General features: G+C 36.5%; 3 protein-coding genes across 5 annotated transcripts; 1 reads left to right on the top strand and 2 right to left on the bottom strand.

Moving 5' to 3' along the window:
* Positions 1-21407: 21407 nt before the first annotated feature.
* On the top strand, positions 21408-28647 carry LOC145584996 (deSI-like protein At4g17486). Of its 2 annotated transcripts, none has more exons than XM_081641765.1 (4): positions 21408-21702; positions 25929-26186; positions 27680-27955; positions 28053-28647. In XM_081641765.1, exons 2-4 carry the CDS (start codon positions 25976-25978, stop codon positions 28295-28297), a joined length of 732 nt encoding a protein of 243 aa, XP_081497891.1. In that variant the 5' UTR covers positions 21408-21702; positions 25929-25975; the 3' UTR covers positions 28298-28647. The 2 variants fall into 2 exon arrangements, with proteins under 2 accessions (XP_081497891.1, XP_081497890.1); XM_081641764.1 differs by having other exon boundaries at positions 21411-21702; positions 27668-27955.
* Positions 28648-29839: 1192 nt separating this feature from the next.
* LOC145584997 (lysophospholipid acyltransferase LPEAT1-like) lies at positions 29840-42165 on the bottom strand. Of its 2 annotated transcripts, XM_081641767.1 has the most exons (9): positions 41580-42165; positions 39372-39491; positions 39213-39250; positions 38177-38241; positions 38018-38086; positions 33653-33786; positions 33432-33572; positions 30848-30911; positions 29840-30550 (listed from the first exon to the last, which is right to left on the bottom strand). In XM_081641767.1, exons 1-9 carry the CDS (start codon positions 42132-42134, stop codon positions 30531-30533), a joined length of 1206 nt encoding a protein of 401 aa, XP_081497893.1. In that variant the 5' UTR covers positions 42135-42165; the 3' UTR covers positions 29840-30530. The 2 variants fall into 2 exon arrangements, with proteins under 2 accessions (XP_081497893.1, XP_081497892.1); XM_081641766.1 differs by lacking the exon at positions 29840-30550 and having other exon boundaries at positions 30611-30911.
* Positions 42166-46475: 4310 nt separating this feature from the next.
* Positions 46476-47909, bottom strand: LOC145583970 (uncharacterized). The gene has a single exon (XM_081640914.1). It carries the CDS (start codon positions 47907-47909, stop codon positions 46476-46478), a length of 1434 nt encoding a protein of 477 aa, XP_081497040.1.
* Between the last annotated feature and the right edge of the window lie 24180 nt (positions 47910-72089).

Consider the following 72089-nt stretch of genomic DNA (forward strand, 5'->3'; position numbering starts at 1 on the left):
TATGAAGTGGGAATTGACATATACGATTAGGGACGCGATTAGGGACAAAGCAAAATAGGCAGCCGCCAACAAGTTATTGAGGAACTTGTAAACCGTTAACGGATCATTAAGGCAACCACGATAAGGGACAGCCATAGGCAGTCAATGATTGACCCGTGAAGGTTACACCCCATTCATAATCCATGAGATAACTAAATCCATATGGTTCAGAACCACGAAAGGAAGATCGGGGATGATGGTACAAAGTGAGTCATGGAGTCACATTTGCCCGTATTGGCGTAAACTCAATTCTTATAGCAAAAAGTATTTCCTGCGATCTCAAAGGCATGCAAACAAAGATTGAATTTGCTCCAAACTATAATTATGGTAAATTGGTTGAATATTAATGCAACATATAATTCTAAAGTATTGTGACCACTTGATTAAACAACAAGATTAAAAAGGAACCTAAACCTATCATCCAAATTATCTTATTAGTCGTGATTTTCAATTACATATTCCCTTTTAAACATGCAATATGGTGATCAATAATAAACAATAGAATAAACATAAACATTGAAAGCAATTTAACAATAATAACGGTAGTCAAATCAAATTATAATAATAAACCTAATCATGATACTAGCAATACAGAATAAAAATAAGAGTAAGTGAATAAATTACTCACGTTCTGCGTTTCTTTAAATCGCTATATCATGAATAAATTGTTAGTAACTTCAATAAAAAAAAATTGAATTAAATTAAATGAAAAGTAGAGTTGATTTGGTCCAAACCCTCAATTAATTCTACCTTTCACACCTTGGTTTACATATGGAACTTTGGGTTAAGTATGAACTCATTGGAGTGCTTAGGGGAAGTATTATGAGAGAATAGGGAGGTTAGTATTTAGGATAAAGAGGGAAAAGAGAATGATTTTTGGTGTAGGGAGAAAGATAATGATTTTTGGTGAAGGGAGAAAGAGAATGATTTTTGGTGCCTTGAAACTGAGGAAATCAACCTCGTATTTATAGAGCAAAAATATGTGGGGTGAAGCACGGAACCCTAGAAGTGAAGGTGCCGCAAAGAAAAACCCTTAAATAAATTTTGTGTCACGGCATGTGTGCCGTGACACGGTGCAAAATATCGTGACACGGCATCAAATGCCGTTGCGCAGTATATATGCTGCCGCGCGGTAATTTTAGTTTTCATGTGTTTTTAAAACTATGATAACTTTTGATTTGTAACTCGGAATAAGGTATATTATATATCGTTGGAAAGCGTATCAAGTATAATTTTCAACCCAATTTAATCACGTCAAAATCTTTTATAGATTTTAAAATATGGTCGTTTTAGTGATAGGGTGTCGGTTTTGGGCCGAGTTTAGTGTTTTGCTCATATCTTCTTCATTTTAAATCGGAATTGGGCTTATGATATACCATTGGAAATCTTATTAAAATGCCTATCCAACCAAATAATATTTGGATCAAAATTATAGGTCCTTGAAATCAGATTAGCTCGGTTTTGTGATGTGAACACAAAAGGAGGAAAATAAGTTATGGTTTGGGGAAAATTAGCTAAGAATTGGGTTGGTTCATGAAATGTATTGGCATTGAATATGGATTTAAGCACTCCAAAGAATAAATTTTCAACTGGACCAATAATGGCAGTGAAAGGTCGTTCATCATCGAGTTTGGTTTTAGGGAGACATTTTTAGGCGTCTACACAAGCCCCCACTTTGACTGAGTTTGTAGAAACATCAGTTTCGAAAACGATAGTCAAAGTAGTAGATTGGGACGAAGAATGATTTAAGACATTCTACGATCCTAAATCACTCTATATACGCCAATACCTGCAGAAAAGCGTTAGTTCCACAAATAAAAGAGTAAGGGTATAGAATGCGTATCTGACACTAATGTATCGGTGGCAAATATGTTTGGTAGCTTTCCTCGCCTCGCGAAATCCATCGAATGAAGATTGTTATGATATTTTTCCCCGCTTCGGGAATGATGATTCCACGCCTCTAGAACGCTGCTAGATGATGATTTTTCCCCGCCTCGGGAATATTGTCGAATGATGATTCCACGCCTCTAAAATGCTGTTAGATGATGATTTTTCCCCGCCTCGAGAATGCTGTTAGATGATGATTTTCCACGCCTGGGGAATGCTGTTAGATGATATTATAGTTGAGTTCTTCACCTTGAGAGTTGGCAACGTCCGACAATTTTCTACGCCTTGTGAAAAACTTGTCTGATTGAAGACAACTTCCTCGCCTGAGGAAAAGCTATCGTGAGCTACTTTTCCTCGAGCAGCCTATTGAATGATGATCACTGAGTATTTGAAGAATGATGATGGTTCTATTATCCCCGAACGTGGGCCGTAGATGGTTCGCTTGTCCCCAAACGTGTACTGTAGATGGTTCGCTTATCCCCGAATGTGGGATGTAGATGGTTTGCTTATCCCCGAACATGGGATGTAGATGGTTCGCTTCTCCCCGAACGTGGGTTGTAGATGGTTCTCTTGTCCCCGAATGTGGGATGTAGATGGTTCACTTCTCCCCGAACGTGGGTTGTAGATGGTTCTCTTGTCCCCGAACGTGGGCTGTAGATGGTTCGCTTATCCCCAAACGTAGGCTGTAGATGGTTCGCTTATCCCTGAACATGGGCTGTAACTGAGACCTGTAAAATAAAATTTGCCAATGGACTCGTATAGCCTGTGATTAACTTGACTAACTGACTTGACTAAGTTTGACTTAACATGACAGGACATGACATCTATATGACTTGTGACTGTGTGTGTATAGTTTGAGTGTGTGTGCAGACACAAGCAAATGAAAATGTAAAAGTAAAAATTTTCATCATTTTTGGTAATGAGTGGAGGGTACCGACTTTCTCCCAAAAAAGAAAGACGTGAAAAATGAAGTGAGAGTTTTTGAACTTCCCTTGATAAATATTTTGAAAAAGTTTTTGAACTTCCCCAAAATAAGAAAGATGAAAAAAAGAAAGGAGTTTTGAACTTCCTCGCTGAGAAAAATTTGCAAAAGTTTTTGAACTTCCCCAACAGAAAAGACATGAAAAGGGAAAAAGTTTTGAACTTCCTCATTGAGCAAAGCGAAATAAATCCCATGGATTTTCTTCTTGTCAAATTGAATTGCTCGTCTTGAAAATAATGTATGCATGATGAATGTTCGTAGGCCAAGAGGCTGAGGATAATTAATTACATAATGTGACACGATCAATGAATGCACTTAGGCCGTGAAGCTAAGGGCGATAGTGTATGTTTCTTAGGTCAAGAAGCTAAGCATCATATAGTGTATGAAAAACAATCTTGATGAACGTTGCTTAGGTCAAGGAGCTAAGCACGATATGCATTGCATGATTACAGATCTTTGATAAATGTCAATTAGTTCAAGAAGCTAAGCACAGTATGCAATGCGTGAAATAATGAATATTGCTCAGGTCAGGAAGCTAAGCAAGTATACAATGTTTCTTTTAATGAATGTTGTCTTGAAACAAGATTTCATGATACGGGGTTCCTAAGGGAAGGAGGATATGGTTATGTATGTGTGAGTGATGTTTTTGAGTGTGATACTAAGGTGAGGCTATAAAGGCTATGGTGATGGAAAGAGGTGTGAGAAGAGTCGAGATGGTGACTCTTTAGGTTGGGTAAGATAAGTGATGTGGGTTCAAGCCCTCAAGTCTAGCTCTATCTGGGTAGGGATAAGCATTGTAAATGTTTTGACTTAATCATGTATAAATATGAATGTGAATATGGCCGCACCTCAATGTGAGGTTGCCTATGTATCCGTTAGGAATCAGGCCGACCGTAGCTCTAACCGAACTTTGCACAAGTGTATGTACACCTCAAAGAGGTCTTTCAAGGGTTGTAATGTGGTTAAGCTAATAGGTGAAGAAGAAAGGGTAAAAGGCTTAAGACCCGAGAGAAGCCCCCCAAGTAGAGATGGCAATGGATCTTGGATTCGATCCGGGTTCGATGGATCCAGATCCGTCTTACAGTATCTAGATCTCCAATTTTTAGACCCGGTGGATCTGGATTCGGATCCGGATCCGTTTTGATGGACCGGATCTACATCCGGATCTCAGGATCCTAATTCTGAGATCCGGATCCGGTTCGGATCCGACCCATGCATCCGTTTTATAATTTTTTTATACATTTATTATGGTATTATTTAAGATTTATATACTAATTAAGTTGACTAGTCTTATATAAACATAAATCTATAGTTTTCACTATTATTACATACTTGTTTGCTATTATTTATGAACTAAACTTTAAAAATTTCAAAACAATGATTTAATTCCCGTCAAAAAAAAAAATAAGGATTGAATTATGTAGATATATATTAATTAAACTTATTGTAGACACCCAAATGTGTCTCCCCAAAACCAAACCCGGTGATAGATACTTTTCACGTCGAATCATAATCGAATGAAGTGAAAGTGTGGAAAGTCTAGTGTTGTGGTTAGTTTTTATTTCTCTTCTTTCTCTCTGTTTTCGAAAACCTATTTTATGAAAATAGCCAATCCAGTTTAGTTTGGTCCATGGCAAGGTTCCAATAATAGTGTAGTTGGATTGGGCTCGAAAAGAGCTTTCCAACGATATATTATAAGCCAAATTCCGATGAATAATGAGGAAATTATGACCAAAATACTAAACTGGGCCCGGTTTGATCTTTATATGCGGCCCAATGATTTAGAGGAGGGCCTATCATGATTTATCATTCCTAATGCAATTAGGACTGATTATAGTCTTCTAGAATCTTCTAGAAGGTTCTTTTGAATCCTAATGTGATTAGCATTGATAATTGAGTTTTTTGAGTTTTATTTAGAATAAAAGAAGTGTTTTAAATAAAATCACGGTTTTACCCCACGTACGCTTAATTTTATCAAAAACATGAAAACGTGTGAAGAAACTGCCTGCAGCGCCGCACCACAGGCTGTCGCCTGGCGACAGGCCTGTCGCGCGGCGACAGATGCTTGTGTGGCGACAGCGTCGTGTTTTTATTCCTTTTCGAACTCTGATTCTTTTTTATCATATTCCGGTTGATTTTCGTTATAAATAGCGTCCTTAAACCTCCGTTTTCAATCATCTACAACCAACTCTCATCAAGAATTTCTTGATATACTCTCTCTCTCCTTCTAAACCAACTTTTCACAAACAAAATTTCGCATTCACAAGATCTAGACACACCTAGCCCAATTCGAAGTTGCCTTCGCCCTAGACGTGAAAGGTTTGATATTTCTGAGGGTTTGGTCCCAAATCTCTATTTCCATTATTTAATTTAATTGTTTATTTTATTTATTTTCCTTGAAGTTACTAACATGTGTATTTTGTTATTAGAAAGAGATACGAGGCATCCAAGTAAGTAATTTAATTGTTTCATTGATCTTTTGATTTAGAAATCATGCTTAGATTGTTTTGTTGATTCCTAGTACCATGTTAGGATGTTTTATTGCTTCCTAGTATCATGTTTAGGGTAATGAATAAATTTCTAATATCAAGTATGATTAAAAGAATGCTTCCTATTTTCTTTCCTAATATCATGTTAGTATCATGCTAGGAATAAAGCTTTGATTTTTATTGCTTAGTGACATGCTAGGATTTGTTATTAATCTTGTTAGTATCATGCCTAGGATCTTGCTATTATTATGCTTTAACATGATTATTATTGTTATAATTATTTGGACTATTATTTTCATTATTATTATGTTTCTTGATATATTTTATTATTGTTGTTGCTTGATCACGCCTTTTATGCGTGTTTAAAGGGAATTTGTACTTGTAATCACGCTTAATAAGATAATTAATAATCTTGTTTAGGGTTAATTTGATTATAATTCAAGTGATCGCCAATAATAGTTTTGTTTGTGCATTAATATTCAACCAACATAGACTAAACAGGTTTAGGGTTAATCTAATGATTGCATGTTAGTCAGAAAGCGCACATGAATACGAGAAGAATAAAGTAGAGGCCTATTTTTAGGGCAGATTTAATCTCTTTTAGGTTGAATTTGTACCTTCATCCCCGAACTTCCAGTCATGGTTCCAGACCTATTGGATTTAACGATCTCCTGGATCGTTAAGGGGTGTAACCTTCACCCTGTGAACGGTTTACAAGTTCCTAAAACTTGTTGGCGACTCTTTTACTCTAGCTTCCTTCCCTTTGGACGCCACCATGCTTAAGTGTATGATCACAGTAGGGTTCAAGTTTGGGATGGATTGAAATATTCCCTACACTTATAAATATATATTTTAGCTCATTTGTACAAACAAAACTTTTAAAGGTAATAAATTTTTAAAACAAACAAAATACATATGGATCTAGATCTGGATCCGTGAATCCGTTGGATCTGATGGATCTGGATCCCAAAATTTTGGATCCGCGGATCCAGATCTGGATCCATGTCCTTAAAACGTATCTGGATTTGGATCCAATAGGATCCGATATGCCATCTCTATCCCCAAGATGTGTAATTGTGTGTTTGAAATATAGATTCTCGTTTTATTTTTCACGTTTTATTTTTTATTTATTTTTTTTTTGCGTTGAATTTTTGTTTTTTTTTCATTCTTTTGAATCAATGTGGGCAATCTCGGATCATGCGGTCCATCGTTCACTTAGCATTCATGTTTCTTAGGCATGGTACCAAGCACTTGATGAGAGATGCAATTCGAGACGTGTTCGTATCAAAGACATTGGAACACTTGCCCTTAGACATTGTTTTATTTATTTATTTATTTTTTTATTTTTTTTTTTAAAAAACTTGCTTTTGAATGTTATACAAATTACACACCTTCCCATCCCATGGTTAGGTAAATCTGGGTTGAATAAATGAGGTCAAACGTTAGACGAGGCTCAAAGTGGTTAATGAAGAATGAGTGTTTGAAAATGGTTTAAGGGGAATGACAGGGTTGCAAAGGTGCTTTAAATCATTAGTGTACCTTGTGTTTGGTTTAGCGATTGATTTTTTATTTTTTATTTTTTTATTTTTTTTTGTGAAATGCATAAAAATGACATGATTGAGAGATGTAAAGGAATAATGCTCATTTTATTGATGGAAATGGTGAATAAACTAACGAAATGATCAAATTACAGAAATGGAATTCTATGTTAGACTTGAATTGGGGAAAGGGAAATGAATGAAAAAAAGGAAGAAATCATGAAATATTGCACGAAGGGCTTGCCATGCGCCTTGTCTTCATTGCTGTTTATCACTTCTTGCTGCCCGGAGGGACAGGAAGTTTATTGGCATCCACTAGATCTTGAATATCGTCTTTTAAATTCCAGCATTGCTAGATATAGTGACCCTTTCATGGTACTTACAATGACCATTGGGGTCCCACCTGGTACTCCTATGTTCAGGTTTTAGCTCTACAAATGGCCCAATTAGTGTAATCAGTCCTGGCCGTAAAGGAGATTAAAGGCAGTGCCGTATGTCATTCTCAAAGGAGTGTAAGTTCTCCTTTTCTTTTGAAGGGGAGCGTCAAGAGTTACAACTTCATTGAGATCCACTTGGTTGATATTGTTGGTAGTATTTTCGGGCTTAGAAGACGAAGAAGAAGGAAGGTCGTTCTTCTTGTTTTTCTAAGTGTTATTATTGTTACTACCAGCAGTCTTTATTAGCTCGTCCTTGATATTGATGTCGATATCATATACAGCTTCGAAAGTGTTCAATGGTAGGAATTTGAGATGTTTCCTGTACATGTGAGTAAGATTTTGGATAAAGAGACAAACCATCTCCTTTTCTTTTGGAGGATCCACCAAGAGTGCAGCTGTTTCCCCCCACCTGTTAAGATAAGCCGTGTAGCCTTCATTCTCTTTCTGTTTAGGAATGGAGAGTTCACGTTCAGAACTTCTAGTTTGAATGTTACACTTGTAACGATTCATAAAAATTTCAGTGACATCTTGCTAAGTTGCAATGTGCTTGGCATGTAGGGAATAAAACCATTGTTGGCAAGCATACTCTAAGGAGAGAGGAAACACCGTAGGGAAGAGTGTTACATCCAATTCCTTGAGAGCCATGGTTGCTGAGAAGGCCTTCAAATGGAATATTGAATTGTCAGTATGCTTGAATTTTGGGATATCAGCAGTGGAGAACTTCTCAGGGAGTTTATCCTTGACAGCCAAAGAAGTGGCAGGTTGCTCCACATAGGTGAAATCTTCAGAAATTTTGCTCACTTGTTCTTTGATTTTGTTAAATGTAGCAACAGTGACTTTGGTTTTTTCCATGGTATTGACCTTGGTGGTAAGGGTTTGCATCATGGCAGGAAGTGCCTCGATGGACTTGTGAATGTTCTCAATATCTTCTTTAGTGGCCATGGGAATAAACTGAAAGTAATTTGAAAGTGATAATTGATGTGGAAATGGTGAATTTTTCTTTTTTAAGCTTATGAGATTGTTGTGGTAGTGACTCGAGACGCACCAATCTACCCCTTCTCCTTAACTAAGTACTGTGAAATAAAACAAATTCACTTAATTGTTTAACTCACCTCTCAAAATAGGAAAGAAAGGGGGAAAGATAGACATTTGAAAACAGGTGAGAAAAACTCCACTCATTTTTATTATGACGGAAAATGATGCATGCATGGTCCTAACATACGATCATGAACAATATGGTGCATGACTCGGAGACAAAGTGTGTGCAACAACTGAACAAATGTGATTAGGTGAGTTTATAAGATTCGTGGTATGATCGCATGGCTAGACATGAGGACGTTGTAAGAAAACAAAGGACCCATGGACCATTTAGCACGGAAGACTAAAAGACAAACTCGTTCACCTCCTCCAATCAGGCTCCCCGAATTCTAATCTTGTGTAGCACATAAAGAATTAGTGAATCATACTTAACAATGAGAATCATCAATCAATTTAGACAGTGAAATCAAATTGCAATTTAATTTAGGTACAAATAAGACGTATTCAAGAATGATTCCATCCGCCAAGAAAACACGACCTTCCTTTGTTGCAACTGCTTGAGCACCATTAGGAAGAACAACGGGGCAAGGTAAAATTGATTGAGTATCAAGAAGAGAAGACTCGTCACCCGTTATATGATGTGAGGCACCCGTGTCAATAATCCAAGATAGAGAAAAATAATCCGACGAGCAATAATTAGTAGTGAGAGTAGTAGAGTTTGCGACCTTGGCGTGAGCAAGGGTAGCATATGGCGCCACATAAGGGCTACAGTAGAAGACATATAGGACACATTATACGCGGCAGAAACAACCAAATTCGAGAAAGAGGTTGCTGCCTTGATTTTCCCTTGATTGCCGTATTTTTCGAGCCACCAATCGGGGTAACCATGAACAAAAAAACAAGCGGCGTAATCGTGACCCGTTGATGAGTGTCATTTATGGCACTCATTTGATGAGTATTTAGCTTGTTTTTACCTTATTTTCATAGCTTTCTTTCTAAATAAACGCTTAGTTTTATGCATTTTCTCTTTACTTCGCGTTTCTATCTTGTTTTGTGTTTTAATGGTTTTTCTAGTATTTTCTCTTTTATTTATTCTCTTTTTGTTGCTTTTCTTTTATTATAGATTTTATAGATTTAGTTTTTATTTTATTTTCATAATTCATTTCATTTTACTTTCCTTTATTTTATTTTATTTTGATTTCTTTTATTCTTTTCATTTTCATTTTAGTTCTATTAATTTTGTTTGTTGGTTTTAGTTTCCTTTTACTTCATTTTCCCCTTAGTTTTATTTGTGTTTTGTAGGTGAATAATCAAGTCAAGTTGTGCATTTAGAAGGCTGCCCTTCTCACAGGCATCACCTCGAGTGCACCGATGATAGGGATGCTCGGGAGCGCAAACGAGCAGCAACAAAAACTCCAAGCAAGCACCTCCCCTGCTCCCGCAACATTCACCATTCTACAACCCAAACTAGCTCCTAAACAAGCCACTAATCAAAGCCACCTCACGCACCACAACTCCAGCCGCAACTGACCACCGCGCAACCAGCCACCAACGCCACCTATTCCGCCTCTTTCCCCTATTCCAGCCACGACCACCAATTGCCTCCTTCACCACCGCAGTTCAGCACCCAAAGCAGCCCCTGCTCCAGCTTGCCGCAACAGCAACCACCACCGCACAAATCAGCCACCAATATAACCTTATACCAGCCACGCTATTCTAATTGAACAAGCAGCTCGCTGCCCCTGCTCCAAACCAGCCACTGCAGCTCCTATTTCCGCCACAACCGCAACCAATTGCACCTCCTTCTACCTCCGCATTCCGCAGCTAGTGGCCATGAAAATGGTGCGCACGCGAAGACCCTTTTATGCGTGCGCACCAGAACCCCCCGCAGCTAGAGCTAGCAACCTCAAGTATGGTGCGTGCGTGAGAACCCAGCTGTGCGCACGCATCAATGGGGTTAATTTGAGCCATTGATTTTGATGGAGCTCCATGATCAAAGGGGTTGTGATTGTGTTTGATTAGTGGGTGATTAGGTGTGCGAAGCATGGGATTATATCCCATAATTAAGAGCAGCCAAAAGCAAATCGAAGTCCACTGACTTCTTATTTCAACTTGGTTTTGTTTTCAATTCTTTTTAATTCTTCTTTTTATTTTTCTTTTCATTTTCTATTTTCCTGTTTACTTTCATTTTGTTTTCTTATTTTATTTTTTATTTCTTTTCCTTTTCTTTTATTTTCCCTTTTCTCTATTATTTTCTTTAAACCTTGTAAATATAAATACCCATTTTTGGGTTAGAGAATTAACAAGGAGAATTAGAATTAGAATTCATATCTTAGCTTAGGTTGAGAGCTTTTCTCTCTAGTTTAGGGATAGTTTAGGAGTAGTTTTAGAGAGAGAAAGTGAGGGATTTCAATGGTGGTTTGAGAAATTGAAGGTTCAATGGTGACAATTGTATTGAAGATATTCTTAATCAATCAATGAGGATTTCTCACTCTATCTCATCTTATTGCTTTGTTTAATTTCATATTGTTTGGTTGATTTTGATGATTGATTTTGATATTGGTTTGATGATTGATTTTGATGTTTGGTTTAGTTTTGTTTTTCATCTCTACTATGATTCTTGAGTAGTTTCCTTGCTAGGGATTGGGTAAACATGTATGATTGATGGATTGAAATTGATTTGGGAATTTGAGTAGTTCTTGTGTTGTAATTAAATTGATTCATAGAGGTTTGCATGTTGTCTAGTTTTATTGGAGTAGCTAAACATGATGCTAACATTGATTGCATGATTGGATTGATTGACATGACCACTTGATATCAATTTGATCATAATTGGTTGAGTATTTGATTATGTTTCTTCTTGTTGTTTAGCACTAGAGAAATCTAGGTTAGAGAGTATGAGGATGATTAGTTGAATGCTCCTAATTGCTCCTACTATTTGTCTTTGCATTGCTTGGATTGCTTGTTTCCCTAATTAGCTTGATTATCATGAATGCATGTTGATCCCTATCCCTAGTGTTTCATTTGTTTGTTTGGTTCTTGGTTTAGGTAGTTGATTAGTGTTACCTTTTCACCTTGACTTCGACCTAGCTTAGGCGTTAATTAGAAATACTTGAACATAACCGTTCCTAGTGGTTCGACCCTTGACTTACCTCTTTACTTGTATTTAGGTTTGTTAAGTGATTATAAATTTGTTTGACACTAGGGAGGATTAGTCAACGACCTAGTTTTTCCCTACGTCAAAATGGCGCCGTTGTCGGGGAACGGTGTCTATGTTTGAGTGTTTTTGATTGCTTGAGTCTAGATCTTTTTATATACTTTATTTTTATTTTATTTGATTTTTGTTTGTTTTGTTAAAAAAAATGCTATGAGAGGTCAATTAGAGATAATGAAAAAGAATGAGGAGCGTATTGAGGAGGAAATAAGGAGAGGTGATGAGTTAGAAAGCCAATTGTCAACCTTGATGCTTGTTTGTGATAAATCCCTATCCAATGTGTATGTTGAGGATGATGATGATGATAGTGAGCAACCAAGAGAGGGTGAGGATCCTATTGGTGAGCATTTGAGTGATGGTAAAGGTGTTGAGAGTGAAGATAGTGTTGATTTTGAAAACCCCAACCCTCCTTTTCATCTTGATGAGTCTCTTGTGCATGATTGTGATTCTTCTATCCATGAGTATTTGGATTCATTTGAGGTTACGACCAATGAGTTCTTTGAGTGTCAAATAAAAAATCATTGCCTTTTGAGTGAGTTCATTAAAAATGCTTCATGGGAGAGAGATGAATTTGAAATGAATTTGCATCCATTCATGCATGGTTTTGAGACTTTAGGCTTTGAGGATATTGAGGGAGTTGTTGTTCATAGTTGTGATGGAGGGGATTATGTAGTTTCTCTTGGAATTTGGATGTTTGAGGGAGATGGAGATCATGAGTGTTCTTCTTTTGAGGATTCTATGATTGATTTTCATGCTTTTATTGGTGATTTTAGGCATGGTGATGAGAAAGAGTTCATTTGTGAGACCATTGCCCTTATTCCTTCTTCTCATATCCCTTTTTCAAGGAAATTTAACCATATCCCTTACACTCCTATATCCCTCCCTTCTTTTGTCAATAAGCATATTGGGGACCCTCTTGTCTATAATGATTTACATATCCCTCATTCGTCCCCTATTGAGGAAAAGGGTGATTTTGCCACCCAAAAACATTTTGAGGAGAGTTTGCCTTCTTCTTCTTCTTCTTCTTCTTCTTATTTTGTTGAATTTGCTTTTGATTTTTCTTCTTTTTCTTGGAATCTCTCTCCTCATGGGTGTGCACCAAGCTTGTTGCACATCCTCTTTCCTTCATTTGCTTACCTTCTATCTTATGAAATGTGTAGTAGTGCATTTGACAAGCTCTTGCGTTCGTTGCAATATTATTTTCTAGAGCGGTCAAACTTGGACCTTAAGCAAGCCTTTCTCGGGAAGTAACCCGTGTTTTATTGCTTTCAGTTTCTTTTCTTTTTAGAATAGATTTTCTCTCGTGGAAATGTTTGTGTGCCTTTTTCTAGGTATATGACTTGATATACTTTGGTGCATTGGTTTGGATCAAGATTCAAGGAAGCATGATTCAACATTTGCAAGCATAAGGAAGACAAGATTCAATTAAAGAGGAAATCGGCTTTGAAAGGTTGAATTGGGTCATTCGCGGGTATTTACACCCACCTAAATCCGGTAATGTCTTTCCTTGCTCTTTCTCTAATAATGGTTGATGCCTTGTTGGACATGTGTTGGTATTGTTGGATTGATCTCTTTGTTTTCCCCTCCTATGTTATCTATGATTTATGTTTGAGCATGTTTTCTCATTCAAGCTTGGGGGGAAGCGTATTCTATCATGTTTGGTGGGATGTTGATTCATATATGCCATGCACAATTGTATATGCATTTCCTTGTTCTTTATTTTGAAAACTCAAAAAATATTTTTGTTTCTATCAAGGCAAATTTGCATTGTGTTTTGTTTTGTTCTTGCTTTGGACATAATACTTTTGGACTTGTATAGTTGAATGTTTTTCTTCTTAAATGGTAATGGTGTGCACGGTTTGAGAGTATCTTTGGTTGATTATAAGATAGAGTATACTAAGGTAGTCCCTTAAGAACTATTGGGACCTTGACGCCGGATTCTTTTGTTTTTGAAAACTCGCAATCGTTCCCCTTTGGTGAATTTGAAGCTTTTAGTGAGTTTTTGCCATATCCTTGTGAGGTTTCATTGTTTTTCAAGCCTTCTACAATTACTTGCATGAGTGACATGGATCCTTGACTATTGCGGACCTAATCTTGAATCTTGACTCATAATTCTCAAACACGAGACCAAGCCATCTAGGGAGGACAAAGGCATCTTTTTGGGGTGGTAATTTTTCTTTTCTAGGTTAATTTTCTTTATTTTTAGTTCTTGGGTTCACATTTGCCTACTTGCTAACCATTTGAGCCTTTTTCCCTTCTTTTCAAGCACATCTTTAGAACTTTGGGCATTTTGTTTCTTTTTATTCCATTTTTGGTTTTTGTGAAGCAAATGATCATGTTCTTGGATATTGTGGTATATGAGTTTGGATATTGGTTCTTATTTGTAAGCAAGTATGTGTTTCGTATATATTGTGAATAATGGCAAGTGAATAAATGAAAGCAAAAGGCGTCCATAGTTAAAAGAGGCAAGGACAATGAATAAAGTGAATAATGAAAAATTGAAAATATGAGAAAAAGCAAAGCAAATTCAAAAAGCTTTGGCAAAAATTGAAAAAAAAGTGAAAGATGAAAAAGTTCAAAAACATTTTGATGTAAATGTTTCTCCCTATTTTAAGCATTGAGGACAATGCTTTGTTCAAGCTTGGGGAGAAGCGTCTTACGCTTTTTGTATATATAATTGTGGTTATAGCTTTGAATAAGCTTGGGGGTGTTAGTTTGTTTTTGTTTGGTGATCTCTTTGTTTTGGTGTTGAGGTTTGGCCAATCTTTGCTTCACAACTTAGGTGTACCACCAAATTCTAAATTTTAAGCCTACCCTCAACCTTTTGCCTTTATGTTACAACCTTTGGGAAAGCCCTTTTGATCTAGTGGTTGAGTCATATACCGAGGGAGGGCATTATGAGTTAAAGCCTAAGGAGAGGGGATGCAAAAGTCAAGATGTCGAGAAAACCTCAAATCTATTGTTTTTCTGGTTCCTTCGAGGAACTATTGAGACGCTTGCTAAAAGAAGATTTGAAGCCAATTGGGAAAATGTGCTAAAATTGTTTTTAGATGAAGGTGAATTGCATTTTGGTAGTTCTCTATACTTAGCATATCCTATGTTTCAATCAACCCTCGATACCTTAGAACGTGCACTCCCTTACTTGTTTAGAAAGATTTGTATTCATTTATGCTTGTACATTTGCAAAAGTCCATTCATGAACATTTGTGATCTTTTCTTTTCTTTTTGTTTCTTTTTCGTGCTTTGCCTTGTTTGTTTGGTTTGTGAGATTTATGGGTCAATCTCTTAGGAAACCCTTACGAGAGCATCACTCGTCCTCTAGGGCGATCTAGGGATTTAAATGGCTTGTCGAATGTTGCTAAAATTGACCGTGATTCCTATGAAAGTGAGTTAGTGTATATTCTTGTCTCTTCTCGTTTTCTTTTGTTTGTTTGAATAAGCTCATCATTTCTCCCTTGGTTTTGTTTTGCTCGAGGACGAGCAAAAGATAAGCTTGGGGTCATTCGATGAGTGTCATTTATGGCACTCATTTGATGAGTAATTAGCTTGTTTTTACCTTATTTTCATAACTTTCTTTCTAAATAAACGCTTAGTTTTACGCTTTTTCTCTTTACTTCGCTTTTCTATCTTGTTTTGTGTTTTAATGGTTTTTCTAGTATTTTCTATTTTATTTTTTCTCTTTTTGTTGCTTTTCTTTTATTATAGATTTTATAGATTTAGTTTTTATTTTAATTTCATAATTCATTTCATTTTACTTTCCTTTATTTTGTTTTATTTTGATTTCTTTTATTCTTTTCATTTTCATTTTAGTTCTATTAATTTTGTTTGTTGGTTTTAGTTTCCTTTTACTTCATTTTTCCCTTAGTTTTATTTGTGTTTTGTAGGTGAATAATCAAGTCAAGTTGTGCATTTAGAAGGCTGCCCTTCTCACAGGCATCACCTCGAGTGCACCGATGATAGGGATGCTCGGGAGCGCAGACGAGCAGCAACAAAAACTCCAAAAAAGCACCTCCCTTGCTCCCGCAACATTCACCATTCTACAACCCAAACTAGCTCCTAAACAAGCCACTAATCAAAGCCATCTCACGCACCACAACTCCAGCCGCAACTGACCACCGCGCAACCAGCCACCAACGCCACCTATTCCACCTCTTTCCCCTGTTCCAGCCACGACCACCAATTGCCTCCTTCACCACCACAATTCAGCACCCAAAGCAGCCCCTGCTCCAGCTTGCCGCAACAGCAACCACCACCGCACAAATCAACCACCAATATAACCTTATACCAGCCACGCTATTCTAATTGAACAAGTAGCTCGCTGCCCCTGCTCCAAACCAGCCACCGCAGCTCCTACTTCCGCCACAACCGCGACCAATTGCACCTCCTTCTACTTCCGCATCCCGCAGCTAGTGGCCATGAAAATGGTGCGCACGCGAAGACCCTTTTATGCGTTCGCACCACAACCCCCCGCAGCTAGAGCTAGCAACCTCAAGTATGGTGCGTGCGTGAGAACCCGGCTGTACGCACGCATCAATGGGAGCCATTGATTTTGATGGAGCTTCATGATCAAAGGGGTTGTGATGGTGTTTGATTAGTGGGTGATTAGGTGTGAGAAGCATGGGATTATATCCCATAATTAAGAGCAGCCAAAAGCAAATCGAAGTCCACTGACTTCATGTTTCAACTTGGTTTTATTTTCAATTCTTTTTAATTCTTCTTTTTATTTTTCTTTTCATTTTCTATTTTCCTGTTTACTTTCATTTTGTTTTCTTATTTTATTTTTTATTTCTTTTCCTTTTCTTTTATTTTCCCTTTTCTCTATTATTTTCTTTAAACCTTGTAAATATAAATACCCATTTTTAGGTTAGAGAATTAACAAGGAGAATTAGAATTAGAATTCATATCTTAGATTAGGTTGAGAGCTTTTCTCTCTAGTTTAGGGATAGTTTAGGAGTAGTTTTAGAGAGAGAAAGTGAGGGATTTCAATGGTGGTTTGAGAGATTGAAGGTTCAATGGTGACAATTGTATTGAAGATATTCTTAATCAATCAATGAGGATTTCTCACTCTATCTCATCTTATTTCTTTGTTTAATTTCATATTGTTTGGTTGATTTTGATGATTGATTTTGATATTGGTTTGATGATTGATTTTGATGTTTGGTTTAGTTTTGTTTTTCATCTCTACTATGATTCTTGAGTAGTTTTCTTGCTAGGGATTGGGTAAGCATGTATGATTGATGGATTGAGATTGATTTGGGAATTTAAGTAGTTCTTGTGTTGTAATTAAATTGATTCATAGAGGTTTGCATGTTGTCTAGTTTTATTGGAGTAGCTAAACATGATGCTAACATTGATTGCATGATTGGATTGATTGACATGACCACTTGATATCAATTTGATCATAATTGGTTGAGTATTTGATTATGTTTCTTCTTGTTGTTTAGCACTAGAGAAATCTAGGTTAGAGAGTATGAGGATGATTAGTTGAATGCTCCTAATTGCTCCTACTATTTGTCTTTGCATTGCTTGGATTGCTTGTTTCCCTAATTAGCTCGATTATCATGAATGCATGTTGATCCCCATTCCCTAGTGTTTTATTTGTTTGTTTGGTTCTTGGTTTAGGTAGTTGATTAGTGTTACCTTTTCACCCTGACTTCGACCTAGCTTAGGCGTTAATTAGAAATACTTGAACATAACCGTTCCTAGTGGTTCGACCCTTGACTTACCTCTTTACTTGTATTTAGGTTTGTTAAGTGATTATAAATTTGTTTGACACTAGGGAGGATTAGTCAACGACCTAGTTTTTCCCTACGTCACCCGTACAATGACAGTGGGTACAATATAGAAGCGACTTAGTATGTCATTGTGATAGAGAATTATCATACTTCAAGGTATGTTGGTGATTGTAGAAAAGAGAAGAAGAACCAATGTTACCTTCACTCACCATTGTTGACGAAGCAGTAGAGTAGTTGAAAAAAATTGGGTTTTTTCCTTTTTTTTTCTAGGGTTAAGAATTGTAGTAGCTATGATACCATGTTAGATACGGGTTTGGGCCGCACTTGTCACGGGAGAGTGCAAGTCCACCACTTCACAAGATTAAGGAGATTCCACCTCAAAACCATATGGCAATAAGGGGAGTAGCCCCTTAGCCTTATATAGTGGTGGTAACTCTTGAATTTTTTCAATGTGGGATTCCATTACCACTACACTCCCCCTTCAGTCTTTTAGTGTGGGACAAGAGAATGCTCACATGTGGGTTATTCTTGGGCTCAACACCCTATGAGGTTTTGTTTGGCAAAGAACCTTTTTTTGATGAAATGCGAGTCTTTGGTTGTCTTTTCTTTGCTCATAATCAAAGGGCTAAGGGTGATAAATTTGCACCTCGGAGCCGAAAGTGTGTGTTTGTGGGTTACTCTCATGGCAAGAAGGGTTGGAAGCTATATGATCTAGATTCGGGTGAAATTTTTGTGTTAAGGGATGTCAAATTTCATGAGAACGAATTTCCCTTTGTCACTAGTTGTACCTCTAATGATACAAGCATTGATGGTATTACCGTATCTAATGCTACCAATGGGGTTGATGTTGATTTCTTAGACAATCTTGAGCATATTTTGACAGTTGATGAGGCTTCCCTTGACACCGAGGCCTCAGACAGCACACACCGCAGCCCTGCCGCAGCTCATAGCCCCCACCGCAACTCCCCTGCGGCTGCTACTACTTCTGCTGATACTGCTTCTGCCTCTTCTACTACTGCTTCCCTTGACCCTGTTGCCTCTGCCAGCACGGCAGCAGCTTCAGCACTGCTGCTGGTGCTGGTGCTGCCTCGGACAGCAGCCCCGTGGCTGGTCCAAATAACTCTTCTTTTTCTTTTGTTGATTTGAGTCGTGGACAACGGGATCGACATCCTCCGGGTTGGCATCGTGACTATGTTTCACATATTATATCTGTTTCGAGTTCATCTATCTCCCCATGTTCACTATCTCCTCCAAGCTGCTCAGGTACTCCCTATCCTTTAGCACACTTTGTGAATTGTGATAAATTTTCTATGCGACACCGTGTATTTATTACAGCTATAGATACAGTCGTTGAGCCTCGTAATTGGCTATGCAACATGAGGGTTGGAAGGAGGCTATGCAAAAAGAAATCTCAGCCTTGGAAGATAATGCGACTTGGGTAATGGAAGAATTACCTCCGGGGAAGAAAGCTCTTGGGTGTAGATGGGTATATAAGGTGAAGCATAATTCTGATGGGACAGTTGAAAGATTAAAGGCTCGCCTTGTTATATTTGGCAATCATCAGGTTGAGGGTATTGACTATAACGAAACATTTTCTCTGCTAAAATGGTCACCGTTCGTGCTTTCTTAGATGTTGCTGCGGCGAAAAACTGGGAACTGCATCAAATGGATGTTCACAATGCTTTTATTCATGGTGACCTTGATGAGGAAGTTTACATGAAACCTCCTCTCGGCTTCCATGGTTCTCAATCTGGATTGGTATGTCGACTCCGGAAGTCTCTATATGGCCTATAACAAGCCCCTCGTTGCTTGTTCTCTAAATTGGCCAATTCTCTGAAAAGGTACGGATTTCTACAATCGTACTCTGATTACTCTCTCTTTACTCTGAATCATGAAGCTGTTCATCTTAGTGTTCTGGTGTATGTTGACAATTTGATAGTTTTCGGGAATGATTCTTCTGAAATTTCATCATTCAAATCATATTTGAGTAACTGTTTTCATATGAAAGATTTGGGTGTGTTTAAGTACTTTCTTGGTATTGAGGTTGCTCGGAGCCTGAAGGGCATATTTTTATGTCAACGGAAGTATACTCTTGATATTATTGCAGGGTTTGGTTTGCTAGGGGCACGTCCAACAGGTACTCCTATCGAACAAAATCATACTCTGGCTAGATCAGAAACTCCTCTTATTGCAGACCTCGAAATGTATCGACGTCTTGTAGGTCGTTTGTTTACTTATCTTTCACTAGACCTGATTTGGCTTATACAGTTCATATCTTGTCTCAATTTATGCAACAACCTTGTCAAGATCATTGGGAGGCCGCGCTTCGTATGGTTCGATATTTGAAAGGATGTCCGGGTCAAGGAATCCTTTTAAGTTCGGATTGCAATTTACATTTGACAAGTTGGTGCGACTCTGATTGGGCTAGTTGCCCTTTGACGGGACGTTCGAGTTCTAGTTGGTTGGTGTTTCTTGGTGGTTCTCCTATTTCTTGGAAGACTAAGAAGCAGGATACTATTTCTAAATCATCTGCAGAGGCGGAGTATCTTTCGATGTCTAAAGTCACTGATGAGTTAAAATGGTTAAAGGCATTACTCACCAGCTTGGGAGTTTCGCATCCGCGTGCGATGAGCTTGTTTTGTGATAGTCAATCTGCGTTATATATTGCGCAGAATTCGGTCTTTCATGAACGCACTAAGCATATCGAGGTTGATTGTAATTATGTTCGGGATGCAATTCAGGAAGGGATTATTAGTCCATCGTATGTGAAGACAACTGATCAACTAGCGGATATTTTCACTAAGGCATTGGGAAGAAATCAATTCTTGTATTTACTTGGCAAGTTGGGCATTTGTGATTTGCATGCTCCAACTTGGGGGGGGGGGGATGTTAAGCCTTGTATCATGTATAGCTAATGGGCCGGTGTTAAGCCCTATTCTCTACTCTTAGGTTGTATAAATATATTGTGCATACCGTAATACAATACAGAAAAAATCATTCTCTTTAATTATCTTCTCTAATTTGACAGGATGGGGCATAATTAATCAATTGATGTTGCATTTTTGAGAAAACTCAAGCGTACATGGTGTATTTTTCTAAATTCCAGGGGGTATTAGTGAATAAATTACAAACTCAGGGTTCTTTTGTGAAAAGCTGTAAAAATAAAATTGAAAATAACACAACCAATTAAATTGTGACACGTGTAACTTAACAAGCTAAAATCAGTTGCCAACTAGCTACGTCTTGTTTATTAATGCCCCCCCCCCTCCACTGACATTATTTTGGAATAATGTAAAAGGTCATTTTATTTTTGTAAAAACCAGCCAAAGGTGACAACTTTTCATTTAATTATGAATTTTAGGGCATGTTCTCATTGACTAAACTGAACTGAACTTATTAGAGCCGAACTGAACTGAATATTTTATAAGAGAAGGAAATTAGGAGCTGAACTTGATTGAACTGAACTTATTAGAGCTGAACTGAACTGAACTTATTAGAGCTGAACTGAACTGAACTTATTAGAGCTGAACTGAAAATAATCTGATGAGAACAGACTCTTAGTTGTTACTTATGATCATTATTGAGTCATGATATCTCCGGTGAAATATGATTCAATTAATTCGGGCTTTAGTTTGAATACATATTGCAATTCGCAGTTCAAAAACGAATTCGATTTAAATATTATGGGTTTAGTTCATATTTTACCTTCAATCATAATCATTAATCTAATTCATGGTGTCATTCGAATTTACTTGGATTGAATCAATTCTCCAACTGACGCTAGTTTCATTCAAAAATGAGTCATGAGTAAGTCGATTCAAACTAAATCTTTCTTATTCTTATTTTGTTTCCCGCTTATTTATAGTTATTAAAAAAATAAACTCAACTCAAGTTTAATACATTTCACGTTAAATTCACAATTAAGTTCATTACATTCAACTACAATTTAAATTTAAGTCGGGTTAAAATTTAGATCAAATCAGGTGAGGTATGTCAACTAGAGTCATTCATTATTATATCCATTATTATTTCATACAATACTTGCTCCCTCTTGTCCCTCTCTCCGTATTATTAGGCTACAAATCAAAAGACCCACAAACCCAGAAAAGCCTCAATTTTGCAGAGGAAAAAATAGAGAGAGAAGTAAACCGAGGGGAGGATTACCACACCAACTTCTCGGATTTCGCTTCATCCTCTGAAATTCCTCAACATTTTTTCTTCATTCTTTAATTAAATTTTCTTCTTAGCTCAAAAAATACACCCCACTTCAAATTTTTTTGGTTGAAACTTGAGAATATGCAAATGGGTGCTTACTTTCCAACTTTGTCTTTCTCCTACACACTGTAAGTTTCATTTCTCTTGAATTTCCTTAGTATTTTGTCTGTATTTCCAACTGGGTGCAATTTCAATTATTATTCTTTGAATTATCTTCATTTTTTGTACTATTTTAGTAACAGTGCAGTTTATCTTTTGAATTTCTGTATTTTTTTTGAGGTGGGTAATTTTCAAATTTAGTTTATTCATGCAACTGAGATCTGAACCATCTGTTGCTGATATGAAGCTTGTAGCTCTGATTTCAGCGATTGTTTGACATTTCACTGTTCTTGCATTGTAAATTTGCCTTCAATTTGCGCCTCACGTTTTGATATTTTGTGTGGATGTCAATTAATCTTGATTGTTTAGTTGGTTAAAGTCTTGCCGGGGTGGTAACCAAGACCTCGGATCGAATCCCGTCTACATCATTGCTCTATGTGGCTTCGTTGGCACGGAAAAAAATCGTGTCATTTTCATGAAACAGTGGCTTTTAGATTTCAGAACTTCTTATCCTTGGTTGCTTGAAACTGGGGTTTAAGTCAATTGATTAATTTAAGTTTGGAAAAAAAGGGTTTTTAATTTTCTTTACCATAAGAGTAATTCTTATTTTTTGTGTTGTTTCATGTTCATTGATTTTGCTACAAAGTATTGCTTGTCCACCCACTTTGTAGGGTCTTTTGATGAACGTGCAGACCATTGTTAGTTGGTGCTGGGAGTTTTTTTATTATGAGAGCGGAATGTTCAATTGTTATTTTTTTTATATGTTTCTTTGACCTGTCAGAGCCAGTTGGAAATTGCTGAATTTGGTTGAACCTTACTATTTTGAGTTTGACTTAAAAAATTGTGTATATTGTACTATGGTTTTCGTTTTATAGCAAGCATTAGCCAACTATTAATAACTTATTAAATGAAATAAATATTATTTATCTTAATAAAGAAACCTCAACTAATTATGTATTTTATTGGTTATACTTTTCTTCTTTTAGAAATTGTCAGCATATGGTAAGCCATTTAAATTCTTATGTTGTATAACCTATGTTACCTGGACACGGCATTTTGGCCGGCATACCCGGGTCGATACGACGCGACACCGATCCGGGTATGAAATCCGTTCCGGATACTCCATTTTGTTCTCGGGTACGGCGGCCATTGAAGGAGTTGAAGCTTTGAAGAAGATGAAGACGGTTCTCAAACAATTTCGAAGATGAACACGATTACGAGTTTTCTCAATGCAGTTTTCTCTCTCTTTCTTCTTTCACGTGTATTTACTTATTTAATTTCTGAAGTTTTTGACTTTTTTTCTCCCTCCTCTCTCCTGATTTACCTAGCAGTAACATTTTTTTTTTAATATATGTGCTTAAGGGTGGCGGCTAGGGTTTTGTTTTAATTGGTAAAAAGCTTAAAAGGCCTTAAACCTATGTTTCTCTATCAACAACTTGGGCTTTTTTTAAATAAACAACTTGGGCTTTTTATTTTGTTTACTTTTTTTTAGCAATCCACTCACCTAGATATAAAAATCTATCAATAAAAACCACCTATATAATTTTTGATATATTATGGACAAAATTATTGCCGTATCCGTACCCGAGTCCAATGTTAAGACGGTGTCCCCGTGTCCTAAATTTTTGAGAATGGCGTATCCGACACTCGGATACGTACCAATATCGGATACCCGTACCCGTGTCAATGTAACATAGTGTATAACATCGTTCTAGAGAAAAAGAAGGTGTAGTTCTTATTCTAATTGCTGTTTTTTTGCTGTAATTATTGCATGAATGTCATCCACGATGTCATGTATCCATAGCTAAAGTAAGATATAGTGGCAGCCTCTAAATCGAACAGACAAGTTTGTTCTGTATGACTGCTTGAGGAAATTCAAAACATGTCATTATCAGCCTAGTGTGTCAGAGTTGCTTGTTCAAATAAAGACTTGGATATGGTCAGACTTAGCCTGTCTTGTCCCAATCGATATATTATCATTGAAACTAGGGTAGTAGGTTATTTCTAATAATCTTGGATTGTTGAGAACTTGAGATTGGTCGTGCAACTACAATAATAATCTTGGATTGTTGAGATTGGTTTTATATTACAGCTGATGCAACTACAATATTGTTGAATATCACACTCTGATAAAATTGTGGTTTCTTTGATCTATATAGCTTAGACAACTTACTCATGTGAATATAAAGAAAACAACAGCATAGGAGCTAGTAAGGGTGAAAATAACCATATGCATTTTGGGTATCCAAGTTAAGGGACTTTTTTTGGTAAAATATACTGTACTGTATGTTGGTGATTAGTGGTGTGGGATAATTATTTTGTCACCTCTTCCCTAGTTTTGGTCAAAGTGTGCTTGTCATCAAACTTGTAAACTTTTGATTATATTTTGACTAAAAAAATGTATTGATTTGCTTTTGCTTGTAATTTTTCCATAAACTGCATCAAGTTTTCAAACTATGTAGGATGTTTATGTATTTTTAGTTGTTACGTACGATTGATTAGCACCTTAGTCACAACTCGTAATTCAAGTGGCTGAATCTCTATCCTTGAACACCTTGGTTCCTTTTCTTCTCTTAGGCATCATGGTTGAGATTTGTGACAAACCAATCAAGATTGAATCTTTAATCAACATATATGCTGCTTCCTTTCTCTTAGCACTAGAACTTGACAACCATACTCATGTAATCTTGCATCATATCTCATCCCTTCATGAACAGTCTGTTATGATTTTTCATAATGGAAATTCATTCCCTATCTTCTCCTCATTATCTGATTCAAGCTAGATTATCTTGGCAAATTCAATAAAAATCCATACGGATAGGACGGTTATTACTAATATTCCCCTCTGCTTCTCCTTCGATACCAAGATAGTATATGTGGCTATTGTACTTAACAGAGGTTTGGGCTTTTTTTTTTTTTTTTTTTTTTTTTTTCCCTTCTTAATTATTGGTTTTACATCCTCTTTATCTTGAACGTGACTGATACTTAAATTTTTGTAATCCTTCGACATTTTTTTTTTACTTGCAAATTATCCCTTTGGCACACTATATAAAGAATAGATTAGGACAAAGGAACAGTTTAATCAGGTGGAAAGTCAGACACTTAAAGAATGTAGTAAGTTAAATATAAAGCCATCTTTCATATATTCTTGGTAAGAGACTTCCTTTGAAACTGGATAAGTAAGATATGCTGGTTTTGGGTGGATGTAGAACAGAAATCTTAGCATACGGCTTGCTTTTTAGTTAATTTATGTGATTAGGGGTGTGGTTTTAAAATGCAAGATGTGATGGTTTCTCTAGCTTCCTTGCTGATATGTGGAAATTCTTTGATAAACCTGTGGGATAGAATGTTACCCCCTTGATTATTTTTTTGGTTCTACCCACTTATTTGAGACACTTGTTTCTAGGAAAGGTTTAAATTAGTGAGTGAGTTTTAGAAATGAGGATAATGTAAGAGGGGTGGAGTAAAACAGTGGGTGGGTGTGACACCTGAGAAAAGAGTGTACAAGTAAAAGTGAATAAGTGGAAAGGAGTAAATATTGTGAGGGTATGGGGTTGAAGTGAGAAGAACCAAAAAAATAAATAAAAAGAGTGTGTGTGTGTGTGTGTGGGTGGGTGGGGGGGGGGGTATTAGTTTGGATACATCTCTCAAAATTGTGCTGGTATAATAATTGATAAACTCCGTTTCTCTATCAGCCTGATGAAACTGCTCTCATGCACTCATTATGAATGCGACCGATGCGTGTTAGTAATCTTATTATCAGGAGTGTCTGTTCTCTATCACCCTGATGGATCTGCTTTCATTCACACATTATGGATGCATTAGTATTTCTTTTATCAGAGTGCTACCTGTTACCACCCCTGAGCCTCCCTTATCATCTAGAGTGAAAATGTTGTACCATCTATTACACTAGCAATTCAGAATTAACCATTTGATGGGAGCCACCAGTTGGGTTGCCTTTGTGTTACACTGGTTATTATTTATATGCTGGATCTATTATTGTGTTAGATTATAAAACGTGTGGATCTTCATTTTGGTGTTGATAGGCAACTAGTTAGCTATACCCATTGTATGGCATTCACAGTGTGGACGAACATGTACTCATGATTTATGAGCTTCCCTTAATATTATTGAAAAGCTATTTCCGGTACAAAATGGTAAAAAGAACAGGGAAAACCCCATTAAAAGAAAGTTTCAATTGCCTTTGTCTCTACTGTTCATTGAGATACTGATTTTGATTAATTTATGTATGCAGATCTCAACTGTAGGTGGAGAAATTGAGATATCATTGGCATCATAACCATGAAATTAGGAACAAAGAAAGGATGGAAGTCTATAATGCCTTTACGTTTAAGGGGCAAATCAGCAACAAGATTTTGTTTGTTTTCCAAAGCAAAGTCATCTAGCCCTGATCCAGGAAATACTCCTGTTTACCTCAATGTTTATGACCTAACTCCCATGAATGGATATCTCTATTGGGCTGGCCTTGGAATTTTTCATTCTGGTGTGGAAGGTATATGCCTACTCTAGTTACATGCATGATTCATATGACTAAATGCACTCTTTTATGCCAATGGTAGTTATCTATTCTCATGAACTTTCTAAGGTTCCTTTTTTCTCAGTAATGACAAAACGAGTAAGCTATAAGAAATAATTTCCCATTTACACAATTTCTACTGGGGTAATTTTTAGTCCTTTTAATTCTGTTTGCATGGTCTTTTATTCTGTCTTTCTCGTTTTATAGTTCTGTAAATTTGAAAAAAAAATATCTACATTTTCCATTCTAGAAGACTGCACATTGATTCTTTAATCCACGCTCTTTGTTGCAGTTTTCATTTTGAAACAGTGGTACTCAAAAAAATAGGAACCAGCATTACCTTAACTATTTGTTAGATAAGCGTTGATATGGTGTTTTCCAAGTAAGTTTCCAAAAAAAAAAAAATAGTTTTATTTTCTGGATTAATACTTATATTTAAGAAAATTGCATGGCCACTTTGAACTTGGATTAATTTCATATTTTGCTAACTTGGAAATTGGAATAATTCTAAACTTCAGTGTGAAATTCTCTTTCTAATTTCAAGTGATGTTTCACTCTTTTGAATAGTCATTGAAAATATCCAAAACTTAAAATCTCAATCAAAGTTGGGATTACATAAGATGGCCAAAAGTTAGGTTTTCCCTGTAAATTGTTAATGCTATTAATTGCGGATTTTATTCTCAGTTGATCACACAGCCTAAATAAATTGATTTTTTGTTGTGTGTCTTGTGACTTTTTGTGATTTTCGTGTATCATCTGTTATGCTTTGTATTAATTTCTGTCTTGTACACAACTGCTTGTTAACCTTCTCATTTTCCTTTCTTATCTGACAATTTTATTTAAAGTAATATTTGTGCAACTAAAAAAAAGGTTCTCTAGCTGATGAATGAGAAAAGTGTATGATGATGTCACATTCTTGTGGAACTGTAGAGGAACTGCTAATGTGCCAACTTACAATGGATACTTGTAGTTAGGATACTGCTATAATCATTTATTCTATTCTAGCATGGAAACCCTTGAAATTTGTGGTGTGATGATATTATCTATATACATTATGATAGCAGAGCTGCAGAAAAGCCATATTATCTATATGCATAATGATAGCTGAAGTGCAGAAAAGCCTAATATGCAGAAAATATCAGTTGTTATCTCTTTGCATGAATCATGTGGGCATATGTGCTACTTGTGTCCCTTTTTTGGCCCCTCGAAGGGTATGCTAATGTTGCTGATGTATTTTGCATGATTGATTCTCTAGTTTAGCTTTAGTTCCTGGAGTTTGAGCAGTTGCTTAGATGTATAATAAAAATGTAGCTATTATGACTTAATTTGATTGTCTATTTCTGATGCATTGCTGGTAGTACTAACTAATTGTTTGTTTTATACGAATTTTGTGTTTTCTTCTCTCCATAACACATTTATAAATAAAAGAGAATAATTTTACCTTTTCCTCATGACAGTTCATGGTGTAGAATATGCTTTTGGAGCTCATGATTACCCAACTAGTGGTGTTTTCGAAGTTGAACCACGGCAATGCCCAGGGTTTAAGTTTAGAAAATCAATATTAATTGGTACAACGTGCTTAGATGCAAAGGAAGTCAGAGAGTTCATGGAAAGGCATGCTGCAAGCTACAATGGAGACACATACCACTTGATTGTCAAAAACTGTAACCACTTCTGCAAGGATGTGTGCTACAAGTTAACTGGGAAAAAGATCCCCAAATGGGTTAATCGATTAGCCAAGATAGGTATGAATTCCTGGCACACAATGCATACAATGCATGTATTGTAGTGTATATACCCTGCATCTTTCTCACATTTTTCCTCATGGGATTTTTTCAACAGGTTCAGCATGTAATTGTGTACTCCCTGAAACACTAAAGATTAATGCTGTCCAAGAAGATGCCAGTTTGGTGACATATGATAGTGATAAGAAAAGACTAAAGAATGCCTTCAGTTGTCTATCATCAATCTCTATGCGTCAAAGGCAATTGTCAGCTTCATCATTGTTCCTACGTTCACCATTGAAAAGCTGTTTGCCTTCATGTGAACTTAAAAGCTCCAAAAAACGTTCACTAACCGAAAGGTAAAAAGAGCAAGCAAAAAAAATCCTGTATGGTTTTCTATAGAGTTATTCTGAATCATTTAGTTGCATATTTTATGCTAATCTTAGCTTTGTATCTCTGTAAGATTCTAGGAGAAGATCGCGGGGAAATTCAATGTAAGTTGTTTTTGTAATTATGTGATTTTTAAGGTTTCCCCATCTTGTAGTAGTCATCTTTATTTACTGGTTTGTGTTGCATTCCACTACTGTAATCTATTTGCCTGTAACATTACCTCCTGATGGGAGTTTTTAATATTGTCTATTCTGGCGGCAACTGTTAGCACCACAAAAAAATTAGTGCTAGCTGCCAGAAGTTTATGGTCTTTTCAACGTCAATCCCCTTGTAGTTAGCTCAATTCTTTTAAATTATAATCTAGATTTCAGTAATCAAGGTGGGTTTTTTTATAAGTTGTTAATTAATTAAACGTTGGTTAGTTTTTGTCATGTTAGATAGAGGTTGATGAGAGAATACACTAGTACTTGATATACAAACATTTTGAAAAGGTTCGAAGGTACTCGGTTTAGATGTGTTAATTGTTTGCATGTCAACTTGATCTTGTTCGTTTTGCAAATTCTAGTTTGTGTTTGCCTTTATTGTTAAAGAGGATGAGATGGTCTGGTTCTCCTACCTCATTTATGATTTATTTTCATAAATATTGGCTGTTCAATAGTTTTATATATTACTTGTATCAGCAACCCCAACCCCCACCCCCAAAGAGCGTACTGATACGACATTCTAAATTTCTAGCAAAAATGTGTAAATACTACGAGGATACCCTCAAAAAGATCAATCACAGGCTCACAACCTTAAATCTCTCACCTTGAGGTTACCAATAGCTCGTGACTCGAGTAGAACAAAAGGCGTTGATGTTTAGACTTGGAATGGAAGGGATGTCGTGATGTACATGTACCATGCCAAGAACCATTCCAACTCTGTCAGCAACTTGAGAAGCTTTATTAATACTGCACACTATACGTAGAAGCAATCAAAGCCTATACTGGGAAAAGATGAAGACAACAATTTAACACCCTATACTGGGTACTTGTCTAGAAATTTGCTAGACATTTTGCAATCGTGTCGCCTAGAGACTTTAAACTGCTGCGAGAAATGGTATTAACCGTCCATTACCAATACAATACCCTATATTTAGTGAACTTACCACGTCCTTGGTGCTTAGAACAAGGAGAACCACAAAATTCTCAGCAATGGGCAAGGGCTACCAATATCCTTTGTGCTCAGGATGGAATGAGGCTGTAAAGGATGCATGCAGTTATGAGCAATGTGTTAGGGCACAAACGTAACTCAACCGTGATCACTTCTTCCACACACCTATAACCCAATCAATGACACTCGTGTGTTAAAGGTAGGCTATGGATGAAAAGAAATTACCAGCCTCCTACCAAAATGCAGAAAGATTGCTGACAAAGAGGGAAAATAATTGAGTTACTCTGAACTTAATTTTACATACTATATAATATTAGGAGTGAATATGGAAACTCAAAACTAAATCCCAATTACTCAAATCAAATCTTTCTTTCTTACCATAAACTATGAATGACTAATGGAATAAAAGACATAAGAGCCAATCGATGGAATATGCATGAGCAAAACTGCAATAAATAAATGAGGATGGAGGTCTATTTTGCAATTAATTATGACGCCTATTATCTATACATTAAGATTGGTCTGTACGGGTATCAGTATCAGCAACAATGCAAAGTCACTGTAATGTTAGTACAACATATAAGCATGGAAATGCACATGTAGCATATCCCATAACCCCATAATTCCTTGCCAAACAGTTTAATTTCTCAACAGCCTATACCTCGAGTCCATGACGAGGTTACATCACTACCATAGTAGCATCAAATCTTTTGCTACTATGTTAAAAACTAGCATAACTTCCTGGGTGCTCAGAAAAACCAAAAGCAAAACAACCCTGACAAAAATACAGAGGCTTTTCACTTCATATAGAAGATATGCATCCTGGAATTCCAAACCCTCAGGTGATGGGAGAACTGTGGTTACGAGCGCTGGCTTGCCACCTTTGTTACCAAAGTTGGCAAAGTATAAGCAGAAACCCATATTTCAGCACTCTTTACTCTTTAGAGGACAAAGATGAATGCAATAAGAAGTTAATGTGTATAATTTCCTCTTTTCCCCCCTATAACTTCTTTAAACAAACACAAGACAATGAACATACAGAGGCGAACCCAAATTATCTTTGACATAAAAAACCTGCAGGAACACGAGAAAGTCGCTTCAGATTTACTGTATTCACAAGTCTTAAGAGGGAAATAAAAATTAAAAACAAGAGCGTCTTTAATAATTTCAATCAAGTTCAGTACATAAATACACACAGCATACACCAGACAGTTTATTAAATTTTTTCAAGTATATATCAAACAGCTGCAATGGCTGTACACTAATAAATATCAATAAGTCAGACTAACAGAAGCTAGGAATCAATTGAGGAGGCCATGAGATAGATTCAATCGGTTTTCGGATGGGAAACACTACGCAGGCTATTATTACCATTGAGGGCTGCATGATATATCCGTTTCTCAGGCAATCCAATATCTGATAGTGTCAAATTACCCTGCACATGAACATGAAAATATCATAAGAAACCAAAATGCTTCGAAAATAAGATACAGAAAGTAAACCGGTAAAAGATGCCACAATGCTCACAGATGGTGCTTCAGTTATAGAAATAATAATATACCATGGTATAACAAGATTCAGTTTAAGAATTTTGTTGAATCATATTCACTGATGACATTGTATGTTTGATTTGACAAAAAAAAAAAAAAAAAAAAAAAAAGGAAAACACCATCCAATGCGATGTATCAGAGTTAGATAGCTAGGAATACAAGTTTAGCGCAAATGAGTTAACCAGAATAACAAATCACTTTGGCAATGTATAAGGGACTAGATCAGTTAAGAATTAACTCATCCCACTTGTTGGCAATGAAGGAGCTGAAAAGAAGATCTCTATGAAAATTACAGGTCTGAAAAACGAAATTTTAGCTACTAGATGGTAAACTAAACAGGTGAAAAAGCTGCCCTTTCCTTTATTAATCTTGCTCGGGTGCAGAGCATCCCCCAAGACACTACTTCAATTCTGTAATACTCATTAAAGACACTGAGTACTTGCCAGGATATTTTATAGTACTTTACAAAAAGACTAAAATAGCTTTTATAAGAAAAATATTACAAGCTGCCTTATATATTCTATATTGGAAAAATTGTCCGAAAGGTCCTATTATGTGGTCGACTTTGTGGAAAAGGTCTTTATATAAAAATGGTGGCAAAAAAAGGTCCTTATATCCTATTTTCCGGCCATTGACCATCATGTGACTTTAAAACCCCCTTTTATTTTGTCTTTTTCTCCCTTTACCTTCCAATTCCAATTGACCCTAATTCATTCCCCCTTATTTCTCCTCCCTTTCTCTTCTCTAATCTGATGTGACTTGCAGCATTCCATTAATGGCAGTGCAATAACTCAATTGGGCAATTTCTGAGCTCAGGGTTTTTTAAAGCTAAACAAGGATATCAAAGAGGTTAAAGCTACAGATATAACAGGCCATTTGGAGCAGATGGCTAAAGTAAGTTGCATTATGCCTCAAGCAGTAATATACTAGTACAGTATGTTGTGAGAGCACAAAACTCTCTCTAAATTAGGCTGACAAAAACATAGGATATTAGAGGAATAGAGGGTAATGAGAACCTAAACTCAAGAAATAAAAAGCAACCTAAGTTCATAACAAAAACTCAAAAACTAATTTCTTACTTTAAATATATTATAATTCTAAGATTTACATAATTTAAAAATACCCAAATAGTATACATATTCGTTTAAGATATGTCAAATGAAAAGAGTTCCTCAAATAGTCAAAATGAGAAGGATGAGAATGATTTCATGTGTAGAATTTTTGTTCTACATATGCGTATTTTTGGACAAAATGTGCAAAAAAAAAAAAAAAAAAAAAAAAATGACTTAAATTAGATGTGCAAAAATTTTGAATATTATTTGCAAAATTTTTGTTTTAATTGAAATTTTGTCAGCTCAAAAATCAAATTTGCACATTTATTAGAAAAAAATATGCATATTTAGTAAAAAACTTTTGCACATATATCCTTCTCATTTTAAGAACCTTTTCATTGGATTGACATGCAATGTATATACAAAAACTTTTTTTAAAATATCCCCTTTCCCCTTTCACATCCACATCATTTTCTCCACCCTTTTAGAAATCGAAATTCTGAAAGAAATGACGAGGCATTGCTAACATGCAGAAGATCGTAGTGGAAAGATGACAATTGTGGATACAAGATTAATGGAAGGTGCTTTGTTCTACATCTTGATAACAGGAAGTCGTGGTGGCAACACATGAGAGTGAGTGAGAATGTGGTGGAGCAAAAGTGAGAGTTTGAAGATAGGTTGAACAGTCCAAAAAACCCTTTACATTAAAGGGAAATGCTTTACATTATCTTCATTTGAAATCCATGCATAGCATTATAACTTCAAACTCTTTCCTTGTAGCAATAATTACACTGATGTCTGTAGGCCAGTAGCACCATTGACCTTCGTATGGGTTATGGTGGCAGGAGCTTTGCACGATATTCAAATGGGGAATCCTAAGAAATTGAGATGATTTGTAATCTCTTCATTAAATTTCGGAAATGGTTTTTGAAAAAAACCAGAAAGCAATCTTAAGGAGAAAATTTCTCTTCTGTTAAAACATCTCTAATATCTTAACTTCCATCACCACAGGTATTCCAAAGGATCGTGTTTAAGCAACCAAAATTATAAGTAGTTGTTTCAATTACACGAGCATTTTATTGTCAATTTAATCTAATTTGACAAATGCAACCACAACCTAGTTTGGACAGTACAACAATATGCTTATTAGCATAACTAGAAATAAAAAAAGCTCAGCAAAGACCCCCCCCCCCCCCAAAAAAAAAAAAAAAAAAACTCATAACTCACATAGACACTAGTGGAGTCTGGAAAGGAAAGGTTCAAATCAAGCAGAAACTTAGAATAAATTCCAATTGAGTCATGCCAAATGAACAAAAGTACTAAGCTGCATTGGTAGTCAAAGGGAAACCATACCTCATCAGCCATTAACTTCCGTACACTATTGGCATATAATTTGGGATCATCTTTCTCTTCTTTCGAAGGGTAATAGATAGGCAACTCCATCACCTCCATATAGTTCACAAATTGACACAGGAGAAAAACTACATGCCGTACCTGCAGATAAGAGATCCTATTATGAGTTTCATTATATATTAAAATTAAACAATAAAAAAAATGAAAAACATAAAACTCACTCCAGATATCGAATCCCAGGCAGGACTAAATCTTTGATATGGATATTTTAGGATCACAGGAAGAACAGGAGCTCCTGCTCTGAAAGCACCAGTTTTGAATGGAAGAAGGAAATTCCCATTTGTAGTTGTCCCCTCTACAAAGAGGTAGACCATCAATCAAAAGTGTAAGGTACAAAATACATATAAAAGCAAATGCATCACAAGATAAACAGAATGGTGAAGCAGCGCAAATTGATCATGACAAAGGTACTCGTAACATCATAAGTTCATGCTAGCCACCACTGAGGATCAGATATGCTTAAGTAAAGACTGTACCATATTCATCCTACCCTGGCCTTGGCCTATCTCATTGGGGTGAGTGCAAGAAAAATGGTGTTAAGACTTCACTCAAGTCCTGAGAGAGGACATCCCAATAATGTTTCACTTACTAATCTCCCCCTTCCCCGAAAATGGAACCAAAAATAAATAAATAAATAAAATTACAAGGCACTAGCCAAAAGTTAACAAGCATTGCAATCTGCAAGTCTTGATGATTAGTGATAACACAGAATAATAGAATTAGCTGGGTTTTGGATAAATTTTTGTTATGAAAAATTGAAAACTAATATAGTCCAAATTCAATAAGAAGCAAGATTAAAGGTGAAACCAACCTTTAAGAGAAAGAAGAGTTTTTATAATAACAGGTGGAACCTCCACCTTCAGCCTATGACTGGAGGATATAGAGGCACTTGTTATGTGCTCTGCCTATTTAGATAAGGATGATAACCAGTATCCAGCTAGTACCTAGAGGTCAATTTTACAGAAAGATGACCCTTAGGAACCTAAGAAAAAGCATGAATAAAATCTAAGATCAATCAACAATTTGGACCAGATAAATGGACATCTTAAGATTAAAACCTTCTCTAGAGAAACTTGGCGTGGACAACCCATAAGAAAATCTTTTCCTCAGAAAGCTGTCTGATTCCTCTTTAGTCTAACTAATACAGATATATGGATAATATATCAGAACCTGCAATAGAGCTATTGAAAGCCTGGGCGGACATGGAATAACTTTAACCACCGATTTCATCATTATCATGGACACTGAAGAAACATGGGGGGGGGGGGGGGGGCAATGGCCTAATAATCTCATAAGCCAAGTTAATTTGGCTTGAGATGGCAGAGGCTTCAGAAGTTCATATTACTGGTCAAAAAAAAAACAAAAGTATACATGTTTACATGGTACTCATTACCCAGCATCTCTATGAGCTTTTTGTCCTTAAGTGATATCAGTAAGTTATTTTAGCATGGGAATAGACAAGGTTTGCTATCCTAATAGCATGGGAAACCATAAAAGCGCACAGCTATAAATGGTCATATGGAATAAATTCATACATATATCTATAACAACTATAAGACTAATCCACCAGGAGGCACTATGCTTCTCCACCCCCCCCCCCCCCCCCTCTCTCCTCCATCACACCACATCTATCTCGTCACAATAGTTTCCGTCTCCTTCCATCTATATATTCTTTCCTCTTGCACTTACATTTCAAGGTTCTCTCCTCTTTTTTCTAATGCTCCCCCATATACTTCTACTATCTTGCTTTGTGGCTAGGTGTTCCTTAATTTTTTTTCCCTTCTTTCCCAAAGCGTCCTTGATCATGGTTGATTTCATGGTTCATGGTTGCACAGTCTAGCATGCTGATGTTGGCGTTCAACAATAGTGACATCAAAGGTTTACCTATGAAGTTTGGACCAATGATATTGGGAATTGTATTGAAGGGAAACCTTAGAGAGTTATGGCCTAAAGCCATTGTCAGAGAGTGATAGCCTCAAGCTATTGTGAGAATAATAGCCTAAAGCTATTAACCTATAATTGTAACCCCTTTTGCCATTTTCAATCAATATTCAAGCTTCCATCTTTATTATTTCTTCTTATTCAAACAATTTACAAAAAAAAAAAAAAAAAAAAAAAAAAAAAAATCAGAGTATCTAGTTTAACCAAAGAATCAATCTTTTTTCTCTCTATTTTTCCTTTCTTATTCAAACAATTTACAAAAAAAAATCAGAGTATCTAGTTCAACCAAAGAATCAATCTTTTTTCTCTCTATTTTTCCTGTTATTTGCGTAAGTTAGCAGTAATACCGGTCTATTACAATAGGTACATGGATGACGTAACTGACGCCAATGATGAAGGTGTGTGATAAAGTAGTACTGCTGTGAGAGATATGGTAACTGTAGGTGATAGGTGGACTTTTTTCTGTTTGCACCGAGCCACCGTGCAATATAAATAATGGTGCCAAAAAAGAGAGGATGGTAACAAATCAATACTATTATTTTAAAACAAGAAGTTGGAGGGACACTTGTCCTCCTCCTATTTTTCATGTTTTATAATTATTTTTTTTATTGCAAAAAAAAAAAAAAAAAAAAAAAAAAAAAAAAAAAAAAACCACCCCTCTTCCATCCAGCCCATCCCTTAAACATGTCTATTCAAGAAAAAAAAAATTCAAGGCGAAAAAAATAATTAAAACAGAAATTAAATCAGAGGTGAACAAACACAAATGAAATTGGACAATTTTTAGAGATTGAAAACATTTGTGAGGGTTTTCTTTAATTTTTTTTTTTTTAAAAAAAAAAAAAAGAAAACATCTCTTATGACCAAATTTACATATTTACTAATCATGTTTGTTCTAAATTCATTTGTAGGATTATTAATAAATTTTTATTGTATCTTAAAACAAAAAAAAAACATCAATACTATTATTTTAAAACGGGATGTTGGAAAGACACTTGTCCCTCATCTTGTTTTAAAATAATTTAAAGGAAATTTGAGTGTCCATGTGTACTTTTTATTTTTATTTATTTTTTTTTGTACAAAAATAAATAATTAAAGTAAAGAAAAAAAAAGAAAACTTTGATGTACAGTTTATTCCCCAAACAACACTTCATTTACTTATTAGTTTTCGGTAAATTGGTAAATTTATACTTGAAGGGTTGCATTTGTTTTTTATTTAATTTCTTTTCATGAAGGGTTGCATTAGTTTTTTATTTTATATTTTTTTTACTCAAACTCCCATTTTCGTTAACTATATATTCAAATCAAAATGCATTTTACTTTCATCCCTAATTAAATTTCAGTTATGAATGTAATCACTCTTCCCTTCTTTCTACCCCAAATCATTTTTATTCATCCCCAATTTTTAATAACTAAAGCACAAATTTTTTACTCTAATAATCAATACTTTCTTTTTAACAAACAAAATTAGCAAAAAAGGTACAGTGCAATTCATGATTTTGAATATATTTTTTAACTTATTTTTGATTATTCATTCTAAGTTTATGTCAACTTGTGAAGTTTTTGGTTTGAATTGATATTATTTATTGAAATATTTTCGCAACCATGTAGGTATTTTTTTTTTGGAATAATTTATCAAAATTATAATCATGTGTCAAATTCAATATTAATATTGTATGTGTGATAATTCTTCTTTTTTATAATTTTATTTTATTTTTTTTAAGTTTTTAGTTTGCATCTTTCCGTTCCTTCTCAGTCTAAGTATGTTTATAGTAAATCAATTTTTAATGCACTTTTTTTGGGCATTCTACCATTAACTTTCATTAAACAAAGTAGATCTTTTTTTTTTTTTCGGTTCTTCCTCATTTTGCATCTTAGTCAAATGGTTTAGTCGCTATTAAATTAAAATCCAAGATCTTCCAAAATGTTGATTTCCTATTTTGCTTCATGTAATTGGCATATCCAATGTTGAATTGACTGATATTTTGAAAACTACAAAGGGGCCGTAGCATGGCTAGCTTTCAATGTTGTTCAAGAGTTTCAATCCAATTTTTTGCTAGGATAATTTTTCATCCATATGTTTGTTATTAAATCCACCCTCCCCCCCCCCCCCCCCCTATTTTCACTTCTTAAGGCATACACAACTTGATCAATCCTTACATTAAAAAAAATTATAGATAAAAATAATCCGTGCATCGCACGGAATGAATACTAGTTAAGGTAAACATATACCGTCAAGTAATGATAATAGGAAAGCCAAATTACTATCAAACATAAGAAAACAAAAATTATGTCCAAATGGCATCCAAGTACATGCAATGATTAATAACATAAATAAGATAGGAATTTGTCAATGTTCTATAAAATTTTGAAGTTATATCTATATTATCCTACAAAGTAATCAAAAGGAAGATGAATGAAATATCAAAATTAGTTTACTTCGTATATTTTAATAAGCATGTAGTCAAATTGTATTGTGAGATTTGTGACTGACAATGAATACTAACAAGTAATGCTTCAAAAAGCATAATAAGTCTCCATTAAACAGTAACTAACACAACTATTGCTATAGGGGAACATGTTATAACCTGGAAATATCAACATCAATGGAGCATCACAATTTTCATGTGCTTCTTTGATTCTTTCTGTCACAACACCTGAATCAATAAAAAGCCTTAGGCTATTAAAGATAATTATGAAAAAAAATCTACAAAGGAACATCTTTAAGTTTTAGATAACACACTTACCAGAAACACCTTTGAAGTCTGATGATCTATCTTCCCGTTGCACATAAACACAACCAAGACACTTGCTGTGGAGGATGGAAAAACTCTAATTAATGTTATGGTTTAAGGTTAGTAATAAATAGATAAATAAAAGCAGCTAGCAGAGCTATAAGATAATAGAGGACAATCAACTTAATTTTAGAGCCAGAATATGCCCTGTAGACAGTGATCAATGCAAAAATATAAAACTAGTCCAAACATGGCTTAGAGCCTTGGATAATCAGAGTAAGAGAGAGACAGAACACCAAACATAGTACAAGCTCAAGCTATCCAAAACCCATTATGACTAAATGACTAATCAGCCTTGACTACAGTTAAATGTTTGATGACTCTATGCAACTGATGTACATGTAATCATGCCCAAAAGTTGATATCTACAAGACACATAATCACACTTGCAAGTATTTAGAAATATACAACCAATCATCTTACTCCCCTAAAGTGGCCTTTAGATTAGACAGCGGACAGCAAGAAATAGGAAGACATTCAAAGACCATTTTGGCCTAGTTAATAAAATTTAAATGGTAATGGCAGAAAATTGAGACAAATCTAGAAAATAGAGCAATGATTCAATGAAATCCTGAATTGATCTCAAGCAGCGACCAAAGCACATAAGCAACAGAGAAAAACAAAAGACGCTCATTTCAAGGTTGTTTGGATCAAATTCACAGCATCTTAGACGCTCAATAATTAAATCCATATTCTACAGCCTTTAAGTAGCAGTCAACATTTTTTCTGTAAATTAAACTCCACTTATTGTACAAGATTAGGATGGAGGAGAAAGATTTATGTTGATGACTACACGGAATAATCAAATTTGGTTCATGTTAGCCGACCCCACTTTTGGGATTAAGGCTTTGATTGATTGATTGATTGATTGATTATTGTACAAGATTAGGAAAGACAGAAGCGGGAATTGACAGTTGAAACAACACATGCAGAAGAAAATTTGCTCAAAAGCTTTCAAATACAGTAATGGAAAAGATGTTTAGCTAACCTGATGAGGCCAACAAGAGGAAGTTTGCCAACTGATCTCTTCAGCAGAGAAGTTTTATAAGTCATATCAGCAACAGTCATATGTCAGTGAAATGTTTTAAGGTAATGAAAACTTAAAGGATAAACATCCAGAATCAATCAAGAAAGTAAATCAACCAACCTTGGCAACAAAACTTGGAAATGAAGATGACATGTGGTACAAGATATCCAGATATGAGACATGGTTTGATATGACTACTCCCGGCCTTTCGGAGCTTTCTAATTGATCTTTGCTATCATTCTGGTAAATGAAAAGAACAGACGTTAGAGATCAACTCTTTTCTGGGTTAACAAACTAGAATCTATATAACTACAAAAATATAGGTATAAGCATAACTCACTTAGAGCAGCAAAATTTTAAATCCACAAGCACTTGATTTCATTGATAATATATGCCTCCCATACATCTTTTCTCTTTCAGAAAAGCAATCCAAACTAGGTATAAGGCAGGAAGCAGATATCACAGCATATTAAAACAATAATTCCATCCATTCAAACATACAGGGTCTTTTGAGGTTATGTGCAGATAAATTTATAAGCTATAGCATAATAGCATTGATATTAATAACATAAAAGATTGCTTGATATTATAGACTGACAAGTACTCCAAGTTCGCATTGATATTTTAAAGATAGCTAATACAAAATGATAACTATAGCTGCCTGAAAGCAGGGGCATGGTGGAGTAAAGGGAGAGCTAGAATCAATATTTCTCAGCATAATCTAGTTGTAACAAGGTGCTACACTAAAGCCTTTACCCCAATATTGCGGCATTCGTTACCACAAGTCCACAACCCCCTCCCCTTCCTGGGGGAACCGATAAATCCTTATATAGAACCTCATAAAAACGGTATACGACACAAGGCTTTATAGTGTTGATTTAATGATAAAAGATATAGAAAAAAGTTAAAATCAATCTTTCCAAGTATGAGACCATCTCCATTGGTGAGACTTAACTTTGAGTATTAAAATACAAAATGAGTTGTTTTATACCTCCAATGGTGATACCCGACCCACTTCTCAATTTAGCAACTCATGTGAAGTCTAATTTCCCAATTATGAGACTCTCTAAAGTATTCTAATGTCACTTTCAATTTATGGCCTACCAAATCCATATTGTAAGTTTTTTTTAAAAAGTAAAATAAAATTAAACTTAAATAAATTACAAAATATATTATAATATTGATAAAGGGCTCACACTTTTTGTCAAATGAGACTCAAAATTGAGTATCTAAACTTAACAACTTTCTTTAAGAATTGCTAAGTTTAGATACCAACTTATTGGTATACTTTGCAAAAAATACTCTCTCTCTCCTAAAAAAAACTCCCACAAGTCTCACCATTGGAGATGGTTTGAATCCAATGTTGTAACTATTATATACCCCAATTAAAGTAACACACCTGAGTAACCATTACCGCCCATTTATTACCCTTTATAATAACGATCTAATGATAAAAATATAGAAGAAGTTAAAATCAATCTTCCCAAGTATAAATCCAATGTTGTAACTATTATATACCCCAATTAAAACACACCTGAGTAACCATTACCGCCCATTTATTACCCTTTTGAACCCCATGATAATAAAACATGTTATCCACCTCCATTGCTAAGTTAGATACAAGAGATTCTTTCCTTAATTTAGATTAATGATCTAATGAATTTTTTTAAAAAAAAATAGATAAAAGTCAAAATCAATCTTCCCAAGTACGAATCCAATGCACAATAACTATCATCTACCCTAATTAGAGTAACACACCTAAGTAACCATTACCACCATTTATTACCCTTCTGAAACCCATGGTAACAAAACATGTTACGATTGTTACCCCTCCATCCTTGATTTGGTACAAGAGATTCTTTCCTTAATTATACCAACCAACTAATCATGGTAAAATTAAACATTATTAGTTGCTTTAACTAAATAACTCTACTAGTGGATTTCCCGCTGCCAATCCTGATTGAGAGTAGCACAAGAAGAAGAATACAAGAATATCAAATTTATAAATTAGCATACTCTACAAAGATTCTAAGCTGCACTTTGGTAATTCATCAAAGCAAAAGAGGATGAACAAACATAATTTGATGCATTGTTTATGTGAATTTCCAGCAGAAATTTAACTAGAATATGAGACAGTTAAATTTAGAATAATGTTAATCTCAGAGATTAACCGGGGCTCCCTCAAAATATACAATCAAATAAAAACTTCTTCAAAACAGCAACTGAAAACAATTTCACAAGCCTCAAAAATCCTACTCAAAATCCCACAAAATTACAAACAAATTGCATTAAAATAAAAGAAATTAAAAAAAAAAAATCAATACTTACCCCATCACTCAATTTCTCTTGATCATAAATCAAGGAAGAATTAGAAATCCAATAAAACCCTAATGTAAACAACATAGCCCTAGACAAAAACCTCCCACATCGAACAATAACTTCTCTCCTCCACCCACCAAGATGACCATAATCCTCCATCTGCTGCTGCTGCTGCTGCTGCTGATCCTCCCCTTCCTCGGGCCGATGCGGCGTCGAAAAAAGAGTACAAATTCTACAAACCAAGTAGTAAATCACAAGCACTGTCATCCCAACAACCACCCGAAGAGGCAGCAGCGTAACCATCGCAATACCCAACAAAACCTTCTCCTTCACCGGAAGCTCGCCGCAACCCATTGGCCCATACACGTCGCGCCGAACATACGCAGCGAACTTCTTCTCCATTGCCTCTAACTCTGCTGCCGTCACCTGCTTTTCTGGGGTTTTGTTGGTGCTTTCATTAGATAATTTTGAATCGGATTTGAGAAGGGGTTGTTCGCCATTGTCGATTTGTTGTTGTTCTTCATGAGCATGATTTTGGTTGAGGTTTTTGAGTTCAGTATCCATTGTTTGGGGATTTTTTGGAAAAAAAATTTGGTCATAAATAGATACTATTATATTTATGATAATATTTGTCGCGGATTAGGATTGATTTTATATACTAGCTCCGTTTAATAAAATGTGCAACAATTTCCTTAAAAAGAAGCTACACATAATATGTAATAAAGTAGAAAATTTTCAAATATAGTAACTTTTTTGTGTAAAATTACGCTTATACCCTTAATTTTTTTTTTAATCTGATCTTACAATTTCTAATTTGTATGATTAAGTTACTAAGCTAATTGGTTTATGTTAATCTCTCCCACCAAAATTAAATCAACTCCCACCTATTCTCATTTATTTCTTCCACCCACACTTAAATCACCTACCAGATTCAACATCATTCAACCATTTTTAGAACCCTAACCCTTGTTCTTTCCCAATTGACGCCTCTCTTTCTCTCTCTTCAGTCCATCTCCTTCATCAACTCCTCGTCTTCCAATTTCTTTGTTTTCTCGTTTAGATTTACCCTAATTTCCTTTATTTCTCCCAGATCTACAAGTTCTAACCATGGAAAACCAGCGAAAAATCGTTGATTCGAGTCCCTTAGAGAAGGTTTTCTACGAAACCACCGACAACAAGGAGGGTAGTGTTCTGTCTGATCTGATCATTTCCCTTGAGACGAATTCTGAGTGGGCTCACCGTTTTTTCGAATCTGGTGAAGCTGGAAAGGTTCCGTCTGAAAGTGGGTTGCTAGCTCTGGGAAAGGTGTTGAATTCGATTGAGGAAGCGAAGGGGGGGTGAACTTGCTCACTTTGCCGGAGGTAAACCCTAGCCTTGTCAAACCCAAACGCCGTGCATACAGACCACGAAAAATTGGTAGATGTGAAGTTATGAGGAAGATTGGTGGGAGGGGGGTTAAGATTACTGACCAAATTGAGGAAGAGGAAAAGAAGACGGTGATTGAAGCTGAAAACAAGGACGAGGGAAAAGGGAAGGACAAGGTTGAAGGTGAAGCTGAGAGGGAAGAGGAATGGTGGGGTTATAGCATGTCTAATCCTCCACCCAAGATGTATTTCGCCTCTGAAGATGCAAAGGTTGGGAATAAAAGGGTGAGATCTGGCATTGAGGTTGATGAGGAGAATATTGACCCATCTATTCTCGGTTTCCTCAAGTTTCTAGATCGAAAATTCCACCCATCTGGGTGATTCAGAAGCATAACATACTCTAACCCTTAACTTTGTTAGCAATTCTGATTTTTTTATGTGTCCCTATTGTTGCATTATCCCTTGAAATTGGCTCCAATTTTCTGGTTTATGGCTATGTTGTGAGTCCCATTTGTTGCCTATTATGATCTTGCTCTATTGGCTATGTTGTTGTTCATCAGTTTGATTTGTTCTTGTTCATGTTTGTATTCAGCTTTTGGCTTTGTTCATATGTTGGTTTAGTTGGATATGATGGCTTTGTCCTTGTTCATTTCTTGGCTTTGTTCATTTGTTGGCTTTGTCCTTGTTCTTAAGTTGGCTATGCTAGCTCTGCTTCCATTATGTTTTGTTGATCTGCTATACTGTCCTGTTGGATATATTTTTGGATATTGTCCTGTTGGATATAATGTTAGCAATTCTGATTTTTTTATGTGTCCCTATTGTTGCATTATCCCCTGAAATTGGCTTCAATTTTCTGGTTTATGGCTATGTTGTGAGTCCCATTTGTTGCCTATTATGATCTTGCTCTGTTGGCTATGATGTTGTTTATCAGTTTGATTTGTTCTTGTTCATGTTTGTATTCAGCTTTTGGCTTTGTTCATACGTTGCCTTTGTCCTTGTTCTTAAGTTGGCTATGTTGATCTGCTGCCTTTATGTTTTGTTGATCTGCTATACTGTCCTGTTGGATATATTGTTGGATATTGTCCTGTTGGATATACTGTTAGCATTTCTGATTTTTTATGTGTCCCTATTGTTGCATTATCCCCTGAAATTGGCTCCAATTTTCGGATTTATGGCTATGTTGTGAATCCCATTTGTTGCCCATTATGATTTTGCTCTGTTGGCTATGTTGTTGTTCATCAGTTTGATTTGTTCTTGTTCATGTTTATATTCAGCTTTTGGCTTTGTTCATATGTTGGCTTAGTTGGATATTGGCTTAGTAGGATATGTTGGCTTTGTTCATATGTTGGTTTAGTTGGATATGTTGGCTTAGTAGGATATGTTGGCTTTGTTCATATGTTGGTTTAGTTGGATATGGATATGTTGGTTTAGTTGGATATGGATATGTTGGATATATTGTTGGATATTCTGTTGCATATGGTGTTGGATATTGTTCTTCTTCTGTTGGATATTCTGTTGGATATACTGTTCTGTTGGATATTGTTGTTCTTATGCTGGCTTTTTTGTTGTTATCCTGTTGGGCATGTTGTTGGTTGATGGGGATGCTGATTGATGGATGATGATAGGTGTTTGAACTTTATTTTTTGTTGTTTGAATGCCTAAATCGAGTCCCCCTATATCTCAATGACCAATGTGGAGAGATCATTTGTTGTTGTTGGTTGAAGTCCTTAATTGAGTCCCAAATTGATCTCAATGACCTTTGGAGAGAGATCATCAACCACCCTAAATTCCATATGGTGAAGGGACTCTTTTCAGTAACAAAATATTGTTTGATTTGCTCCTCTATTTGATTTATCCATTTTAGAATCAAGTAGTGTTGAGGTAACAAACAAGAGTATTTTGTTATGATGAGAAAAAAAAAGGGGAAATTTTCTTTGGTGAACTCCAACTTTTTAATTTTCTAAGTGGTAAACGTTCTTAAATTTTATTATCAATGGTAAACTTAACTTTTTTAAATTAAGTCAACTATAACATTAATGATTAATTTTAACTAAATATTTAACTATAGTTAGTTCATAGTTAGTTTTTATTTATTTATTTTAGAAATATTTTTTTTTTAAAAAAATCACCTATTCCCCCAACTGCCCAACATCAGCCATGCACTTCTACCTCCCCCGCCCCACCCACGCTGGCGCACCGGCTGCCTAGCCTTCCTCCCCCTTGCGCGCCTGCCTCCCCCTAACCACCAGCCCCTTCCCCGAAATCAACACCCTCAGCCCTGAAATCCCTTCCCCGTAATCTCAAATTCTCAATCTCTCCTCCCTAAACGAAATCAAATAATTAGGGTTTCGGGATGAAGGTCGAAAATCATGGGTTTCTTCAATATTCGAAGCTTTAGGGCTTGATTTCTCTCAATTTCAGTGTTTGATTTCGCTGGGTTTGAATATATTCGATTCAGTGTTGATTTTGCTCGATTTTAGGGTTGATTGTACTCGATTTTAGGGTTTGAAGAAGGCTTTTTTGCTGGTAAAGAGGGGTCATCGGCGGTTGCTCGTTAGAGGAGAGAGAAAGGAGGGGATCACCGGCGGTGAGAGGAGAGTGCTCGTGGGTGGTGTGTTTGCATATTGAAGGAGGAGCAGCAGCAAAAGTGCTGCTATTTTGATGGTGATGGGGTTGGTGGTTGTTGAATTCGGGGAGGAAAAGGGAGGGGAAGGCCAGAAATGGGGAGGAGAAGGGAGTGGGTGGTCGAATCGGGGTGGTGTCTGGGAAACGGGTTTCGGTTTTGCGGTGGTGGGAGGTTATTTTCAAGGGAGAGTGGGTAGTCGCCGGCGCTAGGGGGAGAGTCGTCGGTTTCCGGCCGCCAGGAGGGAGTTGGGTTGGGGGAAGGGGATGGGCAGAGGGAGGGGTTGTTTTTTTTTTTTTTTTTTTTAATTTTAATATAATTAAAAAAATAAAAAACTAACTATAGTTAAGGAAATAACACTTATCAATGGTAATCGATAATTTAGGTTTACCATTGATAATAAAATTTAAGAACGTTTACCACTTAGAAAATTAAAAAGTCGGGGTTCACTAAAGAGAATTTCCCAAAAAAAAAAAACTTCTGATGGAATTCCTTTTCACATTTGAGAACCTAAAAGAAGTTATGCATATTTTTTTTGTTCAAGTACTTAATAAAAAATTATTACAACTACAATAGTCATAGTTCCATTTAATGATCAACAAAAGCATGCCATAACATGAGAGAGTCCCACAAAAGCATGCCATAACATGCATACATACTACATATACAATCCCACAAAAGCATGCCATAACATGCATACATACTACAGATACAGTCCTACAAAAGTTACACATAACCATAATTTTTGAGTCCTACACATCACAAAATGGTTATGAGTGGCAGTCCACCCTTATATGTAGGTCATAAGGACTGCCCAAAAACTATCTTACACCCACAAAGCCAAAAAAAACTATAGAACAGAAATTTGAGTCCCTACCTTGCATAAAATAATTATGCTTTATTCTTCTCAATCAACATCTACTTCCATTTCAGCATCTTCTTTTGCTTGTGCCTGTTAACTGGTCTGAACCTGTCATTAAGGTGGTTTACAGCTTCTTCCACCAACACAGGGTTGACAGTCAGCCTCTCTGGCAGAATCCCTAGCTCTTCCAATCTTTTCTTTTTCATATGGGGTGGAGTAAAGTTGTTGCCTCCCTTCCTTTTTAGAATCTCAGTCATACAAGACTGCAATGTGATCCATGTGAATTTGTTTGATAATGGATCAAATATGTTGTATGCCTCTTCCACAGCTTTAACTAACTCCTCAACATTTTTGGGGAATGACTGATATTGAATTGATTGCATAACTGTGAATAACCCTAAGTCTAGCACATTTAGGTCTGGAGATTGTGGGGGTTGGTACACCATTTGGATGTTGAATCCATTTTGTGTACAAGCTGCCACAAATTCTGGATCAGTTGGAATTTTATGGGGTCTTGCATTATCCCATTGAAGGAAAACTTCCTTAGACAAGTGTGCTGACCAATTGTGTATAATGGCTGGAATGACCTTGTTGATCAACATGTCTCTGATCACATCTTTAGTTACTGATTGCAATGCTTTCAATTCCAATGTTCCTGCTAGCCTATTTTTGCTTGATTTTTTGGCCCTTTGCTCATAAACAAACCCAAATATTCCATACTTGCCATCATGGATCATTTCCCCATTTGTGTTGTGATGTGGCTTTCCTATCATGGCCATGAACATGGCTTTAACCTTAAACCTTCTGGACTGCTCACATCTATAAGGATTTTCCTCATTGGGCAGCAGATAGAACTTTCTTGTCTCTGGGTTCAAGTAGAACCACTTTTCATCAATGTGAATGACATGGTCCATGTCATTGTACATTGGGTCCTCTGTTTGTGTGGCAGGGCTCATGTATGCCCACACCCATCTTAGTCTCTCTATCTTGTGGTTGTCAGTCAGCTTGGGATGGTTACAGCTTGTATGAGTTCTGAGCAGCCCCCTTTTCCTTAGCCTATGTATTGTTATATGAGATATTTTTAATTTTGTGGTTCTCAACCTAAGTGAGCATGACAACAGAAATTCTTGTGAATATTGCTTGAATTTGGGACCAACTTTGCCCAGTTTTTTATTCCTGACATCAATCAGCTCCCCACTCTGTTTTTGCTTCATTACATCACCGAATAATCGGTTAACTGTTGAATTGTGGACCCCAAATTTTGCTGCAATTTTTGTTTGTGTCCCCCATTGCAATGTGTCATCCTCCCTAAGCTGTGTTAAAATTACATCAACAATACCTCGTTTTTCAGCAAGAGTAAGTTGGGTTCTGTCACTTTGTTGTTGACCGTTGCCTTCATTTACATTTGCATTTTCATTTTGTTGGAGAAGATCTTCCTCCATTAAAATCTGCTCCATGTTGAAGTATTCATCAACATTTGACGTATCCATTTTTTTTTTTTTTTGCTTTGTTTCTCTTGCTGTTGTTTCAGATGCTGCTGTAACAGAGGACCTTCCCCCCTCCCCCCCCAACAGATGGTAGAAGATGATGCTTGAAGCCTTGATTTTTTGGAAGCTAGAAGTGCTGACTTAATTTAATTAAAATGTTAGATTTTGAATGTTGTATTTAATTCAACTGTTTCATTATGAAGGCTGTCTTTAATGTTGCTCTGTAATTTTTTGAACTAGAATGGTGGGGGTATTAAGTGTTGTATTTATAAGGTAGGTAGAAACAAAAAACTTGGAGCCAAATTTGAAATTTGGGAAAAGTTGAAAAATTTAAATTTAGAGGCAAATTTAAAGATTCCAACGAAAAAACTCCTTCCAATTTCTGTAAATTTTTTGGCAGAATGCATTGGGTTTTGTTTTTGGTCCCCACTTTCTCTCTCATCAAATTATTAATCACCTACCCTAACTTTTGCTAATCCACTTTTACCAAATTTTGCCTCGGGAAATGTGAATGCCTCTTTGTTGCAGATTTTATGAAATGGAGGTAGTATATTTTATATCCTTATTGTACTAGGTTTCCTAACGTGATTAGGACTAGTATTGTAAACTCTATATATATTGATCAATGGTACACACTCTAATTTGAGGAGTTTTTCTGAAATCCAGCATGGTATCACAACTTAGGTTTTAGATCTCAAATTTTTTATTTTTTCCACTTTTGGTTTTTTTGTTTTGTTTGGGACCTGTGCTCGTCACCTTCAAGCTTTCGCAATTTTATAGCAATTTCATAATTAATTCACCAATTAATTATTCCTTTGGAACTCCACTTGTTTTTTTTTTTATTTTTTTTTTAATTTTTTTTATTTTTGTCACTTTTGCAAGTGCCTCTTTTTTTATTTATTTTTTATTTTTTTTACTTTTCTTCAAGAATTTGCCTCCTGTACCACAAGTAGTGCAAGTCCTCATAGTCGACTCAACCCACAACCATGACCAAAGATAGTGAACAAGAAACACCTCCTCCACCATCAACGGAGTACTACCCGGCTCTTTCCGTCAACAACATCAAGAACTCTATTCCCTTGCTTCTTGATCGGGAAAAAGTACAATATTCTAATTGGGTGAAATTTTTCGAAGTTCATTGTCACGTATTTAATGTTCTTGATCATATCGATCCGAACACTCCAAGACCGTCTGATATTTCCGATTCTTTGTGGCTGCGTCTTGATTCCATTGAAACAATGGATTTATGGAATAATTTCTACGGACCTTCTTACTACCATACTTGGCAAGGGTGATTCGGCACTCCAAGTTTGGACCAAATTGAAGGACCTCTTTCAAGATAACAAGAACACAAGAGTCGTTTATCTTGAGAATCAGTTTAATTCCCTTCACTTATCCAATTTTCCTGACATTAACTCCTACTATCAACAATTGAAGATGCTTAAAGACCAATTGGCCGCGGTCGATCAATTGGTGACGGAGCAAAAACTCGTGATTCGGCTTGTTTCAGGGCTTGTAAATACAGATTACGACACGGTAGCTACCATTATTCAGCAAATAGACCGGCTGCCTCCTTTGAAACAGCCCGTTCGCGTCTTCTTCTCGAGGAGACTCGATGGTCTAACGACCAAAGCACACATCAATCGTTTGTGGCTCAACAAACAAATTCGATTTGCTCCAACCACCACTCCACCACAGCAACAACAATCTCAATAGCAACAACGAATTGGCGGTGGAGGCGCTGGCAAGGGCGGTGGTCGTGGCCGAGGGTGCGGTGGCCCAGGAAAGGGGGCCAAAAGGCGTGGCCGCGGGAAAGATGCTAGTTAGCAACAACAAGCTTCTCCTCAAGCACCTCAATGGGGTCAAGCCCAATATTGGGCTCAACAGCCACCCCAACAAATGCAATGGGCTTCTGCACCCTTCCCTTTTCCACAGCAGACCCAACAGCCACGTTCCAATGCTCCACCTTAACGGGCAACATATGTGGCTCAATACCCGCAGCAATACTACGCCCCATACCCGGCATATCAACCTTCAACTTATGGGCCACCCATGACTCCTACCGAGTTGGGTAACTCCTTTGCCACAATGAGCCTACCGCAAGACAACTCTTGGTACGTGGACTCGGGCGCGACATCTCATATGACCAACAATTCAGGTACTCTCATGCCCTTGTTTAATTTAAGCACCAACAAGTTATGGGCACACCACTTTGCCTTACCCAAAGCCCCCTAGCACTCCGTGATGTTCTTTTAGCACCTCAAATTGTCAAAAATCTTATTTCTGTGCGTAAATTCACCTCTGATAATTTTGTTTCAATTGAATTTGATCCTTTTGGTTTTTTTTGTGAAGGACCTACGTACGGGGAAGGTAATAATGAGATGCAATAGCTCAGGGGACCTATATCCAGTAACCGATAACACTAGCCCATCCACTTGTCTTGCAACATCACTTACTGCTGCCACCTCACCCTCTTGGCATGATCGTCTTGGGCATCTTGGGAATTCAATTTTAAGCTTTCTTAGGTCTAGAAATTTAATTTCATGTAATAAGGAGCATGACTCTATTTTTTGTGTTTCTTGTCAATTAGGAAAACATGTTCGGTTACCGTTTCATAATTCCAAAATTCCAATAGTACTACTTCTACTGCTTTTGAAATTATTCATGTCGACTTGTGGACTTCACCTATTCGTAGTTATCAAGGTCACAAATATTATTTAGTACTATTGGATGATTTTACTCATTTTGTGTGGACTATTCCATTAAAATTCAAATCACAAGCTTTTCAATCTTTTTTGAATTTTAGAGCTTATGTTGCCACTCAATTTGAACAACCAATTAAATCCTTTCAAAGTGACCATGGTAGGGAACTTGATAATGATCCTTTTAAAGTATTTTGTGTCACTAATGGTTTAGTTTTTCGTTTTTCTTGTCCACACACTTCATCTCAAAATGTGAAGGCCGAACGCATGATCCGAACCTTGAATAACATCTCCCATACTCTTCTTATTCATGCTTCGATTCCCCCTCCCTATTGGGTAAATTCTCTAGAAATGGCAACCTATCTTCTTAATATTGTGCCAACCAAAACTCTTGCCAATGGGACTCCCGCTTATGCTTTGTTTCGTAAAACTCCGTCCTATGATCATTTGCGAGTCTTTGGTTGTCTTTATTTTCCTAATCTATCGGCTATTGCCCCTCACAAGTTGGCCCCTAGGTCCACTCCATGTGTTTTCTTAGGATATCCAACCAACCATAGAGGTTATAGGTGTTTAGACCTTTCCACGCATAAAATCATTATTTCCCGTCATGTCACATTTGATGAGACTCAATTTCCGTTTCATAATCTAAGTCAATTTAAAAAATCTGACTACTCTTTTCTTGAGGATACGGAGCCAAGTCCTTTACTATCTCCATTATGGTGTCAAGCGCAAGCCCCAACTCCCCACACAAATCTATTCACTCCGCAGGGTACCTGCGGCCCAAACTCTCCACCCGCGGACTAATCTGCTACCCTCACCAAATCAGATCAGTCCGCCACCTAGCAGCCCACTAACACACCAAACTTCTTCCTTGCACACAAATCAACCTAATTCCACTAACCTTCCTTTTGGGCCCACCTCAGCAAATCAGCCCACTTCCTCTAATTCTTCAAGTTCACCAATCCAACCCATTACTCTAATTACTTGCAATTCCTCATATACGCCCTCACCATTGAGGGGCATCATGCCCATTCGGCCCACTCACCCCCACCACCTTCCCCACGTGTGACTCGTAGTCAACACGGAATTTTTAAACCAAACCCCAAATATCACCAAGCTAATATGACCATCCCTTCACATAAATCACCGCTCCCTAAGACATATTAAAATGCTGTTAATGACCCTAACTGGAATGCGGCGATGCAAGATGAATTTGATGCTCTTATTAAAACAAGGACTTGGGATTTGGTACCTAGGCCTACGGGGGTGAACATTGTTAATTATATGTGGTTATTTAAGCACAATTACAAGTCTAATGGTGACCTTGAAAGGCACAAAGCTCGTCTTGTTTGTGATGGCAGGTCGTAAGAAGTTGGTATAGATTGTGATGAGACTTTCAGTCCGCTAGTTAAACCGGCCATTATTTGTACTGTTCTCAGCTTAGCTATGGCTAAAAAGTGGTCTACTCATCAATTAGATGTCAAAAATGCCTTTTTACATGGTGATTTGCAAGAAACAGTTTATATGCATCAACCTCCAGGTTTTTGTTGATCGGAGAGCACCCTCGTATGTATGTCGACTTCATAAGGCTCTATATGGGTTGAAGCAAGCTCCTAGAGCTTGGTACCAACGCTTTGCAAATTTTTTGGTCAAATTGGGTTTTGTCATTGCTAAGAGTGACAACTCTCTTTTCACTTTTCGACAGGGTGATGATATGTCATATTTGCTTCTTTACGTTGATGATATTATATTAGTTACCTCTTCTAACAGGTTGCGTGAGGGGATCATATCTTAGTTGCAAACTAAGTTTCCTATGTCTGATTTGGGCCCTCTTAGTCATTTTTTAGGGATTGCGGTGACCCGTACTCCCTCTTATTTGCTACTTTCATAGGAAAAGTATGCACAAGAGATTTTAGAGCGTGCAGGTATGGGCTCTTGTAAACCTGCAGCTAATTTAGTTGACACTAAGTCCAAACTTAGTGTATATGCAGGACCACCTTTTCGGGATCCTACTTTGTATCGTAGTTTAGTAGGTGCTCTTTAGTATCTCACTTTCACCAGGCCAGATATTGCCTATGCGGTACAACAGGTGTATATTTTTATGCATGATCCCCGGGAACCTCATTATGAGGCATTGAAACGCATTCTACGTCATGTTCAGGGTACCATTGATCACGGCTTACATTTATATCCATCTGGTTCTCATTGACTAATTACATACACTGACGCTGACTGGGGAGGTTGTCCCGATACCCGACGATCCACTTCAGGCTATTGCTGTTTTCTTGGGGAAAACCTCATGTCTTGGTCATCTAAGCGTCAACATACTTTGTCTAAGTTGTGTGCAGAAGCAGAATATCGAGGCGTCACAAATGTTGTCTCTGAGACGTGTTGGCTTCGTAATCTTTTACTTGAGTTACATTGTCCTCTATGGTAGGCTACTATTGTTTATTGTGATAATGTCAGTGCTATCTACCTTTCTGGCAACCCGATACAACACCAACGCACCAAACATGTGGAGATGGATATTAACTTTGTTCGAGAAAAAGGTTGCTTTGGGGCAAGTTCGGGTTCTGCATGTTCCTTCTAGATATCAATTCGTAGACATTTTCACTAAAGGCCTACCACGAGAATTATTTCTGGATTTTAGGTCCAGTCTTAGCGTATGACCTCCTCCCGCTACGACTGCGGGGGTGTGATAGATATTATATTTATGATAATATTTGTCGCGGATTAGGATAGATTTTATGTATATTTTATATCCTTATCGTACTAGGTTTCCTAACGTGATTAGGACTAGTATTGTAAACTCTATATATATTGATCAATGGTACACACTCCAATTTGAGGAGTTTTCCCGAAATCCAACATAAATGTTGGGAGGAAGGATCTTTGGATGTTGAGGGGGTTGTTGTCTTTATAAATCAGACGAAGTTCATTTGTATTTGGGATTTTGGGGTGTCCCTATGCAAGAGAGTTAGGGATTGGAAAAGAATTTGATTCGGATGGAATTTTGTAGGGTATTATTAAACATATCACCTATTACTCACGTGTCGTCTTTAGAAGGAAGAAATCGCTAAAAAAAATGTTTTAAGTTGTTTTTGCATTTGATAACCTAATAAATTTAGTGTGCTTTAGATGATCATAGTATCGAATGTGACTTGTAACTCGTTAACGTTGTGTTTGTGTTGATGCTTTCATTGCAACTATATCCTTAATCTCTATGTCTGATTCAACATCATTGTAGAAGGTTTTGAAGTCTGATTTGAAGTTTGGAAATTATTTTCAACTTTTTACCTTGTTGGGCTGTTGGGTGGACATATATGGGGACATGCTAAGTTGGCAAGTTTTGCTGAGTGTGTGAGATGACGTTAAGGTAATCAAATGATTCCAAATTGTGGGTCCACGCAGTAAACATTAACAATTATCATTTTAGAATAAAGCTTCTCTTTTCTTCTCTTTGTTAATGGCGAAGGGCGATCTGTCATAGCTGATTCAGATCTGGGTATGTCTTCTGGTCTGAGGAGGTTTTTAGATTTAACCATCGGTGAATCGTCATTTCATCGCCTTCGTAATTTTGATTTCACAGATAACGGGTACTGCAAATAAAAACCACAATCAATTCAAATCTAAATACTTGTTCAAATAAAGGACTTACCTTTGTCAGTGTCGTCGAATCCACCGTCTTCGTCGACTACCCAGTCAGCAACTCGAACAGCAGCTCACCAAATGAATACATGTACAACTTCTTCATTCTCAGATGCACTCTTAGGGATTTGATCTTTCCCCAAGATACGAATATAAGCCCTAGTAATGAACCTTGCACATCTCACCAGTGATCGAGCCACCTTTACCTAGAAGGCAACCAATTTTATTGGAGGGGACAAGAAGCTTTGCCATTACACCCTTCTCCTTGCTATCAGGTATAGCTTTGGCAACACGATTAAGCACACCTAAGAACTTCATCATGAACAATAGATATCTTATCGTCTGGATGCTGCAGAAGTTAAGCAACAGGTATTGTCGCCTCATATAGGAAGTATATGATTCAAAGAAATAACAGTTATGTTGTCATAATAAGCGCGAATCTGGTGGTGATATGCAAAAACAATACCACTGGGCCGGATACAAGTATCATTCGTTCCTCTACATCTGAAGCACCTTCAAGAACTTTAATCTCACACCCTGTTTCATGCTTGAGAGTCTTAATTATAGCTCCACCCTTTTCTTAGGGAGGAGCCTCCATTCTACCAGGCATGCAGTTTAATGGAATTTGGGAAACAATAGGCGGGGCCACCTAAATGAAAATCAGCACCATCACGAAATCTAACACCCAATGCCCCATGAGAAGGAAGCAACCTATGGGAATAGGGTTTAGGCCTTGGAACATGATTATTGTGTGGTTGAGATGTGGGTTTAAAGGACTTAGATGGAGAAGAATCATTATCATGAGATGCATCTTCCAAAATCTGATCTGAAGCAGTTCTAAGTGCTTTCTTTATAACATCAGCCAATCTTGTGATCTGCAAATAGAATGTGACCACATAAGGCAATTAAATTCAATTTGCAATTATAATGAGAGAAAAAGAGGCAAATATAGTTCTACTACACAAGAACACCCAAGTTAACACATTTACATCACAGCTGTAAGGAAGATCCTTTTAAGTAGACCTTTTTGTGAGGAAGGTCCTTTTATAAAGAAGGTGGCACAAAATGTCCTTATATTATGTTTGGGTTATGGGGAGGGTCCTTTGACCGTTTTCCTACGTTGACTTTTTTTTTCGGCCAAAAAAAGTCACGTGCAAAGCCTGTGACCACTTAAGTTCCCTTTTTTTTCCCCTCTTTTCCCTTATTTCCCCCTTCTCCCCCTATTAATTAACACCAAAACTTCAATTGTAATCCCTAAAACTAAAATTGAAGGCAATTCAAAGTAATTCAAGGCTAATCCTCCCCACAACGAGGGAAAAGAGGATAAAAAGGAGAAAGAAAAAAAGAGAACTTAAGAAAGCACATTTTTTTGGCCAGGAAAAAAAATTCAACGCCGGAAAATGGTCAAAGGACCCTCCCCACAACCCAAACACGATATAAGGACTTTTTATGCCACCTTTTTATAAAAGGACCTTCCTGACAAAAAGGTCTACTTAAAAGAACCTTCCTCACAATTTTTCCTATAATTTATTTGTCACATTTATATTTCCGTTGCAAGTGGTTCAAGCAAGATAAATGGAAGGATACTAATAGATTCAAGATGACACAATATGTAAATAATACAATAAAACTCTTCAAAATGTGCTTTATCAGAAATATTGTTTTCAGATAAAAATAAATGGAAGAGCTTAGAAAGAAAATCTCATACAAAAATTCTCATAATTGAATAAAAAGTGCATCTTCATATAGAAACATTATAAGCATGCCTATTATTAAAGAACATTATTAAAGGAGCTTTATGCTTTTGCTCTTTGTTTTACCTTTTTCTCTCTTATTTTGTGGTTTTTGCATTTCTATGGTTTTTCTAGTCTTTTCTCCTCTATTTGCTCTCTTTTCGTGGTTGTAGGTATTGTTACGAGGTTCGGGTCTTGATATGGATGGATTACTAAGGTGGAAGATGCTTTTAGAGTAAGCTCATGGCAATAGGAAAGCTCAAGATGCAAGGAAGTGGATTCTCCAAGTTCTAGCTCTTGCGCTCTTAAGTCGCGCTCTCATGAAGAAGTGGTGTTGAACCCACCGTTAAGCTCCTTTGGATCTGCCATCCTTGGTGCGCTCGCTCGAAGTCGCGAGAAGAACCAAAGGAACCCAGAGGTGCGCGGGCGCGTAATCCACGGGCGCGAGCACTCAGCCCTGCTGCGCGGACGCGCCACCAGCCCATGCGGGTGAGCCGCTCCGGGTCCCTGTGTTTGCTCGGTTTCGCTTCGCGCCTCCTATATATGTCTATTTATAACCCGATTTTTGAGAAGGAGGGGGAAGCAATTAGATATAATCTTTGATCATAATTTTAGCTTAGTTGAGAGCTTCTCTCTTGACATAGGGAAAATGTAGGTCGTTATCTAATCTTCCCTAGAGCCAAACAAATTTATAAACACTTAACAAACCTAAATACTAATATAGAGGTAAGTCAAGGGTCGAACCCAAAGGAACGGTACTGTTCAAGCACTCTCAATTATGCACTTAATCTAGGTCAAAATCAAAGGTAACAGGTAACACTAACAACTAACAAAACAAACAACCAAACAAATAAAACACTAGGAATGGGATCAACAAGTAATAACGACAATTGCAACAACTTGGGAAGATCATGCCAATCAAAGGTTGTGAAGACTAATGATAAGAGCTATCAATTGGAATCAAAGAGCTATCTCCTAATTGTTAAGGTAGTGTAGGGAATATTTCAAGCATTATCCCCAAGCTTGAGCCCCACTGTGATCATACACTTAAGCATGGTGGCGTCCAAAGAGAAGGAAGCTAGAGCAAAAGCGTCGCCAACAAGTTTTAGGAACTTGTAAACTGTTCACAGGGTGAAGGTTACACCTCTTAACGATCCATGAGATCGTCAACTCCAAAAGGTCTTGAACCAAATAGAGTTCGGGGATGAAGGTAAAAATCCAACCTAAAAGAGATTGAACCTGCCCTAAAAAGGCCTCTACTTTATTCTTCTCGCATTCATGTGCGCTTTTTGACTAACATGCAAACAATAGGTTAACCCTAAACCTGTTTATCTATGTTGGTTGAATTTAATGCACAAGCAAAACTATTATTGGCGATCACTCGAATTATAATCATATTAGCCTAAACAAGATTATTAATTATCTTATTAAGCGTGATTACAAGTACAAATTCCCTTTAAACATGCATAAAAGGCGTGATCAAGCAATAACAATGAATAAGCATCAAGCAACATAATGATCATAATAATAATCATAAAAACAATAATTATAACAATAATAATCATGTTAAAGCATAATATAAATAGCAAGATCCTAGGCATGATACCAACAAGATTAATAACAAACCCTAGCATGTCACTAAGCAATAAAGATCAAAGCTTTAGCTCTAACATGATACTAACATGATATTGATATGACATTAGAAAGCATAGGAAGCACCCTAAACATGATACTAGAAAGCAATAATAACATCCTAACATGATGCTAGGAATTAATAAATAACAAACATGCTTTCTACAAGAATAGAGCAATAAGACTACATACTTTGATGCCTCGTATCTCTTTCTAATAACAAAATACACGTGTTAGTAACTTCAAGGAAAATATAAAATCAAACAATTAAATCAAATAATTGAAATAAAGATTAGGGACCAAACCCTTAGAAATTATAACCTTTCACGTCTAGGGCGAAGGCAACTTCGAATTTGGCTAGGTGTGTCTAGATCTTGTGAATGCGGAATTTTATTTGAGGAAAAAGTTGGTTTAGAAAGAGAGAGAGAGAAAGCTTCGAGCTTTTTAGAGAGAAAGAAGAGAGATGATGATTGTTGATTATTGTTGATGATTAAAAACGGAGGTTCAGGACCCTATTTATAAGAAAACAGTCCGGAAATAGGTAGAATTTGATAAGGAATAAAACTCCACGCTGTCGCCGCAAAATCAACCTTGTCGCTTGGCGACGAGCGCTGTCGCTTGGCGACAAGCTCTGTTGCTTGGCGACAAGATCTGTCGCGTGGCGACAGGCCTGTCGTTTGGCGTCAGCCTGGATTCCTACGCGCTTTCAAACACGGAGTCCACTTATCAATCAAAATTGACTTGTAAAGTCCGTATGAAAACTGAAATCGTATTTTTCATAAAATAATATTTTATTCCAAGTAAAACTTATCAAAATCTGATTATTAATTCTAATTTTATTAGGACTCAAAAGAACCTTCTAGAGAATTCTAGAAGGCTATAATTAATTCTAATAACTTTAGGAATAATAATTAACATTGGGCCCTCCCCTAGATCATCGGGCCGCATGTAAAGATCAAACCGGGCCCAGTTTAGTATTTTGGCCATAACTTCCTCATTATTTATCGGAATTGAGCTTATAATATGTCGTTGGAAAGGTCTTTTCAGCCCCATCCAACTACACTATTATTGGACCTATATCATGGACCAAACTAAACTGGAATGCACGTTTTCATAAAACAGGAAGAGAAAAGAAATATTTTTTAAAACAGAAAGAGAAATATTTTAATAAAAACATCCTCATCACTAGACTTTCCACACTTTTACCTTGTTCGATAATCAAATGACGTGAAAGGTACTCATCACTGGATTTGGTTTTGGGGAGACACATTTGGGTGTCTACATAAGCCCCCACTTTGACTGAGTTTGGAGAAACGCAAGTTTCGAAAATGAAAGTCAAAGTAGCGATAGGGACGGAGAATGATTCAGAACGTTCTGCGATCCTAAATCATTCTTGTAACGCCGAAACCTGCAAACTAGCGTTAGTTAAAACAGATAAAAGAGTTAAGAAACGCGTATCTTGCACCGTCGAGCACACGTCTCTGAAGGTAACCGATTTGTTGTGTTTGCTTTGACGACCTTCTATAATCTAGGGAACGCCATCTTGCCGTTTTTGATGTTCACTCGTCTCTGAACAAAGAGATTTTTTGATATGTCCATGCGTCTTTGATCAAAAGAGCTTTGAATAGGATGCCCACGCATCTCTGAGCAAAAGAGCTTGAAAATAGGATGCCCACGCGTCTCTGAGCAAAAGAGCTTAAAAGAAATGTCCACGCGTCTCTGAACAAAAGAGCTTGAATGAAATGTCCACGCGTCTCTGAACAATAGAGCTTTGATACTTGAATGTTTGTTGTGATAATATTCTGAAGAAAACTTCCGAAGACTAACTCTTGTCAATCTTTAAAGCTCGCTTGAACTTTGTTTCTGCTATGCCAGTTGTCGGTGCTTTTGCTGCTTGTGAACCATTATGTCGGTGCCTCTGTTGTTTATGAACCAGTATGTCGGTGTCTTGCGATGAGCCAATGTTTAGGCGCTTTAAGCTAAGTGAGACGATATTTCGTCAGGTCGATCACTTATTGCGATTGTAATAGCCGACTACTTAATCATGTCAAATTGCTTATAGGGGCTAACTGGCGTACCAAGGAACCCGAAATTGCTGAAAGAGGTTGAAATAATTGCTCTGAGTGGTTGAGCGTTCTGTCACTGCTACAATGCCTCTGGCGCCGCGATTTGGCTCTGTCGCCGGACGCTGTGATCTAGCGCCAGGCGCTGAAATCTGTTGCCAGACGCCAGATGTTGTCGTCTGGCGCTGGAGTAGGGTCTTCCCTATTCTGCTCTTGCTGCCGTTGGGATGCACCTGTATTTATCTTTGACTATAGGACTTTGCTAATTTCTTTAATTGTTTTAGGGTTGACCTAAGGTTTAATGTCGCTCGACTCATTGACTTGACACGACTCAAAGTATAAACTTGACTCGCTGTGATTGACTCGAGGTTGACTCGACTCGAAGTGAAAAGACACGTGTGACTCATGACCCGTGTGTGCATTGTATTGTGAAAAGCAAAAATTTTCCGTCATTTCTTGTGGAGGGTACTGACTTTCTCCCGAAAAAGAAAGACGCGAAAAAGAATCGAAGTGAAGTTTTTGAAGGTGCATGTTGAATGAGCTTAATCCGTTAATGTTGTCTCTCACAGTACAAGGATTGTAACATCTTAGACTATCCTGGTTGACTCGATAATGAAAGTATTTAGGTAACTTAGGCGCGGAGGCTAAGTACTTCATACTTTGTGATACAATGATGATTGATCTTGATTTTGACATGACAAGGCATGCTTCAGCGTTGTGTTAAGATTTCATGACAAAGGGTTCCTAAGGGAAGTATATTTGGTCATGTATCTGTGATGTGTGTGAAAGTAACACTAAAGTTAGGCCGTAAGAGCTAAGTGTGTGGAAAAATATATTGAAAAGAGTCAAATGGTGGTGACTCTTAGGCTAGGTAGGCTAATAATGTAAGGATCAAGCCCCCAAGTCTAGCTCTAAATGGAAAAGGATGAGCATTGGAGATCCTTTGATATGATCATGGTGTGAGTGTGTGAATGTGAATATGAATGCATGTTTATTACGGCCGCACCCCTTTGTGAGGTTGCCTACGTATCCGTTAGGAATCAGGCCGAACGTAGCTCTAGCCGAACCTCGCACAAGTGTGTGTACCTCAAAAAGGTCTTTTTAAGGGTTGTAACGTGGTTAGGCTAAAGGTTTGAAGAAGAAGGGGATAAAGGCTCAACACCCTAGGTAAGCCCCCAAGGTGTGCAACCTTGCTTTTGAATCTTTGTATTTTTATGCTTGAGTGTTTTAACTCTTTTTTCTTTTTGCTTTTGCATTTATTTGTTTTTATAAGTGTGGGCAATCCCGATCATGCGGTCTATCACTCACTTGGCATTCATGTTTCTCGGGCATGGTACCGAGCACTCGATAAGAAACGTAATCTGAGACGAGTTCATATCAAAGACATGTTCATGTCAAAGACATTGGAACACTTGCCCTTTTGTACACTTTTATTGTTTCTATTTTGCTATTTTAATCTTTTGAAGTCAATCAAGCTTTTTATGAAATTGAAAATTGAATAAGTTACACACCATCCCATCCCAAGGTTAGGTAGATATGGGTTGAAAAATGAAAGGTCTATCGTTAGATGAGGCTCAAAGTGGTTTATCAAAAAAGGATTGCATATTTGAAGGGTGAAAGGTGATATGATGTGGCTACAAGGGGTGCCTTAAATCATCGGTATACCTTGTGCTTAGTTTGACATTTTATTTATTTTCATTTTTTTTATGAATGCAATGCAATGATCATATGCAAGAAAATAAATGCTCGTTTTATTTAAAAAGTGAAGGGTAGAAATCAAACTCTAAAAAAATAAATCTAAGGAGGATGAAGGGTGCCTATACTAGACTTATTGGGGAAGGGTTTGAAAAAAGAATAAGAAAGCATGAAATCTTGGTAAAAAGCTTGCCTTGTGCATTTGTTTCATCATTACCCTTTTTTGTTTGTCAATCACATGACTCAAACTCGACTCAACATGTATGGATGGGAAAAGGGTGTAATGAGGTGAATGATGTATGAAGGAAGCATGTAAGATGAAAGTGGTGCATGAATGTAGAAAGTGTGAAAGAAGAAAAGTGTAAGATATTTAATGTATGGAGAAGTGATGTGAAAGAATGTGGAAAGCTATAGAAATTTCTGGAATAGGACGGACCCCCAACTCAAATGACGGAAAGGACGACTCATGCATGAACCTAAGACATGGTCATGGTGTGAAAAGAATATGACAAAGTGTGTGAATACTTGTGAGTGTAAGTGATATGTTCAAGACTCGTCTCATGACCGTGTGACTAGACTGTGTGACTAGATTCAAACAAAGACTAAGCTAAGACTTCACGTATGTGCACTAAACTGGATAGGCTGTAGTATTTTAGTCATAGCTTTTGATCTGTGAATCCAAATTGGACGAAACCAACGGCAAATGAAAGATAAAACTCGGGGCTACAGATCCATAGGTTGTGACCAAAACAAGTTGACACTTGTGCAGTATACGGGAATAAAAATCCGGGTTGACTCAAAGGAACTATGACTCGATTTTAGACATATTTATTAGCCAAATTAATTAAATAATTAATTAAGCAAAGGCTTTTAGTCCTTGGTTAGTTTATTTAATCATATTTATAATTACAAGTCAAACCAAACGGTTAGTTAAATCACATTTAAGTATGCACAAGCAAATAATGCACAAGTAGTCAAATATTCATAACATGATGCAATGAGTTTGCAACCTAACCATGACTCTAGTTCTCTAAAGTCCAAGGATATGGGTTAGTCAAAGAGGGTCCATGGTTATGAGTCCGGATGCATCGCGCGGAAGCCTTACCTTTGGAAGGGTTGGCGCGTATGGATGGGACCCCGCAAGTTAAAAATTTGCTTCCATGGTTTGGTGGATTCACAAATCGGATGTACCCGTCGTTGCCAGGAGCGTTCGATTGGGTAGATGGAGCATGAACCCCCAGAGGGTTATGTCCATATGTAGAATACATATGGGTTTCAGAAAAGAGAGAAAAACTCAATCAGGAAGTAGAATCGAGCCAACAGTGCTAGAAATGGTCAAAACAAGAAGGTAGAGTTCTGGCTCGGTATTGGAAGAACTTGGCGCTAGACTACAGGGACTGTCGCCGCAAAAGTACCCCTGTCGCCAAGCGACAGAAGCACTTTACAGGCGACAAGCCCTGTTTTCTAGATGCTAGTTCCTACATGCCTCAGCAGGTATCTACGTTCTAGAATTTTCCAGATTTCGTAGTATTATTTCAATTCTAGTTGTGAATGATATTTCTCAAGTTTCCTAAGTGTAAAAATCCTATGTTTTTGACTCATTTCGGATGTTCTATCCAATGAGGACCTTTTTTTATGCATATGACAATAATGCTAATAAAAATTACGCACATGAAATACTTAGAACTTTTCAAGTCTCATCCACTCATTCTAAATCATCGCCGAAATAAATTTCAGGAATTAAAATAGAAATCCTCCCCAGTGGAGTCGCCAAAAACTATAGGGAATATTTCAAGCATTATCCCCAAGCTTGAACCCCACTGTGATCAGCGTCCAAAGGGAAGGAAGCTAGAGCAAAAGAGTCGCTAACAAGTTTTAGGAACTTGTAAACCGTTCACAGGGTGAAGGTTACACCCCTTAACGATCCATGAGATCGTCAACTCCAAAAGGTCTTGAACCAAATAGGGTTCGGGGATGAAGGTACAAATCCAATCTAAAAGAGATTGAACCTGCCCTAAAAAGGCCTCTACTTTATTCTTCTCGCATTCATGTGCGCTTTTTGACTAACATGCAAACAATAGGTTAACCCTAAACCTGTTTATCTATGTTGGTTGAATTTAATGCACAAGCAAAACTATTATTGGCGATCACTCGAATTATAATCATATTAGCCTAAACAAGATTATTAATTATCTTATTAAGCGTGATTACAAGTACAAATTCCCTTTAAACATGCATAAAAGGCGTGATCAAGCAATAACAATGAATAAGCATCAAGCAACATAATGATCATAATAATAATCATAAAAACAATAATTATAACAATAATAATCATGTTAAAGCATAATATAAATAGCAAGATCCTAGGCATGATACCAACAAGATTAATAACAAACCCTAGCATGTCACTAAGCAATAAAGATCAAAGCTTTAGCTCTAACATGATACTAACATGATATTGATATGATATTAGAAAGCATAGGAAGCACCCTAAACATGATACTAGAAAGCAATAATAACATCCTAACATGATGCTAGGAATTAATAAATAACAAACATGCTTTCTACAAGAATACAGCAATAAGACTACATACTTTGATGCCTCGTATCTCTTTCTAATAACAAAATACACGTGTTAGTAACTTCAAGGAAAATATAAAATCAAACAATTAAATCAAATAATTGAAATAAAGATTAGGGACCAAACCCTCAGAAATTATAACCTTTCACGTCTAGGGCGAAGGCAACTTCGAATTTGGTTAGGTGTGTCTAGATCTTGTGAATGCGGAATTTTATTTGAGGAAAAAGTTGGTTTAGAAAGAGAGAGAGAAAGCTTCGAGCTTTTTAGAGAGAAAGAAGAGAGATGATGATTGTTGATTATTGTTGATGATTAAAAACGGAGGTTCAGGACCCTATTTATAAGAAAACAGTCCGGAAATAGGTAGAATTTGATAAGGAATAAAACTCCACGCTGTCGCCGCAAAATCAACCTTGTCGCTTGGCGACGAGCGCTGTCGCTTGGCGACAAGCTCTGTTGCTTGGCGACAAGATCTGTCGCGTGGCGACAGGCCTGTCGTTTGGCGTCAGCCTGGATTCCTACGCGCTTTCAAACACGGAGTCCACTTATCAATCAAAATTGACTTGTAAAGTCCGTATGAAAACTGAAATCGTATTTTTCATAAAATAATATTTTATTCCAAGTAAAACTTATCAAAATCTGATTATTAATTCTAATTTTATTAGGACTCAAAAGAACCTTCTAGAGAATTCTAGAAGACTATAATTAATTCTAATAACTTTAGGAATAATAATTAACATTGGGCCCTCCCCTAGATCATCGGGCCGCATGTAAAGATCAAACCGGGCCCAGTTTAGTATTTTGGCCATAACTTCCTCATTATTCATCGGAATTGAGCTTATAATATGTCGTTGGAAAGGTCTTTTCAGCCCCATCCAACTACACTATTATTGGACCTATATCATGGACCAAACTAAACTGGAATGCACGTTTTCATAAAACAGGAAGAGAAAAGAAATATTTTTTAAAACAGAAAGAGAAATATTTTAATAAAAACATCCTCATCACTAGACTTTCCACACTTTTACCTTGTTCGATAATCAAATGACGTGAAAGGTACTCATTACTGGATTTGGTTTTGGGGAGACACATTTGGGTGTCTACAGGTAGGGTTCACTATGAATAACAAACTAAGAGAATCACAATCCAAACCAATCAATAATTGCAATTCCTAAATCAATTGGTCATGTCATTAGCAATTACAATGCAATCTAGCATAATTCTCAAGGCCTAATCGAATTACACACATGCAAACCTTCATTAATCACTTTAATCTCAACAATCAATCAACATAATTACCAAATTAATCACAATCAATCAATCATACAAGTTTCACCCAATTCCTAGCCAAACAACTACTCAAGAATCATCATCTATCAACAATCAACTAAAGAAATCAAGAATAAATAAAATATTAAGAACAATTACACTAATCAAGAATCAAACATCAAAATCAAACCAAACAAACATGAAATTAAACAAAGCAATAAAGAGGAGAGAGAGTGAGAAATCCTCATTGATTGATAATGGAGATCTTCAATACAATTGTCATCTTGAATCTGCAATCTCTCAAATAACCATTAAAATCCCTTACTTTCTCTCTCTAAAACTACTCCTAAACTATCCCTAAAACTAGAGAGAGAAACTCTCAATCTAAGCTAACATATGAGAGAGAAATTCTAAACTAGTCTAAAGTTGTTCAAAAATAGAAACATCGCAAGTATATATAGCAAAGAAAAACAAAAGGGACGGAGAGCCACGGTGCGCACGCACAAGAGGGTGTGCGCGCGCGCACCAACCTATGGTGCGCACGCACAGGAGGGTGCGCGCGCGCACCATATGGTGTGCCAGTCATGCACACTGTTGCGCTCACGCACCATAGTGATGGTCGTGCACTCGGCCTCTTGCTTTAGTTCTAGCGCTCACAAGCATGCTCCTCATCGACGCTCTCGAGGTGATGCACGCGAGGAGGCACTAGTGGAAAAAAGGCCATCCGTAACGGGCAAAAAGGGCCCATCCGTAATGGGCAGCGTCCGTTACGGATGGCCATTATTATTCGTAACGGGCACTTTCCGTTACAAATAATAACTTATTCGTAACGAACATTTCAAATGTCCGTTACGAATAATGGGTTATTCGTAACGGGCGTTTCAAGTGCCCGTTACGAATAAGGCCTTTTTTGAACTAAAATAAGTCCTTATTCGTAACGGGCATCTAAAACGCCCGTTAAGAATAACCCATTATTCGTAACGGGCACCTAAAACGCCCTTTTAGAATAACCCATTATTCGTAACGGACACCTTAAATGCCCGTTACAAATAAGGTTTTATAGTAATAATTAAGTACTTATTTGTAACGGGCAACAAAAATGCCCGTTACGAATAAGTGCTTATTTGTAACTGACAAATCTCCTGCCCGTTACAAATAGTCATTAATTAAATTTTTTTTTGATTAAATTTCGGCAGCATGTATTTATATATAATTAATTTATATTAATTAAAACCTGTTGTAATAAACCTGTTCCTATAAATAAACAATTAAACCGATCAAACTTTCGTTAAAATTAATACGACATAATATAAAAATTTAAGTAGTAAAATATTACAAAAAAAAAACTTGTATAAATTTATCCAACACATACAACAACACTAATACTATTACTTTGTTCCACCTAAACTAATCCTTATGCAGTCAATAAATATTTAGTTCGAAAGTATTGCGCCCACTCTCGAACAACATTCAACTCGTCAACATCATACGGGGCTTTCCTTGGACAAAATCCTTTAAAAAAAACATATGAATGAGGTTAGAAAATAAAAACAATCCATAATAAAAACAATCATTAGAATAAATTTGATGGTCCAAATTATAGAAATAAAACTTAAAATATAGAAATAAAACACATAACATCCATAATTAGCTTATATTTTGGTTTCTATGAATTGAAATCAATGAAATAAGACCATTTACTCACTTTTGGGAGCATATGAAGCCAAAAAGGTTTAAAAATTGCCCAAGGGACTTCTATATTTCCCATCTTTCATGTTTTGGTCCAAATTATAGAAATAAAACACATAACATCCATAATTAACTTATATTTTGGTTTTTATGAATTGAAATCAATGAAATAGGACCATTTACTCACTTTTGGGAGCATATAAAGCCAAAAAGGCTTCAAAATTGCCTAAGGGACTTCTATCTTTCCCATCTTTCATGTATCGGTCCAAATTATAGAAATAAAACACATAACATCCATAATTAACTTATATTTTGGTTTCTATGAATTGAAATCAATGAAATAGGGCCATTTACTCACTTTTGGGAGTATATAGAGCCAAAAAGGCTTTAAAATTGCCTAACGAACTTCTATCTTTCCCATCTTTCATGTATTAGTCCAAATTATAGCAATAAAACACATAACATCCATAATTAACTTATATTTTGGTTTTCATGAATTGAAATCAATGAAATAGGACCATTTACTCACTTTTGGGAGCATATAAAGCCAAAAAGACTTCAAAATTGCCTAAAAGACTAATTTTGATTACGAAGAATGTGATTTTGATACTATTTTGCTTTTAAATGTTTAATTTTAATTACTATTGAGAGATATTCTTCCCCTTCTAGCCTAGGTTGTCTGAGTCCTAAGTTTACCATACAAGGAGATCAATTGTTAGAATACAGGAAAAACAATAATAAATAGTGGTCTGACACAGATTTCAAACAATAAAAAATTTCAAATGTACAATGATATTTATTAAAGAGATAGAACACATCATTCAGTAAGTAGGGCAATTTTACAAGACCAAATGTCCCAGGTATTCACTAGGTAAGTGACTATTAGCTGCATATGTGTTGTCATGTACTCTGTAAACTTTACCAAAGAAGTAATACATCACTATTCCAAAATATAATATTGAGAAAAATTTTGTGTAACATTGCAAAAACACAACAGAACACTACACCACTGAACCTTCTAGTAGAAAATAACTGAGAATAAAGTAGACATTGCATGCAACATGATATCTATATAAAGAAGATCATAGAGAACAGAGTCTATTGGTTATTACTTACAGAGAAGGTCTCCCAAAAGCTTTTGGTTGTTAGTACCCACATCGAGCATAACTGGAAGTACCTGTTAAAAATGAAAGTTAAAAGTGTAAAATTGACTTATACACAAATCAAGATATGGTATAAAACAGGATATGGAGAAGATATAATTGAACAGAAGTATCATAGTCATACCCTCTGTGGGTTCATTCCTGCAGCAGCAACATATACATCAAGTTTACCAATAGGTATGCCAATTCCCTGAACTCCAAGATCTCCTAAATCGAATATTCGGCTGCCATCTGTGACGACTATCATATCAACCTGCAATTGCATGAGTAATTAGGGCTATCAATTTCATTCACAACTAGATATAAGTTTAGATTAGTTCTAAAGAGGGCTAGATAAGTCTTGATAAGGGGTCTTCAGGTGAAAAGAATGAAGCCTTAATGGGACTGACCCTTGAAGAGATATAGGGAATGTAAATTGCAGAACTTTTCACAAAAATTTCATTACTCAGTTGCTCTAATGAACCAATGTTACAATGATAGCATATCATCCTCTCAGACTAGCAAAGACTTCATGCCAAACAGTTTCTCATTTATAATTTGACTAATAAGCAAGTTATCAAAATATTCTTTCCAGCTGCAAAAACCAACACAAGATACTCTTATTAAAGTCAAATTGCATATTGTAGCTAAAGTTATGACTCAACTACCATGCATTTCCAATGAAAGGAGTTTAGTAAACACATCATATACAACTATAAGGTGAGCCTTTGCAGATTTGTGAGCAGAGTGTAGTCTTATAATTAAGGTTATTTGGTATAGCTGATGATGCGTAGCACATGCAGATTTCACTTTCATATTTAATCAATTAATGTCAAAAGGATAGGCATAAAAAATAAGTTATTTGTGTAGAGAATAACTTGAGAATGGTCATAAAAATCCTCTTAGTCCATATTTTATTTTTATACCAAGTTACACCTAAAACCCCCAGGGAATATAGCTACATCTGCTGTTCTTCATCAACTAGTCTTTACATAGAGACAGATAGTATGAAAGCTGGGATAGTACATTAGACAATTGGTGTGGTTGATTCAAGTCACAATTCTATGTAATTTTGATAAAATCATATAGTACACCACTTGTGGAATTTTCATTTTTCAACCACATTCTAGATGTACAAACAAAGATTGCACCGAAAAAGTTATTAAATAAAAAACCTCAAGATATAGTAGGCATAGTTAAAAGAGGAATGGGACTTACTGAAACGGGCATATTGTTGTTCAAATGATATAATACGGGGTCGCAGGAGACCACGGAGTCCAAGTCAATCTCTTTCCGTCAAAAGGAATGCAGTATCCTGCTCAAAAAATATTTGAAAAATGCAAACAACTAAATTTAAAGTTTCTCTTGTAGCAAATCAAGTACCAGGATCAATAGGTTTTAAAAAAAAAATCATGGCAAGGTAGATGACAAAGGCTACAAAATTAATTAAGCTATAATTTTATAATGGTGATCAAAGCCAAAGACCTAATCACCTTCCATTGTAGCCATTGAATATCCTTGCCCTCATACACATAGGCCATTCTAGTGCACTATTATACGAAGATTGGTACAAGTTTAAGGCAACTCACAAGTAATACATGTATTCCACTCGAATTTTTACATCAACAAGACAAATTACTTTCCACATTTTCCAGAAATTATTCACTACTGAAAAACGACATCAAATCAATCACATTCTTCGTAATCAAAATTATTACAATCAATCAATCAATCAACAAATTAAACAACAAAATTATAAGACTATTAAATGTTTAATTTTAATTACTAATTTTGATTTCCCAGCAAAATCAAATAATCAAATTAAACATGTAAAATCAATCAACTAATTTGGGGGAAAAAAAACCTATAATTAAGTAATTGCAATTAAGCAAATTGAAACAAGGGTTACGAAATTGGGGGAGGAGAGAGAAGGATAGCATCAAATTGAGCTTACAGGAAGCTATTGATGGGAATTTCTTGACCAAGACCGAGCTTACAGGACCGAGAACTTGAGAGCTTGAGCTGCTTCAATGGAGAGAGCTTGGGAGTGAGAGAGGGAGTTGCGACGAGAGGGACCACCGGAGTTTGGAGAAGATCGAGAACTCAGAGTGCGCTTTAATGGAGAACTCAGAGTGCGCTTCAATGGAGAACTCAGAGTGCGCTTTAATGGAGAACTCAAAGTGCGCTTCAATGGAGGATGCTAAGGAGAAGAGTAAGGATGAAAGGAGCAAATTAAAAGTAGGAGCAAATTAAATAGGCGACCCGAAAAGACCGAACTGAGCTTGGAGCTGCTTCAATGGAGTTGAGGGAGGTGAGGACGACGTGGGAGCTGGTTCAATATTGGAGAGAGAAAGGGGAAATATTTTGAGAGAGAGAGAGAGTGAGAAAGGGAAAATTAAAAATTTAGGGTTTACTTTGAAACCTTATTCGTAACGGACACTCCTTGTTGGTTACAAATAACTAGGTCAAAATTTTGTTGACTTTTCTATTTGTAACGGGCAAGACTTGTTGGTTATGATTAGTCGGTTATTCGTAACGGGCAGAATAACGCCCGTTACGAATAACAACTTATTCGTAACGGGCACCAATCTGTCCATTACAAATATCTCTTTTCCTGCACAAGTCACAACTTTTTTGTAACGGACATTGAATTTACCAATTACAAATGATGTAATTATAACAGGAATTCATATGCTTGTTACGAATAGCTTTTTTAAATAAGATTTTTTCCACTCGTGAGGGCAGCCATTTAATCTTCAAATATTTGCACACTCCGGACCTAAAATCAATGAGAAAACATCCGTAAGAGAGCGGCAAACATGATTTCAAAACTTCACTTGCAAGAAATCAAGTAAAAGTAAGAGAGAAAGAAAAAAGAATAGAAATTAAACTAAAATAGCTAATTAAGAACAAAAATCATGGAAAACTCATAAAAGTAAACGAAAAACCAAAATGAGTTATAAAGACGGAAAACCAAATAAAACTAAGAAAATTATATGAAAATAATGAAAGAAAATATAGAAAATGAACTTAAATCTTATTCTTTTGAGCGCCATAAATGACGCTCATCATCTCTCTAGTTTTAGGGTTAGTTTAGGAGTAGATTTAGAGAGAGAAAGTGAGGAATTTCAATGGTGATTGAGAGATTGAAGATTCAATGGTGACAATTGTGTTGAAGATCTTCTCTATTATCAATGAGCAATTCTAACTCTATCTCATTTTATTGCTTTGTTTAATATTCAAGTTTGTTTGGATTGATTTTGATGTTTGATGCTTGATTACTGTAGTTATTTTTCATATATTGTTGATTCTTGATTTCCTTAGTTGTTAATTGATTAGATGATGATGTTAGAGTAGTTGTTTGGATAGGGATTGGGTGAAACTTGTATGATTGATTGATTGTGCTTAATTTGGGAATTGTGTTGATTAATTGTTGAGATTAAAGTGATTAATGGAAATTGTGCATGTGTGTAATTCGATTAGGCCTTGAGAATTGCTAGATTGCATTGTGAGTCTACATTGATACGGACCATTGATTTGTAGCTCACAATTGTCGATTGAGTTTGGTTAGTGATGTTCCTAGTTAGAGTCTCTCGTAGTTGGCGCTAGTTAGACCTCTAGGAGATAGCTTGTTGAGCTCTTTTGATTGCTCTTACCATTAGTCTTCGCAACCTTTGATTTGCATGTTGTTCCCGGGTTACTACAATTGTCATGATTACTTGTTGATCCCCATTCCCTAGTGTTTTATTTATTTGGTTAGTTGTTAGTATTACCTCTTTACCCTTAGACTTCGACCTAGCTTAGGTGCATAATTGAGAGCGCTTGAACATTACCGTTCCTTTGGGTTCGACCCTTGACTTGCCTCTATACTCGTATTTAGGTTTGTTAAGTGTTTATAAATTTGTTTGGCTCTAGGGAAGATTAGATAACGACCTAAATTTTCCCTACGTCAAATAACAAATTGATGTGTGTCATAAATGGCACACATTTGATGAGCATTTAGGTCCTTTTTATCCTCTTTTCATTGCTTTC

The sequence above is a fragment of the Chenopodium album genome, chromosome 16, assembly GCF_948465745.1.
Source record: "Chenopodium album chromosome 16, dcCheAlbu1.1, whole genome shotgun sequence".
Taxonomy (NCBI): domain Eukaryota; kingdom Viridiplantae; phylum Streptophyta; class Magnoliopsida; order Caryophyllales; family Amaranthaceae; genus Chenopodium; species Chenopodium album.

Excerpts from the sequence above, each read along its gene's own strand:
- LOC145584996 (XM_081641764.1), top strand. The coding sequence starts at position 25,976 with ATGAAATTAGGAACAAAGAAAGGATGGAAGTCTATAATGCCTTTACGT. Across the intron at positions 26,187-27,667 it reads TTTTCATTCTGGTGTGGAAG|TTCATGGTGTAGAATATGCT; the intron begins GTATATGCCTAC and ends TCCTCATGACAG. Across the intron at positions 27,956-28,052 it reads TAATCGATTAGCCAAGATAG|GTTCAGCATGTAATTGTGTA; the intron begins GTATGAATTCCT and ends TTTTTTCAACAG.
- LOC145584997 (XM_081641766.1), bottom strand. The coding sequence starts at position 42,134 with ATGGATACTGAACTCAAAAACCTCAACCAAAATCATGCTCATGAAGAA. Across the intron at positions 38,087-38,176 it reads AGACTTCAAAGGTGTTTCTG|GTGTTGTGACAGAAAGAATC; the intron begins GTAAGTGTGTTA and ends TTATTGATTCAG. Across the intron at positions 30,912-33,431 it reads GGAAGTTAATGGCTGATGAG|GGTAATTTGACACTATCAGA; the intron begins GTATGGTTTCCC and ends GTTCATGTGCAG.
- LOC145583970 (XM_081640914.1), bottom strand. The coding sequence starts at position 47,909 with ATGGATACGTCAAATGTTGATGAATACTTCAACATGGAGCAGATTTTA.